A 72,089-nucleotide genomic window follows, 5' to 3' on the forward strand; every position below is an offset into this window, starting at 1 on the left:
AACAATTTTTTTTTTCTTTTCATAGTGAAAAAAAATGAAGGAAAATGTTTAAAAAGTTATCATCCCCCTTATCTCCGTAATTTACCAACCAAAAATTATGAAATGTTTACACAATAATAACATTCTCATAAATATTACAGGAAAATATATCACATCTCTATCTTGAATACTTTTTTTTATTTATCAAAAAGCATTTTGTAATTTAATTTGCAATTTAACCCCCTTTGCGGGTACAAAAATTGTTGAAATCGTTTGACATGATAAAAAATTATCCCAGAAAAACCAACATACATACAGGTCGCGCAAATTAGTTAGCCAATTTGCCGATAGATGGGGATTTACACAATTACGCTTAATTACTTATGATTTTGGTCAAAAGTCTTTCGTGATTGTTACATGAGAAAATTTAAAGTTTGTACGGAACCCTCGGCGCGCGAGTTAAACCAACTCGCACTTGGCCGGGTTTTTTGTTTTTTAATATATGATATCTAGGTATTTTAGTTTATAATTTGACAAAGTTTTCAGGTCAAGTAATAAAAAGTTTTCTATAAAACTGTTGTTTTAACAAGTTAATCAAACATGATAATTTATTTATTTCCATTAATATTTACAGTCAGTTTACAAAACAACATTAGAATTAAGTAATTTACAAGGTTGACGAATTCAAATACGCAACGTAGGTTTCGTCAGGTGGGTACAACTATAAATCAGCAACAGGCGTCGTCATTACACACAAATGACACAAACAATAAAGCTATCCGCAACAGGCTTCATAATTTTCCCTTATGTTTATTATTATTATAAAGTGACCACGCTGTATAGCCAACGAAATCCCCTACACCAGATACGACCCTGAGCGTGGATCGCAGCACCTATCCATGTTAAACTTTAAACGGGTCTCTATTGTTTGACATAATAATTGAAAGTCATAATGTAATAATTGTCATATTATCATTTGTCATAATTTGGTTTTTCTCAGAAAAGCATAACTTTTCAGGATTGCCATAAAACAAACCTAACCTAATCTATCTATAGGACAACTCGAGGAAAATCCTGAAAAGTTAAGTTAAGTTTCAGAATTATGACTAATGATAATATGACAATCATTACATTATGACTTTCAATAATTATGTCAAACAAAGAGACCACACCACTTTAAACAGATACAAGTAATAAGTGTCTTCGTTAACAATCGTTTTTAACTTTGAAATTAAGTCAAAATTAAACTAAGCTCCATAGTAAAATTATCAGCATCCATTTCAGTTAGTAAGTAACCTAGCCACCCCATAACTTCTGAATGTATCAGGCAACAAACTGAAAATTGCGATGCAAATAATAACATAAATCCTTCTACCCCTCTCTTATAACATTAAAGAAAACTTAATTTTACCAATGTTAAAATCAGAAAAAGTAGCACACTGTAAAAAGACATAATGCTTAGAACGAACGAACGGATAGCACTTAGGTAACTCGTCGGGGGAATCGCACTGCCTATTTGTCAGTCGTTGTTTATAGATATTTTCAGTTCGGCTCTGGGTGGATTCAAAAGATTTAGAACTTGCAGTTTATGCAGGCTATTCCGAAGCGATTTAGTTTACATTCACAGTGTGTTAAACTAAGATGGGGTTCTCGGGAATTTGTTGCCAATGGATGTGAATGTTAGTGAGCGGTGTTGTGAACAATTTATACAATATACATGTTTTTACACGTTTTAGTAGAATAATTTTGAAAATAAGAGTTTTCACGCTATTTATATTAGGCAATCTACGGGCTACTCAAATTTGGGCTAGGAAAAAAACTAAAAAAAAAAGAAAAACCGACTTCAATAAGGATAAATTAAAATAATATTAATCCTTTTCTATGCGCTAGCAACTGATACGTTAGAAATCGGTGCCAAGCCTATTGGTAATATGTATATATATTCATAATAATTGACACAGGTACCAAAGGGGAGCACCCTTTGGTACCTGTGTCAATTATTATGAATATGGAATTATAAAACAAAGACTTTTCCCGTATCAAAGTAATATTATTATGCTTTTGTATCTCTATTTATTCTAATGGTCATATCCAAGGAGCGGAATTCTCATTGCAGAAATTTTGGTTTTTGTTTATTTTTTATGTGATAGTCAGCAAACGAGCCGCCCGATGGGAAGCGGTCATCGTCGCCCATGGACATAAGCAACATCACAGTAGCCACTTAAACATTGCCGACCCTTGAGAACCCTAAATACCCGCTTTTTTATACCCCTAAAATTTCTGCTATGAGATGTTGCTGCTTCAATAGGGATTGACCATTGTGTTTATGGACGCTCCAGTTATCGACGTTATTGAATATTTTCACATATTACCGATCACCACCTTTTTACATTATTCTGTAACATTTGAGCCCTTTGCATCTCCATATGAAAATAAATTACGTCAACATTACATACGACATTTATGTTACTTGCAAGAGCCTGACACTCTTTGATAGAGAAAGATAGTCTTATTGCGATTCCTATAAGAGAAAAGAGAAAATATTGCCATGCTTTGTCTTTAATCTTTATCACCGACCGGGCATTTTTTCATGGTCGGGTTATGGCATCATAGCAAGGAGGCGATGGCGAAATACCGAAATTTATAAGAGTGAAAGAGAAAAAGGATTATGCTGCCATACATGAATATGTCTTTCTCTTACCCCTGGTCGCTCGGTTTCATGTCTATAACTACTTGTACATATATATTATGTCTATGGTCGCTTGAGTTTTCATAAGTCATTCCGGTGCCATGATCCTCATTTTAAATTGTTAAAATGGTTTTCCTAAAAGAAAAACGATAAACAAATCCATAAAGAAATATTATTGTCTAAGTTACAATGCAGATTCTTCCACTATATAATATTGCTCTAATTTCATTACTTAAACGATGTCGTGTTAAGTGACAAATATTTATCGATAGTCGATAAAACAGTAGTCAATCTCTCTTGACATTTGATTTCTGCTGTGAGAATTCCGCTCTATGGTAATTTCAACAGCACGATATTTTTTAATTTATAATTTTCTGGGACAAAATATTTACACAAAGGTGAAATGTAAAGTTAATTACTTTAATTAAAACCCGTAAAATGTCACCTTTGTTAGACGGTAATGAAATGTTGTTTTTATTTAATTTCACTGCATGTAAGCTTCGCCCTGAGCTCTCGAACAAATTAAAAATAAAACTCACCCTAGCTGAAATTAAACAGAGATTTTAATCTTAAGTAAAATTTTGCGAAAATGTCATTGCAAATTTTGTCTTAATTTGTTTTCAGGTTGTTTGGTGATTTGTTTAGTGCTTGCTTTTTGTCGTTTGGAAATCCTCTTTTAAGACTGTGTTAAAGGTGACCCACTCATAGGTTATATGAAGCCAAAACCTACTATTTTACTAAAGGGGCCCACTGACTATCAGTCCGCCGGACGATACCGGCCTGTCAGTTGTTTGGAACTGTCAAATTTTTGTTCTAACTGACAGGCCGATATCGTCCGGCGGACTGATAGTCAGTGGGCCCCTTAATAGCTATCGTCATTCATAATATTTAAGGGTCAAAACACAACTGTCAAATATGTGATCTTAAGGGGCTCACTGACTATCAGTCCGCCGGACGATATCGGCCTGTAAGTTGTTCGGAACTGTCAAATTTTTGTTCTAACTGACAGGCCGATATCGTCCGGCGGACTGATAGTCAGTGGACCCCTTTAGGTTTCGCCGATTATTGATATTTACTCGTACTCGCTTTCAAATTCTCAAAAGGCTCAACGCCCATATCAGCATATGAGCTCATATGATATATACTCATGGACTTAGAGGAACGAAAAAAAAGTTTAATAACTGGATTACAGCACCTAATTTCAAAATTAGTAATTAAACTTTTTTTTGCATTACTCTAAATTTGTCCATGTGTTTATCGTTTTATGAATTTCGAATACCAAACAGTTAGGTACTTCTCTCTTACTCTTCAGTTAGCATAATATTGAAAGAGCGAGACGGCGCAAATTCCAAACTGGCAATTAGAGCACGCTCCACCTGTCAAACACACTTGCGTCGCACGAAGTAATTATGAAACAGACACAAAATAAAAAAGTTCGCCCAAATGACGCTGGATTCGATTTAAATTCAGAAGTTCCATTTTCAGAGTTAGAAACTCATTCTAGTTACAGGCTGGAAAGTTTTAACATTTTTTGAGAACATTAATGGGAATATATTGAAACAATTTTAATATTGTGTTCAATAAAAACTTATGCGAATATGTGGGGCTTTTAAAAAATGTTTTTAAATCAATTTTCAAATGAATTTAGCTAAAAAATATTAAATTATATTACTTTAATGGATTAATCCAACCATTTTAATGGATTAACCACTCGTTAAAATCAATTTACTTCGAACATATCCGTAAATTCTCCGAATATCACTTACTTCCAAAATGAATGTTACAACATGCCCCCAATAGCATTTTAAAGGACCTCACCTCTTTCATGCCGCCTTTCAACTCCCTCATTACTTAATTTTAAAAATCGCATCATTACAGCTCAGGTACAAAAACACATTAATTATAATTTAAAATTAAACGTGTTATTACTCATTCGGCTTAAGTAGTATTCGCTGTAGTTAATTTGGTGGGTGAAAGAGAAAAATCGGGCGCTCCCGGGTTTTAAACAAGGTTTAATTTGTTCCATTAATAAAGATGATGAAGACACACGGCCATTTTCTGTTGCTAAATTTGGACTGGCATACTAATGTGGGTTTTTGCCACTCCTTTCCAACAGGTTTTGGGGAGCCGTTTGGATTTCAATCGCGGTGACAAATGAGCATCGTGGGCTAACAAATCTGTACTTTTCTAGTAGCCAATAATTTTTCTATGGTAATCGGGTGGCTATTTCGTTTTTGTTGTGTAGGTTATGATATAGGTGTATATTTGTATTACCATGTCAACATGGTTTGATGATTGCTGCTGAGATTTATTTAATAGGTCGCTCAAACTACTAGCTATAATTATGTAAGTATCTCATTATCTTAAAGGATGACTCACGTTAGACCGGGCCGTGACCGGGCCGGAGCTTCCGGCGCTTCGTTTTCTATGGAAAGCATCACGTGATCACCTGTCATGTCATAGAAAAGTAAGCGCCGGAAGCTCCGGCCCGGTCACGGCCCGGTCTAACGTGAGTCATCCTTAAATCGTTGAAAATATATTTTATTAGACATAAACCTATTTTATTTCAATTCATTAAAGATAATCTCAACTTTGCCTAGCTTACTTTTTGCTTAGCTTTTTAATTTTTCTGACGAAGCCGCGCCGATTTGAAGGTATGCTATTTTTTGATTTATTCAATAAACTAGTCTGTGATATTAAATATATTAAACAACGTTTATAAAGTAAATGATTGCACGACACCACCACCAACGCCACCAACGCGAGCGCTTATTGAAAATGCTCCTCGTTATGGAGCGAAACATGTCGAGCAATCATCGACTTTATAAACGTGAGTGACCCGGTTTAATATATTTAATATGTCAGTGCCTAACGGAAGTTTTGTTATTAAAACTAGTCTCTGACTGCCTAGATGGATGGTCGAATTTAGATCGTCATCAACATTATTTATACAACACCTCTATTATATTAACAGTTTTATGAATTAGATTAATGTCGAACATGTCGAGCTATTCGACTTAATAATACGTGAGTGACCCGGTTTAAAATAATCTAATATGTTTGAGTCTCACGGGAGTTTTATAGTTTTATGAATTATTTACATTGATTAACCTTGATCTAAAAGAAGTCCCGAACATTATAGACCTTTAATGAACCACGAAAAGGTCCATAGTAAGAAACCTAATCTGGTCTGTAAAGGGGTTATTAAGGAAACATATAACAAGTTATTGTATTAATTAATAGCGGCTATTAATGCTCGAGTAGCATTAAGCACGTCAAGGCCGTCTATTCATAATCAAGAAAAGCTTTTCCCTCTATGTTTACGGAGTTTACTCAATATAACCAAGCCCCGTTCAGATTTCTCAACTTGTTACGGCTTTGATATGATACCAAGAAATTAGAGCGATTAGAAGATTAGATTAGAGAGAAGCTTTTTAGGTGATATTTAGCAATGGAAACTAATACCAGGCATAGATATATACACGGAGGCTAAATATAAGTGCATTCCTGTTGCCAGGGAGGTTTTGGGATTATACTGAGCAACTTTTACTGCGGGACCTATGTATTAATACAACGAGATCATAAAGTTAAAGTTAATTTTTTTTTCTCGTACCTAAGTGCCTCTTGCTAAATCGTGTGAAGATTAAATAAAGGCAACGATTTAGGATTTTCAGTTTTAAATATCTCGTACGAATGAATAATGAATCATCTTTACGACGACCGGTCTGGCCTAGTGGGTAGTGCTGAAACCTTCCTGTTTCAAAGCTCCAAATAAATTTTGAATACATAAGCCCAGGCCTCAGGCCCAGGTCTCAGGTGACCAATGTAACAATTAAAAAAAAACTAAATGGTTAGATAAAAACCTCGTTTAAAAACTATAGCACCTGATGGTTCCGAACACCATATCTAGTTTACTTTTATTTGTTATTTTTTTGAGAAATGTCATGCTATATATCGTAAAATGGAACACATTGATTAGCGACAGTAGGTAGGGTAGTTTTTATAATATTTTTGACGTTTATAAAAAGCCAGTTGAAGGTAGATCGATTAGATGCCCGCTCATTCTCGTATGCGCAAGCTCGTTCGTCGTGATAAATCCAAAATGTGTTAAAACTGTCGATTTATGTGCTCAAAACCCTCGCTGCAGCCACTCCAGCATCAGCTCGCCGTTGGAGAGTGTCGGTACCGACCAGCTGTTCGACATGCAGACACGGGGTGAGTTGGCTTTCGATTGATTCGCTTTCACTGGCAGTAGATCGTTAAATTTCTCTTCAAATACAATTTCCCTATCTCGAGGGCGATTGTACAGCACCTGTCCCATGGTTGAGTTAGCGCTGTGTGTGGCAACCCGCAGAATCATACAGATCTTTATCAACTGATCGGCATCTAAGCAGGTGGCACACAATGAGTCAGTTTGTCAACTTAAACTAAGTTATCGCCCACGTTTTTACATGTTGCTGAAGGAGGGTTATGTTTTCGACCGTATGGAGTTAGCTGTAGCTATGTATGTACGAGTACATAATTATATCTAAATCTATGGCGCGGCTTACATTAGGTATTTGACGGTTTACAATGTATGAGATGTCATTACATTCGTCTGTTGTTGTAAGAGCGACTTTGGCTAAGTACCTATATACAGGATCTCCTTAGCCATTGGACAAATACTGAAATCCCACTTAGGGTTACTTCTCAGGAATGCTCTAACGTTAATTTTTTTCCAAGTTATTTCCAAGAATGGACGACAAAAAGAAACAGACTGTATTAATCATTGGCAGTGCTTTTGACAATTTGTTCGAAAATGTGCTGCAATGATGACATTTGTCAAAAGTCAAATATTAGTGTCATAAATAAAAAAGATAATTAAAAAAGGTCGAAGAAGGTTTCATACTATTTATTACTTCTTCAGGAGCTAACACACATACAGGCAGCTCCAAAGTAAAAAAAATCTTAATTTATTCATTCCTTCGTAACCGCTGTATAAGTACCAAAAAACCTTAGCAACAGTGGGTTTTTAATTTTTGTATTTGTCTTGTTGCCGTTACTTTTTGTCAAAATACCCGTGCTGGACAAAAGTGAATAATTGAATAGGCAATAAGGAAAGAAATTATTCCGTTTCTACGCAACTAAAAGTTTACCGTCTAACTGTAGATGGTGCCGCTTCTAACTTTTGTAGCTTACACTTAGTTTTCTAAGGTTTTCAAATGAATACGACATTATTTTGTCTATTTTTTAACGTGAATCATTTACAAGCCTTAACAGTTCCTTGTAATAATGTGGTTTGTAGGTATAATTTAATTCTCCTCCATTTCTTTAAGTGCTAAGGCATCAATATAAAAACGCCTAAACCTACAAACAATACAACTGAAATACGAACGAATGTATTTTTAAATTAAGATTTAATAATGATATCTCACACAGACATAAAAAAACAATCACTAAAAATCCCAAGAACTAAGAAATTTAGGTACTACTAATAAAACTAAAACTAAATTAATCTTTAAAAACTAATCGAATAACCCACCCCGCATCGTTCCCGGCGAAAAGGTGCCCATCACGCTAGCCGCGTTTCCTGAACCGCGATGGACAACCTCTGCGCCAGGAACGACCCGGAGCGGGGGTCGTGGCCCATCTCCTGCAGGCGGCGCCCCAGCTCCCCGAGATTTTTTTTACATACGAACGATAATTGTTATTGTTAAGTCAATAATAATTATTATAATGACTTGCTCGGGCACAAATCCGTATTTTTGCCTGAGTGAAACCTTTAGTAAATTATATCATTATTAATTATGATCTTATGTTTGAAGACAAATGCTTTTTAATGTAACTGTTGAAGACTGAAATATGTCATATATTTTTAAGTAGGTACGTAGGTTGCTACCAGTCAAGTGATAAGCTTATTTTTTTTACAATACCATATGACCGCATTTTTATGTAGTGACCGAAACTGCAACTTGTAATTAGTTTAGCTGAATTCTGCGTAAATATAAAGTGGAGTTGGTCACTTTCTGCATAACTACGTTCATATGACAAAATTCCTTAATATATTTTAACCTACTTAAATGTATAGGTACATACAATGAATTGTTTTTCTTTGAGCTGTATCTTTTACTGAGGTGTGCCAATAAAGAGTATTCTATCTATCGCTGGTTTCGCTCATCCAGCCAGAATAGAAACGTTACTTTGGTCCTTCATTCTGTGTTAATAAAAAAGTAGAGTTGGTCACTTTCTACAAAACTACCGTCATAATATAAAATTCGTAAATCTGTTTTAGCCTACTTTTATAGTTAATTTGGTCCCTCTTCGCCAGTCGAGACTTTCAAATATGGAAAGCCCACTTCCTTAACGACCTTACACTTAGTGGCGTAAATAAATGCCTAGTTTACAAAACCAACAAGGCCAGCTATTATTTTATGCCGTTAATTCTATTGGGTCGGCTTATCTGTTAGCCATAATAAAGTTTAAGCACACCGCGGTGTTCCATTCTTCTGGAAATTGATAGACATGAAGTTATCATTTGACAGGGTGCGTGCCGTTTTGTTTTGTCACGCAAAGCTGCCGTGCCCAAATTGGCAGAGAATAAAATGTGGGCAGAGGAAACAAACCATAACTTTAGTAGTAGTTTATGCAACTGCTACATAATGAAAGGAATTAAACGACGAGAGTGGGTTTATGAAACGGGCTAAAATGCGAGTTTCATAAAAATATCATACGTGTTTTAATGCCTTACTATGTACAGTTACATACACACACACACACACATAATTATAAGGTATCTGTGATGTGTTCAGGATCCGCATATTACCACCGCCCTTGCGGCATTTGATCATATATATTTAATAAAACGTCATTTCGACTAATAATATAAATAAGGTCAAATCAAATTTCTGTGTTTTTTCAGATATGTTCGAAATATATATCAGATATATATCAGAGATATGTCAGATATGTTGATATGTTGTGGATTCCCAGTCCACTATAACTTGGATCTTTTTAAATCAAGAGTGAATAGACATCTTTTAGGTAAGCATGATCCATCCTAGACTGCATCGGCACTTACCATCAGGTGAGATTGCGGTCAAGTGCTTGCCTTTTTGTAATAAAAAAAAAAAAAAAATTTGATTTTCATTAAAAAAAAAAAGTTTATTCAAAGATCTTACTTACAACTAAATACATATTTTCTTCTGCCATTGTTGGCAGACGAGGCTCCTTTGCGTTTGTGTTAGTGTTATGGTATTATTTAATCAATATCAACGAATATGCATCAAAACAACTTATCATTTATGTTGGTCGAAGTTTTCGGTTTTTGAACGCATCGTAGATTATGTAAATAAACAAATATTGTCTTTCGTTTGTGATCATGGGTACATAATGCGAAGTACTATATGTAAGTTCGCAAAAAAATAAAAAATAACTAGTTCTTGTCAAACTGTAATTTACAAATCCTTAATTAGGTATTCAACTTACAAAAATGGATTAAATAGCTAAGTAATTTTATACATTATAACCTTTAGTGCGGTCATTCCCTTTTTTGTATAATCTGACATATTGCAAAGTCTGGCGCTGGAAATACTTATTATATTTAATATTATCTCAATGTCTCACGTGGTCTCACGGAAGTTTTGTTGTTAAAATTGTTATTTAAAATATATTTTTTTATAACAAACAAAACCATACCTTATTTTTACCAGATATAGTGGCAAACAAACGTCCGGACCTGAGGTTAAGCAGATACCGTAGCCTATGGGCGCTAAATATTTATGGATATTTGTGTGAGAATTGACTAGAAAAAATTACATGGAAGGAGAAGTGCATATTTTTTGTCAAAATTCCATCTCTATCAGGCGAGGCTACATCTCAACAAGCCGATCCTTTCTGAAGTATGGTGATATCATACATTAGTGTGCGTCTACAATTTTACCTATTTAAAATACTTACTCTTTGCCACAAAACTGTGGCGTTTTACGCCCTATTCGTCAACGTGTCGTAGGGAATAGGTAAACCTTGCAACTACACGTCAACAGGGCAAAGACCCTTCATAGGGTTCCGTGGTTTATGAACCCTTTTCTAAACTTATTCCAAAACGGTGACTATTATCTACTAATTATGAGGCACGTTTCGATAAAGGGCATATATAATTATCATTAGGTACTTATTGTTTTTTAGGGTTCCGTACCCAAAGGGTAAAAACGGGACCCTATTACTAAGACTCCGCTGTCCGTCTATCCGTCTGTCCGTCTGTCACCAGGCGTGATAGCTAGACAGTTGAAATTTTCACAGGTGATGTATTTCTGTTGCCGCTATAACACAAATACTAAAAACAGAATAATATATGAGTTGTGTGTGTAATGACTGAAATTTTAATTTAATTTAATTTGATTTAATTTTAATTTAATTTAATTTTAAGATTTGTTTTTTTAATGTAATATGGATCTTGTTATCTGCAATAAAGAAATACAATACAATACAATAAATATTTAAATTGGGCTCCCATACAACAAACGTGATTTTTTGCTGTTTTTTCCGTAATGGTACGGAACCCTTCATGCGCGAGTCCGACTCGCACTTGGCCGGTTTTTCAACCAGTTCTGTGAACAATATTTATAATAGTTATTTATGATACAATTGCGGAAAGTAGGAAATTCGCAACGAGTGGTGATAAATTCAGTAAGAAGTGCGGGAAAGTATAATATATGTACTGTGAAAATAGTTATTTGTTTTGTAAGGGGAAAATGTCATTGTTTAACTTCTTGTGCCAACTATATTGATTGATACCCAAGCAAGCGAAAGATTCCAAAATTGGCATTAGACTACGAGAGTAGTGGTTCAAAATGTGGAATCTTGAGCATTGCCAAGGAAAAATAGGAAGGTCTTTTTCCAGCATTGGAATACCACTACTCAGCTCCTAATAAAATGTAACGTCAATACGCATAAGTTTGGCTGCGGGATAAGTGTGGCTGGCTTTCAGATTGGGGCCTGTTTACACATTGTTTTTGCGTTGCGACTTGCGTTTGTTGAAAAATGTATGAACTTGCAATAAACACTAATCAACGTGTAAACAGGCCCCAATGTGAAGGCCAGCCACATTTAGCCCGCAGCCACACTTAGCCGTGTTGACCTTAATGATATTTTATACGGGGTCCCCTTGTTTGACATAATTATTGAAAGTCATAATTGTCATATTATCATTAGTCATGATTCTGAAACCGTTAACTTTTTAGGATTTTCCTCAGGTTATCCTATAGATAGGATAGGTTAGGTTAGGTTTGTTTTATGGCAATCCTGAAAAGTTACGCGTTTCTGAGAAATACCAAATTATGACTAACGAAAATGTGAACAAACAATACATTATGACTTAAAACTATATGGGAAAGAATAGAGACCCATTTTATACATTTGTATTGTATTCTTAAATGTTATACAACACGAACAAAAACTATTAACTATTTATAATATATCACCAACCATTATTTTGATGCTTACCCCTTTTGGACATAAAAACACTTTTACGTATTCCATCTAGAGTATTTTAAACTACGTTTTTACGACATTATTATCTGTGTCAGATGCTGGCAAGGATATATTTCGCTCGTAATGGCTCTGACTACGGTATCTTGAGCAGTTAAACATTTTGTAGTCATAATGTTTTTGTTATGGCCGTATTTGGTTTGTGTATCAGTCAGAGGAAAGTGCAGCTGTAAAAGTGGTAATAATGTCGGAAATGGGAATTATCTATACATAAAATCAGCGAAGAGAACAGAATAACTAACATGCCAATTCGAGTTTTTGTTATTAGATCTGTTTCCAATATGGTACTGATCTAATAACAGAGACTTCCGGATCGAGCGCCATCTTGATAATTAGCAGCGTGATTAATTCCTTTGTTTTTTGCACATTCATATTGTTTAAAGTGTAATATTCATAGCTTATTGTATAGTAAACTAATGTGGTAGTGTACAGTGAATGGAAAATTAATCTTGAAGCGTGTTGTTTAACCACCATTTTTATTTGGCGTCTACACATTGGTGATAGCCCACGTGTTTCTTGTAAAGTCGAGCAATCGCCTTACAAGAGATAATAAAATCATACACAGCTCCCGTGACCTTGATACTGGCGAAATGGTCCCACTGGACTGGAGCCATAATTAAAAGAATAAACGAATGAAAGATCTAATAACAAAAACTCGATTTGGCAGTTAAATAAATGACGCAAATCTTAACAGCAGTGTGTAGACGGCTGAGCACATAGATAGATTTATATTGTACTTTAAAAACTTACTACTACTTGTACTTGGATTTAGAAGTATTTAACAAAGTATTTAGAGATTGTGAAGAGGCTGTTTTAGCTGCAATAGTGAAGATAATGTAATAATCAGACTACTATATGCATTACAGAATACCTACTTAGCTAGGTACTGTATATTTTTCTCAAAAATAATAAAACTACAGCAACTTATTCTACATTCAAATATAACTTATGCACCTAACCCTCATCTTACCATAGTATAAGAAAAATCAATTGAATCATATACATGACAAAAAAGCAAACATATAAAACAGTATCAAACCTCAGTTAAGATAAAGCTATTCTATCCTATAAGAAAATCTTTTCTTTTTTTGTTGAGATAAATCACGATTACAAAATATTTAATCTGAAAGAATCGTTAAACCAGATTGGTTTTTCTCGATACTCCAAATTATTTAGTACCTACTTGATTTAATCATATATACCGACAAGCACGACAAATCTACAAAATTAAACCATTCTAAAACTGAAAAGTAAACACGAAATATTAATTGTGACGTTTTCAACCAAACGGTACGACATTATCGCTTGTTGATAAGGTTGATTTCTAATTGAAGCTATAAATAGCGCCTTACTGACAAGCGACCATAAGTACTCTTTTGGTTGAAAATGGCACAATTAATCACCCTAGATTCTGTAGTCATAGTTTCGGTGTGATAGCCCTACCAGGTGGCCGTGGTAATGGCTTGAGATCGAGATAATCATCCAGATCCGGAAACATCTACCCACCCGGGAGATTGGGGTTGTATTGCAGTAAGCGGTCACTTAGCAGGGGGCAACAAGATTGATGCGATTTTAAAAAGTGCTTGGTTTCTGTCCATTAGTGTTTAGGTAAGTTTAATATGAAGGTTACCCGCTTATTGCATAAAATATCCGCCTAAAAGCGAAAGCCTAATGGAGAAAGTTAAGAATTAGATTTAAAAAAATGTTATACTAAATCTTAAACTTTTGTTTGTTGTTTTCGCCTATATTAGGACTGGTCGACTGTGTCAAAGTTGTGGGCATTTCACAAAAGTTCTAGAAGTAGTTTTAGGAACCACAAATACATGGGTATTTGTTATAAAGTATATACCCATATCTAAATAATACTGCATATGTTTTGCATTACCTTAATAAATAAATAATAAATATTATAGAACATTCTTACACAGATTGACTAAGTCCGACGGTAATCTCTGTGATTCAGGAACAAATCTGTGTTCGTCACACTAATAAATGCCCTTACCGAGATTCGATCCCAGGACCATCGTCTTAATAGGCACTCACTATCCACTATGCCAGACCGGTCGTCAAATTGTCACCCTTGAAGTAGTAATCAGTAAATTTGCAGAACTATTGCCGCCTTCAGCCACGCAATGACCTCGTAATTCTGCAATTATACGAGTAGTTGGTCAAACCAAATTGTCAGTAAATAAGAACAAAAAACTATACTCATCCTTTTCTTTTGGGTTCTAGTTCTAGTGTAAGGCAAAGATAGTATGATTCTCTCTGTCTATGTTTGAAATGAGATAGTCCTTTGACAAACTATAGGCCAGCGCCTAGATTGCTCTTAATCCTGCTAAAAGGTCATAACCCTCATCATTACACAAGACTATTTTGCTTTTCTGCTTCTAATGAGCAGTCATGAAAAGTTTTTATCACCAACTCCTTTAGCTATAATATTATTGCCAAGCTTGTATATTCATCAGACATCCAGTTTATCCATGATCTCTTGATTAAAGGTATTTTATGGTTTAAAAGTCAAACTTAACATTGGTTATACAGAGCGATGCGCTCAGGCATAGCAATTACTGCACTGTAATTATACTGAGACTTTTCATTGCGATTCTATGCGTTAATTTAACCTCGTTTTATAGGATTTTAATATTTCTGCGGTTATTAAGTTAATGGTGTAAGGACGGCGTTAACGTTAAGGTGACTGTCCGTTTGTAACTGCCGCTGCACTGCAGTTGCGACGTTACGCGGTGCCGCACTACTGTAGCAGCACGACTGCGGCTGTTGCGGCGTGCAGTCGCGACAGCGTTCGTTAATGGCTTGTCAATGTCAAGTCATATAATGTCAGACGTACAAATAAAATACTAATTTACTTTTGAATTTTTTACGTGAAGAAGCGATTGACGATAATGCTACATGCTACATGAAAAAGAAGACCAGTTTGCCTTTCTACAATAGTCAGAGTCCGACGAAGGCAGCTACGCAATATTAATAAAAAATCTGATATTTAATGGTGATCCTTTATTCAGATAATATTGCCGATTAAATGAAAAGCAATTCAACATTGAATGAGACTTAATAATTGACGAAATACAATCAAATTACTCAAATAAAATTAATGCAGAGGAAAAATTATTCTTAACATTAAGGTAAGTTCACAATGTGAAATTTTCTTCCCCATCCTCTTGCCTAAATGCGTGACCACCAGGTGACCACCGCACACAACAATCCGATGCGATAAATAAAATTATTTGTAAGAGCTATAAGTAATTGCGCAATTTACACTTCATATTGTCAAGTTTCCTATTTGAAACTGAAACACAAATTAAAATGCCTCTTGTGTTGCAGGTGTCCATGGGCGGCACGGAACTCTTTATGATATGACCGTGCATCCATATAAAACTTGACGGGCGAGACAAGAAATCCTTTATGAAGAAAGCTATTGCCCTCACCTTGGCCGATAGAAAGAACTTCAAATAAATTAATTTGAATAATAAATGGTTTCCTCGTGTTGGTGTGATGAAAAATTGCGTGTTGCACTGTAACAAAGTTTGTTTAACCCTCATGCCTTAAGACCCCCGCAACTGTCAATATTCTAAATTTTAAACCATTCGCTTCTCTCGTGGTTCAATTTTGTATCCTTTCGTATGTTTGGATATCAATATATTACCAGGAGGTATTAAACAACATCTTTGCTCCTTGTAATAAAAATTAATGATTGCTTCGTTTATTTAGCTCAGGAATGGCTTTGCAAATTTTGCAATGACAAAATTAGAAAGTGTCGCCATAAACGACATTATATAATATGATATTACGACTAGAGTTGCCAGGAATATTCGGCAACTATTCGGCCTATTCGGCCACTTTGCCGATTATTCGGTATTCTATTTGCCTCTCTATCGCTCGTGCCCTGTCGAGCTTATAGCTATCCTCGCAAAACTACGAAAAATTAAAAATACAGTTTATTTAATGAATTTATCATGAAATAAAAAAAATCACGTAGGAGAATATAGCTTGGCCAGGATTACGGAATATTAAGTAATATAACTTAGTTTTATTGGATGTATATACTATAGTAACTACATCCAACTCCAACCGTAACTTGGCTGAAATCAGGGTAGCAAAAATACAAATGCAAGTTACATCATATATTTTGTAAGTGATTCGATTCGTAAGGAGATTTGATTCTTAAAATTGTAACAAGCGTCCACTGTTAAGGACGCTTAGCACCTTGTGGATTATTTCTACCTATTTGTTACCATTGGTTAGATATTGTATTGCATGCCAATTTTGCTTAATTTATTTGATAAACATAAATTTTAATATAATATAGAAAGAGCATAATACAATACAATAGGTATTAATAATAAATAACATAATAATTAAAACTAATAATAAACTAAACATCTAATATGCGCCTCCACCCTGCATCGTACCCGGCTCAAAAGTTCCCATGATGCCTGCAGCATTCCCTCGCTGCACTGCATTTGAGATCTGTTGAATCAGGTACATTTTGCTAATTATAGGTATTCTGCTATTTCAGGTCATCACGTGTGGTCAGGTCATTTCCTTTTTAGATACGGCTGTGGGATATGTACAAATTTCTAGAGAAGGCGGAGAATGTAAAGTTATAGCAAGAATAGTGCCTGGGCATAGATTTAATAACAAACTATGCAATTATTTTCTGGTTCAACAAGAGTAGAACCTACATCAACTTCAACTGAATGCTAATAAACAAAGCCCTCATTGTCAACCTCACGTGCAGAACATGTTGAACATATAATGTATACACTTTTTTGGGAAACAGGTTTTTCCTAAATTAATAAAAAAGTAAAAAATAAGACTGTTTTATTTTTCACAACTCTTTATTATGTTTAGTTTTGTCCGCCATGATCATGATATCAGCAGCTTGAACCTTGAACTGCAACTTGTACCTGGAAATTAGAAATTATCTTTTCAGTTTCATCAAATAAGTTACATACTCGTATATGTATGTCTGTTTATTGAATTTAACTTCAAAGCAGTAAAACGGAGCTAGTAGGGCACAAGCTGTTTTAAACGGTTTGTCTTTAGATATTATGGCCACATCATCACAGAAAATAAATAGGTAATAGTGATCCGACCACAAAAATGGACTTTTAAATATTCGTAGTAAAATAATATTAATTTTATACTTACATCGACGTGATCCTCACAGCAATAATGTAGTAACAACTTGAAGTATTCCATTCCACATTTACTTCACGACAACACCGTCTTTCACGTAGGTCTTCGCAGACTATTATTTTTGTAAATCATTCCCACGAATGGGAACAACGTTTTTGATATATTAAGCAATCAGAATCTACTGTATAGGGTGGTTTAGGTATCAAAATTATAAATCAAATCGTAAAAAACTAGCGGTTTAACTGAAAATTTTCATTATGACAATTGATGACAATGACAACTTTGACGTGAGTGACGGATTTATTTACTATGGTTCGAAAACTTTTATTATACGATGACTTTATTATATTCAGCCTCGCGAGAAGGTCATCAGTATATTTGTTGAAATATCTTCAATCTTCGATTATTAAGTATATCGCAGCAAATGTCGGAAACTGTTTAAAAACCTCATATCTCGAAATGGTTTTCGAAATAGAACATTAAAAAAAAAAGAACAATCCTAATTGTGCATGCATACAACTAGCGCGGTGCGTGTTGTACACAATTATTGTGTACAACACACACGTTTCCTAACTGGCTCTGTGATATGGCTCAATATAGATTAGCAAAAAAGTTTACAGTAGGGACAGTCGCCATCAGATATATCGGAGCGACCGAGGTGCTAAAAATATCTGAACACTAGCGCCTTGACAATAAAGGCGTGTTCAGATATTTGTGAGCTCCTGGGCCGACCCGATATATCTGCGATATATGGCGACTGTATCATCGGGGTTGTATATCCTTGGGTGTAATAAGCTCCTTATTAGAACGTAGTGGTTATATCCTCTTTGCTTAGAACTACTCATATCTGTGACCCAAAGACATTTCAGTGCAGGTGACAGATTTGACGTGCGGTCTGCACGTAGTGATTATATGCTCTTTGGTCTGCAGCCGCAGTTGCAATAATACACTAAATACGCAAAAATGGCCATGCTACGTGCAGTCGGCCTTGTCATTAATTTTACTATGGAAATTGACAATAACACCGACGTGTCGGTACCAGTAGTGCAGCTGCGGTTGGGAAAACGTTAAAATCACCATATTACGTGCAGTCGATATCGTCATTCATTTTACTATGGAAATTGACAATAACACCGACGCGTTCAGGCCGCTGCAGTAGTGTCGGAGCAGTAACGCAGCTGCGGTTGAAAATGGACAGTCACCTTTAGATGTTATTTCAGTCTGTAAAGATTTTAAAGAGCTAGCTTAAATTGTGTTATACCAATATGAATATATATGTAAATTAGGACCAGGTTTTTTAAGGAGTTTCAAATTTGGTGATCAGTTACAATTTTTGGGTTAACAATGATTAGTTTGGTATCATTTGCTTTAATATGATAGCAAAATGTAAATAATTTGGTAATCATTTCACATTAAAACGGAGTTGTAATTTTGGTGATCATTTATTTAAAAAAAAACTGTTTATTTCATTAAAAAACATGCATATTGACAAAACAACTACTTATCTTAAATTAAAAAGATTTTTTTGAGTTAATTATACAATACTATTACATTTTTTTTCATATCTTGAGATACATACATAAACGTGAATATGAAGTGAGTTGAATTCTGTTACACTTCCCCGATGTCTTCGATTTTGTATGCTTAGCTCGAGGCTCGAGGTAACATTTGGCGAATGTGATAAACTAAGTAAGTAATTGCTGATGAATATGTAGTAGTATCTAAATACGTTTCCAATATGTCTTCGCCATGTGTGAATAACGAATCCCACCGACACGCTTAATAAAACCTGCTTCGTAGAAATCCACATTAATGTAACAAAATACAACATCTGTTTACTAAATATTCCAAACCCATATAAATTCGCATTAAACATTACGACTCCCTAAAACCCCTTTAGATACTAATACACTCGAAAATGCTAAGTTACCACTCTGTCATATAGAAGCAAAAAGGCGTAAGTGTACATAGTTCTAAAACATCGTTGCAACATTTTTCTTTGACGCCTTTCCTGACCTTTTTTGCCCGACAGTAGCACTCGTTTTTAACGCTTCCTAAAAGGACCTGATAGGCGAAAATAAAAACAAGATAACCCTTTGAGCGTTGTTTCTATTATTATTGTCAGAGGGCAATGGTTTGTCTGAAACGGCGAGATCGAAAGCGTTGAGTTGAGTTCGAATTATCGATCAGTAATGATTTTTATTTTGTACGTTTGTGTAATGTTATTTTATGCTTTATTTGATTTTTTTTTTTTACATTTGCTTACGTTTGTTTATATTAAAGATTCTTTCTTTAATAATCAAGTTTCTTTTTTATTCTTGAAATATGTTTTTTTTTGGACAAGTAAATTAAATTATAAAAGTCAGCTTTGACAGGAACATGCCTGACGTATACGTGTTGGGCAAAACGATTTTTTTTTTAATATTTTAAATCGGTTTACAAAGCTTCCTCTTAATGTAATCAAGTATATGACTGATTAATTATAATAATATTAATATCATTTGATATTTAGATCATCATATCATTTAATATCAACTTAGTTATAAGATATTGACGTGTAAACTGTATTTAATGTATGTTTATAAATAAATAATCTGAATCTGAATCTGAGACACAAAAATTTGCCCACTCCATTCTTGATCAGCAACACAGGATGGCTGATAGCTACACAGGAACCATTTTGTTCAATATACATACTTACTAGTCTCTAGCCTACATAGACTTACCCTCTCACAAAAAAACAGTGGAAGTCTAGTCCAAACAAAATTCTCGTCGCAAAAAACCTTCATTTCCTCACAGAACCCTAAAATGAGCAAACCGGATACAAGAGCGTTCCCATCTGTTTTATTAAAAGTTTGATATTGATCTCGATCAAGGGTGTCATTCCAACAGCAAATCCAGCACAGACAGTGATTGGCTCATACGAGCCAGAGGGCATATCGCCGACATAATGAAAAATCGAAAAATGTAATCTGCCTCTCTTTCGCTCGAATATGCAAGAGCGATAGAGAAGCCGACAATGATTTTCGATTCTTAGATATGGGCAGTTATGCCCTTGCCCTCAGTTTAAAGTGGTGCGCAGACAATTAAGCACGCTTGACTGCACTAGTACATATACATAACAGCGAGCGAGAATTCATTCATAAAGTGGCCATGAAATTTTGCGGATGGGTACATGAAAAATATTTGTCAAGCTTATTATTATTGTTATATTTTTCACCCATCGTTAAACAATGGTGTTCCGGACATGGAGGCGTACGCGGAGCCGAAGCCAATACGTAGAAGCCCTTTTTACACTGATGAAACGTAAGGGGTACACCGAGCGGATGCTGCCCTTGACCGTGGGACGCACGCATAGGCAGCACCCCTGATTATTATTATTATTGAATGAAGTGCCGCTTGTACCTACCTGACCTTATGTGGTAGCCCTTAAATAGAATCTAAAAATGTCCAGTCTTTGGGTTCAATGTATTGCACCCTATGGCTTTAGTATATCCCGCCCTAAGTAGGTACTCCTCTTGGCCATCGCTGTTAGCTAGGTGGTAAACGAGCAACCACAATAGTCAATCCTACGTGCTTGCTTCACACCGTGCACCGGCCACCGAGAATCGCTCTGAAATCCAATGGCTCGCCAACGCTCGCGTGTCCATTGAGAATATAGCCAGGTTTGAACCAGGATTTAATTGAATGATTCGCTCTGATCACTTGACTGCTGGTTAAAGTTGACTTTGTACAATTTATTGTTCATAACTCTGACACGCCTTCTGTAAAAATACCGTAAATGATGGTGTATTGCTTGAAATCACGCAAATAAAATATGCATTTTTTTACTTTTTTTTGGACTAGATTATCTTCTTTATCAGCCGAAACATGTTGTACCTACGGCAGAATTTGAGAAAAAAATGTAGTAGTGGCCTTGGTAGCGAGTCCCACATGCCCCCCCCCCCAATGGGCTTCCCCAGCCTGGGGGGTGAGATGCGTAAATGCATTTACCCCTGCGCCAAAAAGTGGTCACTACTTCAGACATTTTTGCCCCATTGGCTATCGGTTCTAGGAGCTACGTACTCCGCCTACTGCCACTTATGTCTTACAGCTTGAACGCACCCTTGAGACTGCAATATGAATATGTATAGGTATTTAAATCTTTGATATAAATCGTTTTTACAATACAATCTTTGCTTTTTTAAACCAACACGAATCGAGATCTCACAGTTAACGCCGTTGATTGCATTCGATTATCGATTCATCGATCTTATCCTGACGCTGCACGCTGTGCTGCAATATCAATTGGATACCTAGCGCATCTCAACAAAACCAGTATAAATTATAACCTCAAGACCTTCTTCAACTCCGTGTAAGCTGAGATCACACTTGTATTTGGTGTGTTTAAGGCGATATGCTCGAAAAGTGATGAGAATACCCCCGGTTCCTCTGTATAATAACTTGATACTTCTCGATAACAACCTCCTTCTTATTGGAATGTCGACAACGCGTTTTGAAATCGAAAAAAATACGTCCGATACATGAAATGGAGAAATGAAACGACTATTCATCGAGATAGGTGATTTGTGCTGGCAGGAAAGGGTGGCGTTTTGCATCGTGTTGAATTTGTTCGCAAATGTTCTGAATGTATTTATGAGATTTGTTTTGAGTGCATAAAACGATTGAAAACGAATTTGAATAACGGTTATGTTCTCCACAGCAATCTTAAAGAGATATGATCTTAATAATCACACATTCGAATGGATTTTAAGACATACACACATTTTAAATCAAATCTGAGAAAAAGTATAGCTATTTATTTTTACTGATCGTAATTATTAGACTGGCAACATAAGTGGATGGTTTATTTTCATGTAATATTTAAGAGGTATAATCGTACATAAAATATATATTTTTATTTAACTCAGCCTTCAGTTTTCGTCGGCACCAACATCCTTTGTTAAAAAAAGGACATTAAAGCAGTAAAAAATGTCTACAAAAATGAGGTTATAGCAGACGAATTCCATCAATTAGAGGCCGCTAGTGCCTTCCGAATTGTACAGATACTGACGCGGTGACATAAGTTCGGAGTATTGCAAAAAATGTTCCTCGCAGTAAAAAGTACTCAGACATGTCGAAGCTTCGATGGCGCAAAAACTTCGCCCAATAGGGGAATGCTGCGAAAAAATTCCCGTCCTTTGAATGGATGCGGCACGAACACAATGATATTGCAAAATCAATGAAGTCGTGAAGTTTAATATTTATCAACCAGTATTTGGTCTGAGGACACGCGATTAATGCAGAAGTTCTGTAATGGTCTGTCGGTATTGACTTTCAATGGTGCTTGGATTAAGGAATGTAATTTTATTCTTAATTTGTGACGATGGAATCTACAGGTGTAGTGTAAAAAATGCTTGACAAACCATTTCTGACAGGACAATGTAACGCCAAGACGCAAGAATTTAATAATTTATTTTTCTTTGAATTCATTGTTTTTAACAAACGTTACTTACGTAGGGGAAAGAAAAACAATTTTAGTTTATAAAAAAACAAGTAAGTATTAAATTTTTCTACAAGGTACCTTTCCAATTCTTTTAACAATAAATATGACTTAATTTCAAAATCAGATTAAGCACAACACAAAGTGGAAAACTAATAAAAACAATACATTCACATTGAACCTAATGTAACGAATCCTAATAGCTTTTAATCCACATTCTATCCACATAAACTTCAACACTGTTTCCAATAGCGTTCTGAAACTTCCTACATCCGACATTCACTAATGAAATCGCATCCTTAGAACAAGCGGAGATCGCATCAAAAAGCGTTTACCGCCAACGTTTTTTACCGCTAATTGTAAGTTATTTGGCCCAGGGGGTTATTCCACCAGCGCACAATAAACAGCCTTACTTTGCACACCCGTCTTCATAAATGTTTTCTCATTTCCCGTCTTATTACAATTGAATAAAGTGAAAAATTGTACGCATATCTTTGACTTTGACTTGTACACTTCTCGTCGCTTATGCCTGTTTATACAGAACTGGCATAGCTTTTACATTTACAAAATGGCGTAACTCTCTACACAGTTCTTGTAGTTAAGGCTGTTTATATATGGAACCTGTACAGTTCATGGCATTACTTCTATGTCGGCTACTTTGAATCGGGCTGCGAAAGGATTCCGTACGTTTGATTGGTCGAGTGTTTCTTTGCCAGTTTGATGGTCATTAGAATGGGTTGTTGGCAACAAAGTAGATTTTAACCCGGTGTGAGATTCAGCAGGACGATTTGTGAAAGGGCTTTATATCACGATGGTGGGATACAAGCGTCTAGCTTGTCACTGCAACCATCGGTCGCTTAAGTACTAGGGCTTTCACATAATTCGCATAGGTACAGTTAGCATAAGAATTTGCTAAGCGGGCGAGGTGTTCAAAATTACCTTGACACGCTCTTATTCTCTTAACAATAAAGTTGCGTCAAGATCATTTTGAACACCTGGCCCGCTTAGCAACTTCTGCTGCTGGCTATACGTATAAGTTGACGGTCTTCTAAACTTAACTGTGTTACCAAACATGACTTCAGGAATACTATTATTGTGTAGTTAATTTAGTTACAAAGTAGAAAATGAGAGAAAGTGATTAGAAAAACATTGGACAGTCGAACCAAGTCGCTCCAAAAATAACTGCTTATAAAAGACCAGTAAGTTCAGTAAGTAGATCAAAGATAATGTCAATTTTATTGGCAAAGAATATTTATTTTTTATTCGAAACATGTGTAGAAATTCAGCTGCTGTTGATACGTAGTATATTGTTGTTTAATATCGCTTTAGATATACCGATCGATCACGATACCTCAATATGTTTATTTCATATTGAAACATAAAAGGGCTATATTAGTGTCCAGTTAGGTACATGCAATTTATTTTACATGATTTTGTTTTGCATTTTACGCACCGTTTAAGCCCCATTTAGATGGTTCAAGAACATGCATGCAATTAAGCTTAGAATAAATTTAAAAGTGGAAAAATTACTGCCTTGGGTGAGACTTGAACTCACGGCCTCTGGATAGATAGTCCAGCGCTCTGCCAACTGAGCCACCAAGACCTCATCCATGGTCAGCAAATTTTCCCACTATATGGGTCTAGGGGACCCTAGCGACATCTACCGTAAGAGTGTTACACTCCTTAAACGGCCACCGCAGTTCCAAGTCATGTTGGAAATTCACCAGTTACGATGTGCTAACCATTCTAAATTAATTTTTAACAAGCAGAAACGTCTGCGATCGATGCTATTAAGCTTAGAATAAATTTAAAAGTGGAAAAATTACTGCCTTGGGTGAGACTTGAACTCACGGCCTCTGGATAGATGCATGCAATATTCGATACATTGCTAACTACAGAGTAGAATGAATTAGGTATCATCAGGTGGGATCTAGGTCAAACGCCTGCCTATTCATCATAAATAATAATAAATAAATTCAGTCGATCAACGAAATTAAATACCGCAATGTATCGAAAATCGCATGCAAGTTCTTGAACAGTCTAAATGGGGCTTTACTCATATTAGAATTCAAGCTTTTTTTATGTAGTAAGACAGCAAAGGTAGATTTTTTTATTTTATTTTTAAGTTTTTTAGCCTTAGAAGTACAACATTAAAATAATAGTCACACTTGAACATATATTCTAATTTTTTTTTCCTTAGTTGGGTCGTTTAGACTAGGTATAGTTGAGGGGTTTTACGGTACCCTAAAGGAATCCACACTGGTCATTAGATCAGATCTCTAATTTGTGTCATTACAAGCTAACATGAAAGTATAATGTGACTTCTCATGAGCTTCAGTCTCCAAGCTTTATGTGACGTTACTTAGTTTTTATTACTTCATAAAAAATCAGATGATGACTGCTGCTTGAGAAGCTGAGAGATAGACATTTGATATCATACAAAGATGTATGGTAACGAAACCACGTTATGAATTAGGCAACGCAGATAACTAATAATAATGATGATCTTTGAAAAGTGTTGCATCGGGACAATAAATTTTAATTGGTTTTGAGTATTTAATTTCAATTTTTCTGTTTTTTAAATTTCTCCGTATGATTTGTGCGTATTGAAATTTATCTGTCGAGTGGAAACATTAGAACATTAAAATTCAGTTAGTATGATTAGTCAGTTAGTTAGTTAATACATGTTCTTATGTTAAGAGATAACCGAGACGAGTACGAGACTAGGTACTAAGTAGGTAGTTAATTATTTTACTCATGAGACAAAGTAAAACTACTCATTGAGCTTTAACTTATTGTACAACCTTTACCACTTCTTCAAGCGATTTACAAAAAAAATGTAAAGTAAATAAACTATGATTAGAGACGATAGTGATATTGGCAAAATGTCTTCTTTAAAAACTTCGCAGCGACCTTCATGACATTTACATAAAATCCAACCTCACCTGTTACTTACTCATTCGGAAAACAAACAGCGCCCTAACAAACGCAAATGGAAAACCGATACCTAAACACGCTTCTAAAAACAAAAGCTAGTGCGATACATCAACTCGCCCGGTGGGCGGCAAATAGCCCGTAGTGCTAAATCGCGCGGGCAACGCGTATCAATGGGTGCATTATGGGACGCTCCGTTGCGCCAGCCCTGCGTGTTAAGGCAAAGATAATGTGGAATAGAGGTTTTTAAATTGGTCTGGATTAGGGTTGGCGAAAGATGGATGTGCTAGAAAGATAAACATGAAGGTTGATAGGTAGGTTGTATATAAAGTCAAAAGATATAGGGTTTTTTTTGTCAAGTAAATTAGGTTTAGAAGGAAAGCCATCAAAATGGAAGAAAGCATTATGATATGGACAGCTTGTGAATTTATGGAGTGGGGACAGAATATCAGTACAGTTTAATATTTTATATTTAAAATTTAATATTTAATGTGTGTTCCTAATCCCATAACATTAATCCATTTAATCTAATAATCGCAGATTACCAAATATAAATTTCATTTTTAAAAACTAATATTCATTAGCAATTTTTTTGTATTTTTTAAGTCATATGTATCTAGTATTCTCAAAGATTTATAAAACTGCAATTAATAATGTATTTGGAAATAAAAAAAAATACAATCTAAACTTATTTTACCTTTACGGGCTGGATACATTCTTTCAGTACTTGAGACTCAAATATTTGTACCAGAGTCGTTAACCTTTATTATATTGTCCACTGAAGTGACAATTTTCTTAAAGGTGTTCGGAATCGTGCGCGTCTTTTCTGTAGACATCGCAAATTTAAGGGAATCTAAAGCGAATTGTTACGCGACACCTTTACAGGCGAGATACATTTTTTTCAGTACTCGAGACAATAAGGAAAACGGGATATCTAATATGAATCGGAGCCGTTAACTTTTACTGTATTGTCCACAGAAGTGACCTTTTTCTAAAATGTGTTTGACCCAGTTACAAAATAAACAGTTTCACAGTAAGACAAAATACTGTCTACCTCTGACAGCTTAATTAAATGTCATCATTATTCCAAATTAGGGACAGCACCAAATTAAGCCAATAAACCACGCTACCCTCAAAGACAGTCCCCTTCTCCATTAACTATCGTCATTACTCTTTGGCCCATAAGCATAAGTACCCGGGCCCATACATTTTGTTCCCCATATATTTCCTTATTCCGGCGTCAGTGGGTAAATAATTTCCGTGCGATTGAGAATAAGTTTTTTTAGCTTCCCTTAAATTTATTGTCAAAGAACACAATACCTATAGTAACTATATGTATTTATTGCATGGGTTCTCTACTGGACAGTATACATGTTTTATATGTACCTATGTACCTAATAAATGCCATAAAGGAACAAGATAACATAATATACCTACATTGGTAACTAATTTAATTACTTAACTAAACGAAATTAAGTATCTTAATTTAGAGTATACAAATTCAAATAGGCTTAAAAATAATAATACAAACTAGGTATAAATAATCGCATTTAAACTATCGTGAGACATATTTCAAAATCTAAATATAAATATATATAATAAAATATTCCCAAAGAATCCGAAACATGTCGCCAAAAGCGACTAAAAATAATAGTGAGTAAAAACCGTACTGATAAATACTAGGTATAAATAAACTTAAAATAAAGGCCCTATAATAATTTAGAGTATAGGTATGTATAAAACATTAATTTTAGACATAAATTAATGCAAAATTAACACGTCACCGACTTCAATTTTCTTTGTTTCCCTCAATAAATAACAGCGAACACGCTCAAAATTCCGTAACTTGATAACAGCAGCTTCAAACATTCAATTACGCTTTCTTTTATATCCCGGTTCTTTGTTTAGATTTCCGTCAAAGAACGACGTAGAAAAATACTGACAAAAAGTTTCGCCATAGCCAAAGGGCCAGCCAAGCGTGAACCTTCAAAAACAGTGCAAGAACGGACCTAACGGCACGGCCGGTATCCGGTGGGTTTTCTTAGACTAAGAGCTAGCCCCGGAATATGGTAACAATAGCTATTAATTTAGTTTTATTCATTAGTTTTATTTGATATGATTCTATTTTATTTGTATTAATTTAATTTGGATGTATTTATTTTTAATTTGAATGTACCTAATATTATAAACTGAAATCCGGATACGGCCTTCACCACTGGAGGACTTCGTCACTTTTTCTTTAATATATGACATCTATTTAAGTTTATAATTTAATAATACTTATAAATTATAAACTGAAATACTTTGGAAACAACCATATCGGGGTAGCTCTTCGTCAACTCAGAGCTATATCTTATCTAAAATAAAAAGAAAACAACTATACATGAGTTAGAACATACTTAGCTCTCCCTAGGGTGGTAAATTTTCCTTTTCTGTTTTACTACTTTGTCTGTAAAACTTGTCTTAAGTCCTAATAGCATTGGACTATTTTCATCGGAGCGGAGAACAGATATTGCTTATAACCAATGCTATTGATTGATTTCTGCAGGTCTCCTCTTATCTCTGCTCATCTCCGCCTTATTGGAAGGCACCTATATCTTGTTGTTTCACAGTATACCGACGGCTGCTTTCTACCATTGTACCGCTCGCTGTACCGTCAGCAAGGCATTCACCCTCACACCCTAGAACCTTAGTAGTTTGTCCAATTTTTCAAGGCACTTTAAGCTTTGATGGTATTGAATTTTCATGTCTCAACACGGGTATAGGAAGCGTCAGTGGACAGCAACAATATGCATAGTTCCGCCCAGCTAAAGACTTACGCTAACCCCAAGTAATTCAAGTAACGTTACGGACCTATTTAAACTGAGAAGCCCCATCTTCCAACCATTCTTTACAGTCCTAATAGTCATTACAAATTCATTCAATTGTGAACGGTAATACCCAAGCATTAAATTCTAAATTAAAACTTTTTCAAATGGGCGTTAAGTCTGTTATGCATGATGTAGCCATCCCGTCATAGTGCAATTCCCTAACTAGCCTCGGCTTTGTTCGTCTAATGACCACAAGCTTCACTATGACCTCAGATTTACCCTCTAGATGGAGCTTAGAGAGATCCCTCATAGTGGTTATTTTTCCATGCAAACGTTTTCGACATTTTCCTCTCTAGATTTTGGCCCTAGATTTATTTATAGATATTTTTTTATATGAGTTTAATATTACCAGTGTGTCTGTACGTTTTGCTTTTTTTTATATTCTTGTTTTACAAGAACTAGGTTACTTCAAATACTAAGAACGGCTAAATAAATGCGCCGTAAGCAGACGCCTACAAAATCAGCAACAATAAACGCAAAAATCAAAACGCTCAGACACAAATAATTTCTTTTTCATTTCGTTCCCAAAGTGTCGTTACGATTAGTAAAGTTTTAGAGGAGGAAAATGTCGAGAACAAAACCTCAATTTCTGTGTGATTTCTGAGATTTTTACGCAGGATTAGGCGAAAACTAAGCTGCAGTTGTCTATATCGCACTAATTTTAGGAGCCGTCCCCGTCAGCGCGACGGAGATAATATTATTTACCTAAAATTTTCAAATCTGAGACAGGGCTCAGCTAATATATCCTCTTTGGCGTTGAAAATCGTAAGGGCCCGTAAATCGCCTAAGCGCACTTGTCTTATGTATATGTTGACCGGGTTTTTGTAATAGTGTGTAAGATCTATACGAAGTAGTCTCTACTCCGCTCTGACCCAGTTAGCTTCGCCCTTTGTGAAGTAAAGACGTTTCACATTTTTGCGGAGCACTTATGCAAAAATAAATATGCTCCAGTTCCGTCTCCAGGCTGTTTTCTATGAGCAAGTTTAAAATTACCGTTTCATTATTTATGGTAACTTTTATAGTTTCAGAAGCAATTCGAATGCTTCGTTGTGAAATGAGAAATGTCGACGGTGGAAATTTCAAATGTCGTAAGGGACAAACACCTACTTTTGAGGGGAGCCAAAAAATAAAATTCCATTTTTTTGAAATTTATAAGTTGGGAACTATACGCTTCCTATTAAGATGAATCTTAGATGTATACTTTTCAAATAACTTTATCTACACAAATCTATTAATTGAATATCAATAAATGCAGTAGTTTAGGAAATAGTGTCCCTTACGCCAAAAAATAACAAGAAAATGTGCGTTACGCCTCCAAAACACATTATTTATCTATACAGATGTCAGTCACGCGTGCATCTCGCTAGTACAGTCGACATTAAATGTATGTGGTTTTCCATTACAAAAGGCTCCTTATGCTTTATCAGAATGTCTGTTGGAATTTCTGATAAAATGGTCCTTATTGTACTTGAAGCATAAGGACCCTTCTGTAATGGAAAGCCTATGTTTACATTTTTCGCCTTATTACAAACGAGTAGATCGGTCGTGTTTTTTATTGCCACTCGTTGCGAATTTCCTATTTTTCGCACTTGTATCGTAAAGTACTAATACTTGACACCTATACGTTAAAAATAAAAATATATTTCAATTAATATGTATTAAGTACCACGTTTATTAAAATTAAAAGAACTAATATTGTCTTCGGTTACCGCGATAGTTACTCATGAAATAAAACTATGAAAACGGATTATATCGCGTATATTGAAGTCGGGATGTATTATAAATTCAATATACGCGATATAATCCGTTTTCATAGTTTTATTTAAAAGAACTAAATTAATCTGATATATCATATCAAAATTCTTAAGTTTTATTTGAATGTATGAATTAATAAACTAAAATGAATAAAATTACTAAATATGAATATTATGAATAGATTAAGATGATAAAATTGTCAGCAAGATAATTTATGTGTGACAACAATAAAATCCAGAAACAATAAAAACTTGGGCGAAATCCGAATCGCATACCATGAACATAACCACTTAATGAAGAGGCGTTGTTGAATTCTTAATTTATTACCCAAAAATATCGCGCGGTTGTTGAGACAAAGTCCTATCACACTTCAAGCTTCATAATCAGATGAGCCTTTATCAAAGTAAAAGAAGGTGTAGATGTTTATTGTTTAAAATTTTGTCTTTACACGCCTACCGGCAGGGGGCGCTCGGGCCATCTGTATGAATTAATATTCTGTCGTCATGATTTTTGGCTGTTGTTTATGATATCAGTGCGATTTCATCAGTTACATTCATACTTGGATCTGAGATAATACATTTGGGGTCACAATATCGAAATGTGACATAAAGTTATAGCTTTTGTTTAACAAATAAAAACATTTAACAGTTAATAAACTGATGCAAAAATATTTATTTACACCGGCTGCTAGCTATTTACATATTAAGAAAATTAACAGTAGGTACAATTTCAACACACACGCAAAAGTAGGTCCCTACCTTAATTAGTTAAAATACGTCTACCTAATGTTCTACTTTGAAGTAGAGAAAAGAAAACTTTTGTTTAAACATACATATTAATAGATTTTATTACCTATCAAAACTTTATTCAGACTTATTGAAACACACAGGCCGATTCAGATATAACAATTCGTTACGGTTTTGATTTAAACTTGAAGCGTGTTTGAATAAAGCATCTTTTATTTTATTCTATTCTATTCTATTCTAAGATCACTCACGCAGCTTTGTGTATGCGAAAGGCAATGAAAGTCGTGCGTAAGATGCGCGCCAATCGCCAAGGCCCAATACGATCGTCAGGGTCGTGGCATAACAAGATCAAAACCATATTTTTTTTAATTAATAAACAACTTACCGAAGTTTAATTTCAATGTTGATGCCTATTATGACTTAATGAACTACTTCAGTTATTCAGTTATGCGTAAAAAAAAACATGAAATACTTTAGTTATGTACGTAAATAAATAAAAAAATTTGACTCCAAAAATTTTCAGGGCGCTCGCGGCAGTATTTCTTCTGAAAATTTTGAAAAGTTTCCTTACAAAGTTTTAGTTGTTGTCCTCTAATGCATCTTTCTGCAGTACCGACGTTTTCGAAATCACCAAATATAGATATTTTGATCCATCCTATTATACATTTTCATTGCTTTAATATGTTAATTCAAAAATCGTCTTATTCTCAATCTTACAAAACACAGCAAATTTTACAAGAAAATCTTGTACAAATTAATATTCCAGTCACACCCCACTACTGTAGCATCGTGAATCAACATTAACAAAACAAACATCTCAGATGATAGCGATAACGCGCAGTCTTAAACAACGCGATTTGCTGCTTTATGAATTCGCGGTATCCGACTGAGATTAAAATTCATTTGGGAACATACCGCCCGCTGTAAAGCCTTAAAACTAATGTGTCAAGATATCATCGAGTTTTAAAACTAGGGACTCTTCTTAGAACGAAACAGGCGTGAGAGAATTTACAGAAAACGGGGAATTGAATTACAAATCTGGATTCGTACTAATGTGTCGCTGATTTGATCAGAGTCGTTAAATTTTTTAATTTAGAAGCTGTGCAGTGACTACTAATTGGTACAAAGTTTTATCGATGAAGTGTTGGCAAGTTGTCGGAAATCTTGATTGTTATAAGTTCATTTCTGAGTCTGGTGTTATCTGAAATTAGGTGTTATTTGTAAAATATTCAAACACAAGTCAAACACAAAACTGTGTTCGCGTCTTTCCTGTAGATATACCCAAAAGATAAGGGCTAAATATAAAGGTTGATTTTCTCATTTAACCCTCATCCATGAAAAGGTACTACTTTTATTTATAAGTATGATAAAATCATTACCAGGTCCACTATTGCCCACAAGTTGTTAACTGTTGCCCACAGGAGAGACATCTTGTGTGTTCGTCCGAACTGTACTGTTTTCTCTCTTGTGGGTTAACAGCTAGGGTACATACGTTGCAAAGAGGATAAAAAAACGAAGTAGAATTTGAACTACCTTTCAATAGAGGAGATTGACTGAATATAATAGGTAATTGTCAACTGTAGAGCTTTAGGTACCAATAAATTTTGTCAGTATTCTAAATATGAATTGAAATTCTTAAGCATATTAAGGTTTGATAGTTAGGTTTCTAAGTAAACAAATGGTCAATAAAAGCATAGGTTTTAGTTTAAATAAGGTCAGAGCAAACACAGTGTTTGCTCCATATTTGTATACTCACCCTAATTTTATAATAAAAAACCGTTAACATGGTTTAAGTAATGGATATGCCTAAAAAAGGATCATTCTGAACCAGAGGGGTATCTTAAGCGATTCATCCCTTTTTAAATATTAAAGACCGTTCCAATGACAGAAGTTAAAATTCATTAGATTCCAAAGGCCACCCTCTGTTGGTCGAGTAGGGAATAATGACCCATTTAATAACAAATTAGATCGCGCAACGCGGCCATGGCATTAATCGCTAGAATCAAAATGACTTGCGGACTTATTCTGATTGTAACTTCGAAGTAAACGCGGCTTGATAAAAAATTCGGATTCCCAGTAATCGGAAATAAGATTCGTGATTTGGACACAAGAGAACGGTTTTTAAATAAATAAATAAATATTATAGGACTTTCTTACACAAATTGACTAAAGCCCCACAGTAAGCTCAAGTAAGTCAGTAAGTTTCAGTCAGAATGAATTACGTACCTACTTTTCATTTACCTGTTTTTACTCTAACACTCAAACCTCTAGCCGCCGCGACATGACACGGCACGGCCAAGACAAATGCAACTTTGATTTGGTTATGAAGATTAAAATTAGAATGGACGAGTAGACCTTTTTATATTTTTATTTGTATATTTAACACACGTACATATTATTATAAAAATATCATCGAGATGTAAGTACAAAGTAAAGATTTATGTCTATAAAATCTTATACGTAATACCGCACAGCTTGGTTCACAGCTTGAATTTGTCACAGCTTGGCATCAAAACACGTCTGTCCACCATATTCCAACAACGGTTGCTGTCTTACTTTGGCCATGTCATGCGTAGAGGTGATTAAAGCTTGGAGAAAATGGTCGTGCTCGGAAAAGTGGAAGGTGTAAGACCGCAGAGACCACCAACTAGATGGTCCGACCAAGTTAAGAAGGCCACCGGCAAACTCCATCAAGCGGTGAGGGCTACGGGAGATCGAGACCGATGGAGACAAATCACAGGAGCTGCAAAACCAAGTGGTCACGATCAGTAATGAGGGACCGACAAAGAAGTACGTAATACCTACAGATAGTTCCTGTAGCAACACAAACACCTGTAATGTAGCATGTAGCTGTAATTCGCTGTGACTTGTTAGCACAATCTTTCTGCTGCCTTAAAATTGACTGGAAGAGATTGCTTTTTGGCATTAACTCTGCATTCGTACGATACGTAGGTTTTTATTTTTTGAAATAAAAATAAAATAATTGTCTGGATGTGTCACAAAATTAAGCGTTGAAATAACTTACCTAATTGAATCAGGCTGTCTTAAAAAGGGCGGCTTCTTTTGTATACCCCTATTTATTTAAAATGTTCTGCTCCATACAAACCGTTGGTAGGTATCCATATATTGTAAAGAAAACAATAGAACATTTTCAACCCTTGTAAAAGGTTAGGAAAAGGTCGCAATAAGTAGATTTATATCAGAAAATTGTGTATTTGGATTGTCATCTCTTATAATAAAGAAATAATGTATTTGCAGATACGTAATGTATCTATGCGGTCTCTTGTTTGCTTATTCGCAAATTATTAAAAACCGTTTTCAGACGTACTAAATAAATCTTATTCGCTTGATCATTAAATACATATATTAAAAGACCTCACTCGTTTTTATATCAAAAATTAAAAAATTCTAATTGGCTGTTCTGTTATTAAAGTTACTACCATGTAAAACCCAAAACAGAGATTTTTCATGGTTTCATGCTAGTAAAAGCCATTCTAGAATTATAATAAAAATGTATACTTATTAATATTTTAAAGCTAAACGTAATCGTTCCGTTTATTTCTAACTACATACAATTAAATAATTATTCTATCTACTAGATATAATTATATTTACCTCGTATTTTGACATAATGACTTCAGCGGCACTTTTAATTGCCTTAATAGACTCAATTACAAATGACATTAGTCCCACAATAACCTCTATTAAAGACATCTATTAAGTTAACACGTGGCATAACCGCGATATAATTGTTCTAATATCTATTTTATTATTACTTAAGTGACACGAGTCTACGAGTTACTTACTTGAGTAGCATATATATATAAAACTTTACTAAAGCCCTGCCTGCGTGTGCGTGCGTGTACAGTTTGCAAAAAAAAATGAATGAGCAATAAATTATATAAATATTTAATATAAGGTGTCTTAAGTCTTGACTTGATAGAACTTGTCAACGATAAAGCGTGATTTTTGGTTAGATTTATTTATGGAATCTAAAGAAAGCTCTTGGAAATATTTGTACAAATTACACGAAACTCTTTTTCGTTGGAATATACAATTATACAGTGTTCGTCCTCTACCGAGTTCAGGAAATGGTGCCATATTGTTTTGCTTAGCTGAATTCAAATTCAATGTTTATAATTTACTTTTGTGGTTTATATATCTTCATGAATAACACAATAAATACGAAAACAGTTACTCTAAAGTGACAACTATTTATATCTCATCATGACAACCAGACCAGAATCATACGTAAACAGGAGAAATCTAATTTGAAAGACAAGTAAAAAATTAGTTTGCAAACCATACGTTATATTACAAATTTCAAAAATGGAACGTCTATATTCGAGCACTTCACTCACACATCCAAGAGGGGCGTTCGCTAAGTTTTGCACCTATACTTGGTAAAATTAAACTTTAATTGTCTACATAATACGTAAGTTTATTTAAAAAAATATTAAACAGTACGGTTTTAAAACCGGAAAGACAGTGCCATGGTATTGCCCAGATCATTGAGCTTTAATTTCGCAACAGTGAATTCTCCAAAAAACAAATGGGAGCTCAAAAAAAACAATGCAATGCTCAAAAGCTGACCGCTCGGAAGTGGGCGTTTTTGGCCGGGCTCCGAGTCATTCCAAATGCTATTATGCACGAGCGAGTTGAGGACTTGGGAAAACTAGCATAAACTATAGGTATCTCGCTATAGGTATAGTTGAGGTGAATGATTATTACAACTTACAACTACACACACACACACAACTACATAGAGTACTAATTTCAAAAACAGTGTCGTACTTGCTAACGATACGAAAAAAGAATACTAATTACAATAACATGATTTTGTTGTTGTCTGCGTGACTTCAACTCTAGTGCCCATAACTGTTCTCTCGGAGTATATACTATTTCAGGTTACATTCAGATAATGACTGCAGCAGCATTACAGTTGCAGTGTTAATGTCGCTGTGCAGTTGACATCTGAATGTCACCTTAAATGCGCTTTCCTATTATGTACTATCGACATTGACTGGTTTTCTCGCATAGAACTCCCCTGTGCTCTAGATGCATTAGGAATACACGGTAAGATCTTCAGCGTGATATGTCCCAAGTAATAATTAAATTCTGTGATGTTGCAATAAAACTTGGCCATGGCAGACATGTGAATTGCAAGGACTGTTAATCTCCATGTTTTTTTTAAAGATTTTATTCGTTAGCACAAACAAACAAGACATTACATAATATAAAAGAAAACATAAAGTAAGCCACGAAATGGGCTCATCTCAGCATGTTGCTGAGAGAGATGAGAGAAGAATCACGGAAGGTAACAGACAAGAAGAAAAAAGACATAAAATAACATACAATGAACAAATAGTTAAAGGGGACAAAATTTAGAAGGGCCTTTTATGTAAGTATTTTTAAGTTTATTTTTACTTTAGTATTATTTAGTATTAATATTTAGTTTGTGATTTGTTTATTGTTTAAGTATCTTTTAGTTTTTTCTTAATTCTTTCTGTATGTTAAAACTGTGTTTTATAAAAATAGTTTAACAATCATCGTACTTATAACACTCAGTCACTGTATTGGTCCGTCTCTTCTTGTGCATCATCATTGTTGAAGATAGTGAAGTGCTTCTTAAAGTGATTAGCTAATTAGGTATGAATTAAAGCGCTACGTTTTCTTTTCTAATTACATACAACATAATAAAGGAGAGTGTTCTGGAATAAGCATTTATCGAACACAAAAATCTGATGACGTAATTTTTAAGCTTATGTAAAAATCGATGTTGCTGCCCGGATTTTGCGGCAACAACGCAGTCGGCAATGTCGCACCGAAAAACTGCAGCAGTAATGCTGGTTTAGTCTGAACCCAAACGGTACCTTAACAATCTTTATTATTCGCTGGTCTTTGGGCACGGGTAAGTTGGCCGCGAGGCCTAGTTTCCGTAAGTAATGCGGGTTCTCGTGACTTCCTTTAGGCCGAATTCGTTTTAATTAAGGCCGATGAAATGCTCAATTAGTTTAATTTATTTATTCAATAGTTAATTCGATAATTGCTCAGCGTTGCGTCGTTGACGGTTTATTTCTGCCGATTCCAAGAAAATATTGAAAAACCGGCTAAGTGCGAGTCAGACTCTCGCACGAGGGATTAAAAATGTTCGTACTAATAACTTTGTCTATAGGATATAGTAATATGTATTCCATCGCTGCCTCTACGTCGCCTAGTTGGGAAAAGACGAAGCATATTTTGATACTAAAATTATGTCATTTTGTCATCTTATTATTCGCGCGAGCATTTTGCTTGCACTTGTTCGGACATTTGTATTGGGAGCGAGCGAGACGCACGGGCGGAATTGGCCTCAAAATCTTATTATTTTGATCTACCAATAGAAGGTTTTTAAACTTTATTGCACATAAAAAATGCACAACAGGCGGACTTAATGCCATTATAGGCATTCTCTACCAGTCAACCATAGGGCTAAACAGAAAAGCATCAAGGTGGGTGCACTGAGAGAAAGACAATAAAAAACGCAGCGAATTATTCACCGCTTACGAATCTTACGATCTAGTTCTAATCTCACGCTTGCTAATCCTCTTAATGAGACGCGAACGTATGCAAATTCTTTCACGGTGCGCAATGTGCGATATCGCCTTCTCTGTCCCACCCACGACCCACCTGAAAAATGAGAAAGATAGTAATTACTTATTTAGATTTGTACCCTTATACCCTTGTAGGGACCCTAAACTATCCTTAGGAACGTTATCGGAGCATCGTAACAGATTAAGGCTTCGGACGCCAATGCATCGTCATGCCGTGTGGTCCAAACGATAAGAAATATCGATTTGTCTCACTCGACTGTCGAAAATGGGAGTGTAATGTTTTTTGAGTGTATAGTGTAATGTGGTTGGACAGTTTTGATATGTGAGTTTTTGTGGAAAGTCATACAGGCTGTATTTTTTTAGGAATTACTCAAAAATTAGTTACCTTTAAATAGAAGGCCTGCAACTAATACTGGGCTTCTTGCAGAATTACATTTCATGATAAACTTAAAACTAAACTAACAACTAATAAAATATTAATTTAATAAACCAAAAAAATACTAGCATACTAGTCAAAACTAACCAATTTATACGGAGATAGTAGATTTTGTTTTCTTTTTTTCTACGCAAGAAATGAAAAGTTTTTATTTTTTTTATTTTTTTATATAGAAGTCGCCAAAAAATTACTTGTTACATAATAAATTAAGAAAGTTTTCGTGATCTGAAATTTCACAATATACACCTAAACCTTCCTCAAAAATCACTCTATTCATAAGTGTAAACAGCATAAAAACCCGTTCAGTAGGTTTTTAGTTTATCGCGAACATACAGACAGACAGAAGCGATGGAAGACTTTGTTTTATAAGATTGTTAAGATGTACCTAGGTTTTCCTCAAACTACGTCCACAAGAGAGGTATGGGCACTGTGAATGACATCTCGCTTTGTGTGGTAGGGTACAGGACAGCGGATGTCATTCCAGATGTACATAGAGCAGAGCCCAACTGGGAAAGTACCTCCACCTTACAGAAAAACGCAGCCGAATAACATTAGACCCTACTCATAGTGTTGTGTTCCTGCCGGTGCTAAACCGATCAACGGTGCGGTGAGAGCTCAACTAGGGTGTGGAGTATTAGGGACGGCAACGCGCATGTAACTCCTCTGGAGTTGCAGGCGTACATAGGCTACGGAGACTGCTTAACATCAGGCGGGCCGTATGTTCGTTTGTAAAGTAGTGATTAGGAGAATATAAGCTTTAGGTTTTGCACTTGAACCGTAACATAAGATGCTCTAAGCCTCAGGGAATGGACAAAATAAAACTAAGCGTACTCTTTGGCTTATCGGAATAGATTACTTTTTTCCAAATGTCCTGAAGGGGAATATTTTGACCAAGAAGGATTTATTTTTGACAAATCATCGGTTTTTTTATCAACTTCAGCAATTCATACAGGGAATGGATAACGATGGCCGTTTCCCTTATGTATTACTGAATTTGATAAAAAATCCGATGGTATTTATTAAAACATGTAAGTGTTCCCAGTTTTCAATACTTAATTTAGGAGTCAGTTTTGTGTCAGTCCATATCAAAATGCGCACAAAAATGACAAAATGTAAACAATTGAAGAAATCAAATTACTTTAGCCTTTCAAAAATATTGCGTTATCGATAAGTTTCGACCACTACCGCCGTGATCCGAATGGCCTAGCGGTTATGGCATCTGCCGAGAATGCAGATACTGGTTCGCTACCAGACCTGAGTTGATATAGAAAGCGCCGATCGATACAAAAATAATGTATGGAAATAGTCACGTGACTTTACATAGTATCTGTCATCCCGATACATTTTTTTTGTACTTATCGTTTGACTTTTGTCGATAGATTTTGGTTAGGCCTTGTAGGGATTTTTTCTTTCTTGTACGATGTCTTTTTACACTTAAAATTACCAAACAGAAGTACCTTAGTTAGCAGTGGTTGATTGAAAGGGCTTTGAGCTTTGTAGGTCGCTATGTTACGTGACGATTTAGTGGAAACAAATTGTTTTTGTTCCCTTTCCATTGCTTTTCGTCAAGCGTTGGGCCTTTGCGTGTGGGCCTTAAACACAGAGCACTTGCCTATTAGACGGATCATAAATATGAAATGAAGTGAAAATGAAAATTGTTTTATTTCCTTATTAAGTATTACAAATTGCCATCAGTGGTTGGGATTTCCTTTTAGGTGAATGAACCTGTATCAGGATGCCCCGCTCCTATATAACTAACAGTAACTTGTTATTTTAGGAAATATTGTAGGTATACATGAAAATTACTTATTTTTTATTTATAAACTACTTATAATAGAAAGTTATAGTTTAGGTATTTGTGCTATTAATTGGTGTTCTAACCTTATTAAGTTAATTAATTTAATACTATGCTTGTGTTGTGATGAAGGACATATGAATGTCGCTCTCTCTCTCTCTCTCTCTCTCTCTCTCTCTCTCTCTCTCTCTCTCGCTCTCTCTCTCTCTCTCTCTCTCTCTCTCTCTCTCTCTCTCTCTCTCTCTCTCTCTGTGTGCGTGTGTGTGTGTGTGTGTGTGTGTGTGTGTGTGTGTGTGTGTGTGTGTGTGTGTGTGTGTGTGTGTGTGTGTGTGTGTGTGTGAAATGTAACGGACTAGCTTAGTATCGACTAGAGTGACCCTGCCTATGAAGCTACGACCTTCATCTAGGGTTTGAAGCCCGATAAGGTCATTTATTTTTGTTTACTACGAGTATTTTTCCTGTTATTGACATATTCTACATAATATCGTACTTAAGTAACGAATAGGGAGGCACTTGAGCTGTGAACGAAATCGAGAAACATTGTCATACTTGCGGAACCCAAATATTAACCGAAGGCAAGTATTTTGGATGCGTATAATTTTATTAAGTTGCTCTTCCGTTAGAACAAGATATGAAGAATCAGCATGGTCTAAAATGGGGGGAGAGTTTGGCCGGCTAGCGCAGCCTTCTAAGGGAGCCAGCAAACATCCCCCTGCTTGCTTCACCAACTTGAGAGTACCTAGATTAACACTTTCAGTGCCAAGCGCCTCATTTTCAATGCAAAATGAACACAACTGGGTGGTTCTTGGCAGTGAATGTATTAAGGAATGATAAGTACAAGTACAGTGGTGTAGTATAACCTTTACAAATAAAAGGCGCCAATGTGTGCCCATCGCGGTCGTCGTAAACTCTTGAAGCGGAGTCCATGGCAGTTAGTCTGTGCCTTAAATATGTATTATAACCACATTTTACAAATACCTCTAAGTCCTCTAACGCTGCCTACCGCGCGGCGTGAGCAATCACTTTTTAAGTACCAACTTAAAACGCTGGTTATTTTTAATGCCCGCCTTTGGCCTCTTTTGTTTTCTTTAAGATTTGTTTATTCTTGCGACCGTCTCTTATTTTCTTTAAACTATTGTTTTAAACACGTTTCACTTATGCTTGGGTGGCTGGAACAGAAGTACATGTTTTAATAATTAACTTGTTTACAATGAATCCAATGGCTTCCTTGTTTAACAAGGTTCTTTATGGTTATGTTATAAAGAGGACTTAGAATGTCTGCGACTCTTGTAGCCCAAGCAATTTTTCCAAACCTAAAGTTTTCCTCTTTATATCAAAAGTCCTTATAAATTATAAATTTGTAGCAATATTTTACCTAATTTACATTACAGAAAAGCACCGAAAGTCGAGGCGTGCCTTTTCGCAACCGAAGGTTAAGAGGATATAATATCAGCAGGCTGAGCCCCTTTTTAGATTTGAGAGTATTAGGTAAATATCTCCGTCGCGCTGACGGGAACGGCTCCTAAGATTAGTGCGATAAGGACAACCTGCAACTCAGGCGAAAAATCCTGCGTAAAAATCTCAGAAATCGAGGTTTCGTTCTCGACATTTTCCTCTTCCAAAGCAACCAATCGTAACGAAATTTTGTAAACAGAATGAGAAAAAAATATCTGTGTCTGACCGTTAAAATTTTTGCGTTTATTGTTGCCGATTTTGTATGACAGACGCCTACTGTTTACGCCACATTTATTTGGCCATTTTTAGCGCTGTTTGAAGTAATCTATTTCTTATAAAACAAGAATATAAAAAAACCGGCCAAGAGCGTGTCAGACTCGCGCACCGAGGGTTCCGTACTTTTTAGTATTTGTTGTTATAGCGGCAACAGAAATACATCATCTGTGAAAACTGTCTATGTATAACGGTTCATGAGATACAGCCTGGTGACAGACAGACAGACGGACAGACGGACAGCGGAGTCTTAGTAATAGGGTCCCATTTTTACCTTTTGGGTACGGAACCCTAAAAAATCTAAACGTACACACACAGATACTGATAATATTGAACTCATATAAAAAAAAATTCATCTAGAGCCAATATCCAGAGAGAAAAATGTCGAGAACGTTTCTATGAAAAAATGACCACTAATGTATCCTCTTAAGGTTCGAAACCCAACGGATACAGCCCCTTGATTTCATAGAACTTATGTACGAAAAATGATCACGAGCAAGACTCTTTACACCCGCAAAAATAATCAAAGGTATGTGTGTGAACTTCATTGACCAAGGCTTGTAGACGTTATAGTTATGAAGGTTGACTGGTAGAGAATGTCTTGTAGCATTAAGTCCGCCTTTTGTACATTTGTATTTTCTTTTGTGCAATAAAGATTAAATAAAATAAAATAGTGAGAGTAGACCTCTCAATGCTAGTAATTAGGACGTATTCCAGCTGATGATGATGATAACATTTAAAAAATTAACAAAACGTGTCAAAATTTTATATCAACATAATCTTACATCGCCAATATTTTATCAATCATATTATCTCCTTTGAAATCTCGCGGTCGAGGTGAGCAAAAAATCTGAATGGCTATTGATGTGATACACTTTTTGCTCTCACATATGTTTGTGATATGATAGCTTCATTCGATATATTCTTTACATGGTTTTTAACTCATTATTTTTCGCCACGGGACACCAAGCCGTTGTGGCTATTACCTCCCAACAAAAGAGGTTTTAAATTGTTTTAATGGAGTAGAATTCAAAAGTCATGGCGCTTTGTTGGTGAATACATCCCCCGCACAACACCTGGTTTTGAATGAGATTCATATCACGGCATTGTAATTAAAACTATCAACCCACATGATGATCATATTGTTCTCGTTGATGATACGTGTATTTTTGCTGACCACAATGGTATAGGTAGTTTAGATGAAGTGCGAAATAATGCTGTTTTGATTGCTCATTAACCGTTCTGTAGGTGTACGTTTTAACACTTACTCGCAAAGAAGAATCATTTTTAGGGTTCCGTACCCAAAGGGTAAAAACGGGACCCTATTACTAAGACTCCGCTGTCTGTCTATCAGTCTGTCACCAGGCTGTATCACATGAACCGTGATAGCTAGACAGTTGAAATTTTTACGGGCTATAACAACAAATACTAAAAACAGAATAAAATAAATATTTAAATGGGGCTCCCTTACGGAACCTTTCGTGCGCGAGTCCGACTCGCACTTGGCCGGGTTTTTTTTGATAAATAAAAGAAAAGAAAGAAAGAAAGAAAATACATTTATTTGACGCCACAACATAGTACATAAAAAAAAGAAAAGCATGCAGACAAAAAAACATTTGGACGCCAAAAAGGATCCCCACTCAGCATAGTGCCGCGGCAAACCGTGGCGCTGGTTTTCTGTGGGGACCTGGCTTAATCTAAAAAATAATAATGGCGACACGTACGCCAACGACACACAAATAAAATTTACATTGACATAAAAATACAAACATAAAAATAAAACTATAAATTGTTGAATGTCGTGTAACCCTATAATTGGAATTACAGTGTCGGATATAACATTCTTTGTAACATTTTTCTTACTTACAAGTCTCATAATGTATAATAATAGTATTTGTACCTATTAAAAATTATTACTACAATCATTTTTAAAGAAAACCGGTCAAGTGCGAGTCGGGCTCGCGGACTTACGTTTGTTGTATGGGAGCCAAATTTAAATATTTATATTATTCTGTTTTTAGTATTTGTTGTTATATCGGCAACAGAAATACATCATCTGTGAAAATTTCAACTGTCTAGCTATCACGGTTCATGAGATACAGCCTGGTGACAGACAGACAGACAGACAGACGGACAGACCGACAGCGGAGTCTTAGTAATAGGGTCCCGTTTTTACCCTTTGGGTACGGAACCCTAAAAACGAATCGTGTTATTTTCAAAATTATTCTCCTTCGGTTTTGATAGAAAAACGCAAGCTTTTGTTAAAATTATCAATAATTATGCCGCAACATTTTTTTCTCAAAGTATTTGATGCTCCTGTAGAATTATACACTGAGTAGGATGTTGCTTATTTCGTCGAAGTTAAAATTTTCTTTCTTTTAAACGATACAGTGAGTCAATGAATGAATGAATGAATGAATTTTGTTTGCGGAATATGGGTTACATAGGGTTGGTATAAATATACCTAGTGTTTACAAGTTCTCCATATTCTACTTAGACAAGCATGCAAAAAATGATCCGTATTTTTGGTGGGTGGTCAAGGTATATGGAAGCTATTAAAATGTTATTCAATAGTAGGTATAGTTAATATATATTATTATTAAATTATTTTCATTCCTTTTTTAGCAGTGTGCACTGCTGAACCAACATTTAGAACGCCTAAAACATGCATAATATGCTTTAAAATAATAGGGGTATCATTTTATGTTAAACTGCACAATAATGTAGGTTGACCCGTTCTCTCATAAATAAATAAACCTAGAGAAAAAAAAAACATCTTGTATGAACGGTAAAAAAATTCAAAATTCGGTAACGATCCCTAAAACGTAATTGAAAATTCTGAAAAAAATCCACACAAAGGGAATAAATTAAGCGGGTGAGGCATAGAAAATTTTCACTTCGACGAAATAAGCACACCCACCTGACTTAGGTACGCCCACCGCCGTTAGTAGATATATTTGTGCCATTCCCAATCAAAAGGGTACTTATTGTCGGTTGTCAATAAGGCGCTTTTTCCATATAGCTTCAATTTGAAATCAACCTTATTGATAAGCGACAATGTGGTACCTTTTGGTTGAAAATGTCACATTTATTTAGTGATTCTACGCATAAAGAGGTAGCTGGAATAAATTGATATTAATATTTATTTACAATTGGCATTGTTTAGTTATAACATAAGCCAACTACGTGCACAGTTATTATACTTAAATGCTTGTTCATTTCAAAAGTACAACTTTAATATCCAGACAACTGGCTCTAATATGATCAAATTAAGCGTTATTAGTAGCACTGTCATTTAGCCAACCACTGTCCTTAAGAGTCCCCGGCAAGCTCAGCCGAATTGCACCTCCCCATACAAACGTAGTTCCGCTCTCATTTTAAATCTGCGTGTTGGATTGTACTGAAACTTAGTACGTACAATGACATGAGGTATATCTAGGTGTGAAAGTAGTAGTAGCTCCAGTTTATAAAACAAACGATATAGAGCAAAAACAAGTTTTGTATGAAAAATTTAAATTAGCTGTATTTTTTTAACTATGGTATCTGAAGCTACATAAACTAATTATAGACATAGATATATCTTATCCTATTGTAAGTACAAATTTTCAGAGCAATCTAGCTAGTCGTTTTGAAATGAGAGCGGAACTACGTTTGTATGGAGAACCGAGCTTGTCGGGGACCCTTAAGCGTTATTAGTAGCACTGTCATTTAGCCAACCACTGTCCTTAATCACATTGGCTTGGTTTCAACTTAGCGAGGCTTTATAAACGCGTTTACCGCAGAACGTTATAGACAAGGAGGTCGTTGTGCTATTTAAGTTGACATTAATTGCGGTAGAACTTAAAAGCTAGAATCTCTTAGAATTGTGTGAAAAACAACTATATGAAATAGACTGGTAGTGTCGTGTAGTTGGGTTAAACACTGAACAATATAATGCTTGTGGTTTTGAAAAGTTTGCTGTTGTTTAAGAGGGAATAATGGCTTTGCGATCCTAACGAAATAACGGTACTTCTTCAATGAAATTTCTATTTCGGGAGAAAACGGTTTCCACTAACAGAATCTTAACAAATCGCTTTGATTTTGATGTCGATCGCTTCAGCTTAATATATTCTACGTTTATAGGTATCGCTTTTTTTATTTTTTTCTGTATTGCAAAATTTGAAAAAAAAAGGAAAACCTATAAACGTAGTTTTTCATTTTGTCAATAACGTACTAAAAATGATGGAGAATCATATTTAGAAGTGGAAAAGCTTTATACTCTTTTTTTTTATTTAGTTTTATTTTATTCACGACGGACGACGATAATTGAGTTTTTTTTTTCAGGTGTGGGGAAGTGTTTTGGCTTATTTGATGCGAGCACCTATACCCGTACCAGGATCTCAGAATTGTGTGAAATAAAACAACTATATGAAATAGACTGGTAGTGTCGTGTAGTTGGGTTGAACACTGAACAATGTATGTGGATTTGAAGTTTGCTGTTGTTTAAGAGGGATTAATGGCTTTGCGATCCTAACGAAATAACGGTACTTCTTCTATGAAATTTCCATTTCGGCAGATAACGGTTTCCATTGCACTAATTGAATCTTAACAAATCACTTTGATTTTGATGTCGATCGCTTCAGCATAATATATTCTACATTTATAGGTATCGCTTTTTTTATTTTTTTCTGTATTGCAAAATTTGAAAAAAGGAAAACCTATAAACGTAGTTTTTCATTGTGTCAATAACGTATTAAAAATGATGGAGAATCATATTTAGAAGTGGAAAAGCTTTATACTCTTTTTTTTATTTAGTTTTATTTTATTCACGACGGACGACGATAATTGAGTTTTTTTTTCAGGTGTGGGGAAGTGTTTTGGCTTATTTGATGCGAGCACCTATACCCGTACCAGGATCTCAGAATTGTGTGAAATAAAACAACTATATGAAATAGACTGGTAGTGTCGTGTAGTTGGGTTGAACACTGAACAATGTATGTGGATTTGAAGTTTGCTGTTGTTTAAGAGGGATTAATGGCTTTGCGATCCTAACGAAATAACGGTACTTCTTCTATGAAATTTCCATTTCGGCAGATAACGGTTTCCATTGCACTAATTGAATCTTAACAAATCACTTTGATTTTGATGTCGATCGCTTCAGCATAATATATTCTACATTTATAGGTATCGCTTTTTTTATTTTTTTCTGTATTGCAAAATTTGAAAAAAGGAAAACCTATAAACGTAGTTTTTCATTGTGTCAATAACGTATTAAAAATGATGGAAAATCATATTTAGAAGTGGAAAAACATTTTCAATTTTGGTATGGAGTAGTACTTAGTATAATTTCCTCTTTATTTTATTTTATTCACGACGGACGACGATAATTAAGGTTTTTTTTTCAGGTGTGGGGAAGTGTTTTGGCTTATTTGATGCAAACGCCTTACCACTGTACCTCACACCTTACTACTGTAACTTGTGAGGATGGCAGGTAAAACAAGGCAATATGTAAAATAGTCGAACCAGAGTGCTACGACAAGTCTATACTTTCATTTTAAGCTCCATAGCATAGGGATGTATGCATTCATACTGCCAAGTTTGTGCGAAGTTAACGTGGTCAGAGTTTATATAGGCAATGTTATATCTGACCATACTTTGAGAGGTGAATATGTCAGTTAAAGAAAACTTATTAGCACGAAAACTTAAAACAAAAAAATCATAACTTCGGCGAATCATTACTATGTAGGTTTTATGGATGTTGGGGTTGGACTCAATAGTAAAATCTGTCCATATTTTTTACAAATAAGTAGGTAATATACCGTACGAATAAAAATGTGCATTTTATGTCGACACAGATATCTTTTTTTGAAACCGTCACAGTTGGCTAATCGTCACAAAACAAACACCACTGATTAATTGCATGCAACCGCCAACTATTCGTTGACAAATCAGTTCCTCTGAGATTTGAAAGTGCTCCAACGAAAACACACTTATTTCTGGAACATTCCCAGTATTCCCACAAATCATCGGGGCTAAGATCAACATTCGGGTCCCAAATTTGAATATCAGATTTCAATGAGCACTGGCTGAACATCAAAATCACTTAAAGGAGTAACCAAGCGTCTGAATCTGCGATTTAAATGATGTTTGTTCAAGTCTGAGACTAACTCAGATAGACTCTGCATTACGAAGCACACACTCGCGATCGTATCTTGCATAATTGCGAATCTTAAGTGGCAGTGGGCGGGGCACATTGCTTCCAGAACTGATGGCCGGTGGGGCCGGAAGGTTCTAGACTGGCGTCCGCGTACCGGAAGACGAGCTGTCAGTATGCCTCCAACAAGATGGAGCGACGACCTAGTGAAGGTCGCAGGAACTCGGTTGATTCGAGCGGAACAAGATCAGTCGGAGTGGCGAGCCTTGTGTTGGAGACAATATTAAAATGAAAGGCCCTGGTCCCGACCGTGTCTCCACATAAATAAATTTATTTTATAATAATAAAAAACTGATACATATCTTCCATTTTCTTATTTTATTCAGATGTTTCTACCATAGACAAAAGTATATCAAAAAACCTAAAGAGTTTTGATAACTTGTGTTCGGTTATGAACATGTTGGGGGCCAAGCCAAAAAACAACAATTACAATGTTAAAAAACAACAAAAATTTAATGCTAACTAACTCCTGCATTATCATTAAATTTAACAAATAAACAAAGCAGTTTACCTAACTATAATCAATTGGTAAGGGACACACCTTGGTAACACTCGTTTTAACAATGAAACCCTTTGCGTTTTTTACATGCAAGGCTCGAACCTTACCATCTTTACCAGGTTGAACATCAACAATTCGACCTACTGGCCAACACAATGGAGAGGTATTATCTTCCCTCAACAAAACTAAATTGCCTATTTCTAAGTTAGGAGACTCATTTCTCCACTTTGGTCTACTCTGCAGCATAACCAAGTATTGCTTATGCCATTGCTTCCAAAAATGTTGTTGCAATTGAACACATTGTTTCCAAAAACTTAACCTACCTACATTTACATCTGTAATATCCGTTTCTGGATAAGATGTCAGTGGACTACCGGTGAGAAAATGTCCAGGAGTTAAATAGGTCATATCGCTAGGATCCCTAGACATTGGGGTCAACGGCCTAGAATTCAAAATGGCTTCAAACTGAACCAAAGTCGAGTACATTTGCTCATAGGTAAACACTGTATTAGCAATTACACGTTTCATGTGATATTTAACACTTTTAATACCTGCTTCCCACAGACCACCAAAAACTGGGGAATAAGAAGGAATGAAATGAAAGGCTATTCTTTCAGAACTAGAAAAGTCAACCACAGATGCTTGATGATTAGTAGAATTTTGAAGGTCATACAATTCCTTAAGAACATTTTCTGCGCCTTTATAATAGGCCGCATTATCACAATATATTTTAGTAGGTTTATTTCTACGAGCTATAAATCTTTTAAGACACCCTAAAAAAGTATCAGTTGTCATGTCAGATGCCAATTCAATGTGGATGGCCTTTGTAACAAAGCATACAAAAATCACAACATAAGCCTTTGTTATCACAGGTCTCCTAATTCTAGACTGCTTTACATAGAAAGGACCGGCGTAGTCAGTGCCCACAATTTGAAATGGCCTAGTCATATTTACACGATCGAATGGCAGAGAACCCATTAGTTGAGAAGCATTTTTTGCCTTAAGTCTGAAACATTTTATACATTTATACAAAACGGACTTGAGTTCTCTGTATGCATTCAAAATCCAATATTTCTCATTTAGGGTACTCAATAACAAAGTTGCACCAGCATGTTTTAACCTTAAGTGCTCATTATGAACAATTATTTTTGTGACATGAGAACCTTTGGGCAATATAATCGGGTGTTTCTGGTCATAGGACAATCCTGCGTTTTGCAATCTACCACCAACACGTAGCAATCCTTCAGAATCAAAAAAAGGATGCAAACTGTTTATACTCGACTTTAATGAGAACTTGTTATTTAAGTCTTCAATATCATTACAAAAGAACTTTCTTTGCTCACATTTAATTATTATGCGCAACGCAGATTCCAACTCTTGGGGAGATAAATGTCCCTGACGTTTGTTAATATTTAAATGTTTACAGTTAAATACAAATCTAAGGAGATAACCTACAATCCTTGTCAATTTGTTTATATTTGAACATTTCTGTATCAAGGCATCAATCGAGCTAGAACTTACATCTACACAAGTATAACAGGTTTCAGTTGTAGGCCTTAACTCTGGTACATCAGATTTTAAAATATCAAGTTCTACAGGTTTATGATGGTAAGTAGGGTCTGACAAAAACTTTGGTCCATGCCACCAAATGTCACATTTTTCCAATAATTGGGGCTCTACACCACGAGACAATATGTCTGCGGCATTATCATGAGTATTTACATAATGCCATTCAAAGCCGGAGGATAACTTATTAATCTTATCAACTCTGTTACCTACGTACATGTTAAGCTTTACCGGTAATGTTTTTAACCAAGCTAGCAAAATCATGGAGTCACTGTAAAGATGAGCGCTCACTGAGTATTTTAAGGACAGAGCAGTATACACCTTCCGAGCTAGAATAGCAAGTAGCAGGGCACCATTCAGTTCCAATTTTGGGATAGTCAAGGATTTAGCCTTGGGATTGATGCGCGATTTTGAGCACAAAAGATTCACCGAAACCTTGTTGTCAGCATCAATGACACGTAAGTACAAACAACAACCATGAGCAGCATTAGAAGCATCAGAAAATCCCACTAATTCTAACGATTGTGCTCCTTGAACATTGATATTTCTAGCTATCGATATGCAAGACATTTGAACTAAGCTATTGGCAAAGTCAACCCACTTTTGGTTAAGACCTTGAGGTAAAAACTCATCCCATTTCAACGATTCAAACCAAACCTGTTGCATCAGTATCTTTGCCTGCACTAACACAGGGCCACATAATCCTAAAGGATCAAAAAATTTACTTATGAAGCTAAGCATCTGACGCTTCGTGTACTTTTCTTGAACCTCTTTAACAGGACACTGCATGTTAAGAGTATCGGTCAGTTTAATATACCATCCTATGCCCAGTTGGCTGATGAGAAGTTCAATGAATCAAATGAGAGTTCACTATTATTAGGAGCCGACGTCTTTTTCCAGGTGTTCGAGTATGTGTGCCGGCAGCTGACACCTGTGGGTCCATATTTGGTGAAGACGAGGTTCGGTCATATTGTAGGCGGGGGGCTGCCCTTCCCTGCCGGCAAGAAGTCGATAAGTAACTATTGTGTTACAACTAAAGGTAATCCTTTCCATTTTAATGTAGCTGAGGATGATTTACAACCACCCTTCCCATGTGCTAAACAAAGTGAGGTTTGTTTACTGTCAAATGATTGTCAACCTTCGGAAGATATTGTTGATATAATGTCCAAGTTTTGGGATTGTGAAAAGGTACCTGATATCATTAAGGAAACAGGTACAGAGGCTGAGCAGGCTGAACAGATTTTTCTGGAGTCGGTTAAATTAGAAAATGACAAGTTCACTGTGGCCATGCCTGTGAAGGTTGAGTTGGATAAGTTAGACTTAGGTGATTCTTTTAGTTGCGCCTTGCAACGATTTTTTAATTTAGAAAAACGGTTTTCACGGGATCTAGAATTGAGTAAAAAATATAAAAAATTCATACATGATTACATAGACCAAGGTCATGCTAAATATTTTGACATGTCTACTTATGACTTAAGTGCAGGTAATGTCATGTTTCTGCCCCACCACCCTGTAATTAGCTCCAGTAAAACGACACCTGTTAGGGCTGTTTTTGATGCTGGCGCTGTCACAAAAAAGGGTATATGCTTAAATGACATTTTATTAAATGGTCCGGTGGTTCAAAAGGATCTCTTTGAAATTCTGATTTTGTTCAGAACTTTCAAGTATGTATTATTGTGCGATATAAAGGCTATGTATCGCCAAATTCTAATTGAGGATAAGTATCGTTGCTTGCAAAATATTTTGTGGCGCGATTCTCCGGACGACTCAGTCAAATGTGTACAGTTGCAGACAGTGACGTATGGTTTGAAGAACTCTGCGTTCTTGGCATGTAGGTGTTTGTTGGAATTAGCTCAGAGATACGAGAGTCAATATCCTTTGGCTTCGTTTGTGTTAAAGCACACGTGTTATGTTGATGATATTCAGTGCGGTTCTAATGATTTGAATGAGCTTATCCAGATGAAAAAGACGTCGGCTCCTAATAATAGTGAACTCTCATTTGATTCATTGAACTTCTCATCAGCCAACTGGGCATAGGATGGTATATTAAACTGAGAAATGTCAAATGTTTGCTGTGGAAGGGCACAAGTAATCTTCCTTGTCACACAGCATGACACATCAACCTTAAAATTACCCACAGTAGAGTAAACAACTAAATCAGCCTTTTGTGCAATATTATTGTCTCTTTCACATACACCAGTCACTACCTCATCAGTATCATATGTGCAAATACCTACTTCCTTAATCAGTTTCTCACTTACAAAATGTATCTGTGAGCAAGAGTCTAGAAGTGCTCTAGCATGAGTAAAAGTACCATCTTTTTTCTTCAACTTCACAATTACAGACGGAAGCAATACACTTGCATTCCGAGGTCTAGCCGACAAACTCACATTTCTGGATAAGTCGGTAGGCAAGCAACAATCATCAGATTTGGAATTATCCTTTACATTCAGAGAGGGTTCATCAGCTAAGGAAACATTCGTTACCTTACCTTTATTTGGCGAATGCAACAGAGTGTTGTGTAATTCATGACATGTTGCACATTTTAATCTAATTAAACACCTACCTCGATGACCATTGAGACACAATTTACACAAGTTGTTTTCATCAACAAACTCACATCTATGCTCATAAGGGAGCAACTTAAACTTAGCACATTCATATATTTTATCAGTATCTTGGCAATACTTACATGAAACTCCAGTAGCAGCTGCAGCACTCACAACCGAATTCTCCCTCTTCTTAGGCTCCTCCCTCATTGTGGCTTCCAATGCAATAGCCCTTTTTTCTAGGAAAGTAAGCAATTCACACAATTTAGGAACCTCCTGCAAACCACGCTCAAGATAAAATCCACGGTAAGTGTAGGAATCAATCTTCCTAGACAAAATATTGACCAATATAGTATCCCAGAACTCAACCTTTTCATTCAAGTTTTTCAATGCTGCAAGATGCATATTTACAGTTGACACTATTGAACGCAGCCCAGAAGCTGTACATTTTGTCAAAACTGGCATGTCAAGAATGCTATTTACATGAAAACTTACAATTTTAGGTATATTATTGTACCTATCATTAAGGAGTTTTAAAGCTACCTCATAGTTTTCACCAGTAAGCATTAAATGCTTTATCAAATCTAAAGCTCCTCCTGCCAAAAACGACCGCAAATAGTACAGTTTTTCGCAGAAACTCAGGTTTGCATCCATATCAATGACTGCCTTAAACATATTAATGAATGGATGATAGTCCATCACACTCTGGCCATCAAAAGTTTTAATATTAATGAAAGGAAGTTTTTTAAACTTACCTGATCCTAGCTCGGAAGATGTAGATGTAGCAGGCTGTGCCGCAGGTAGTGTTGCAGGCTGCACTCGCGTATTTATCATCGCGAGGCATAAATCGCACTTAGTTTCATATAATTCGTAAGATTCAGTATCCTCCGACTCAACGGCAAGGATAGCTCGATTATATGATTCGTAGTCGTTAAAGGCCTTAAGCAACCTGTCCTTTTTTTGACTGAGCACTTCAAGTGTTGCTGTTGAAAACTCTTCTGAGGTGCAGAATGTCTCGATTCGACTAATCGCCCCTTTAACATAGCCCCGACTGGCTTTTAATTCTTTCAGCTGAGCCATTTCACACCCAAAAAAGTTGACAACCTTGTATAAAATACTCGTGTTACAATCTTCCAGCTTATAAAACTTATACAAATATTAACTAGACGAGATTTAGGTACATAATTCACATGTTAAACATATAAAACGCCCGCCTAATTTTCGCCGCGAATGAAATTTGAACACAACACAATATCAACAAATGCCGCTGGCAGCTCTGACAGTTGAAGACGGCACCGGCAGCGGTTGTTGCCCGCTCACGTTCGGATACACGTACTCGTAGCACGTCGAGGCCCATTCACGCAGCAAGCAAATTCTGCACCGTCGTAGGTCGCCCTACCGCGACGGGGAACTAAACAAGCATACAGGAATCGCGTAAAATTCCGTGTGACACCGTATTCGAATGCACTCTTATTGTAGCACTGGCGCCAATTTCAAATTATATTTCTTTTCTGGACGATTGTAATTTTGGCGAAATGACGAAAATCTTGAAAAATTTTCAAGCTTCTGACTTCAGATATTTGCAAATTGCAATCTTCTCACAACTTTAGCTTCTTGCTTTCTTTACAACTCACTTCTTCAACTTCCGCAACTCACTTCTTCAACTTCCGCAACTCACTTCTTCAACTTCCGCAACTTACTTCTTCAACTTCCGCAACTCACTGTATCTCCATAATCTTCTTTATATCTTATCTCGAAGGACCATTTTATGTTGGAGACAATATTAAAATGAAAGGCCCTGGTCCCGACCGTGTCTCCACATAAATAAATTTATTTTATAATAATAAAAAACTGATACATATCTTCCATTTTCTTATTTTATTCAGATGTTTCTACCATAGACAAAAGTATATCAAAAAACCTAAAGAGTTTTGATAACTTGTGTTCGGTTATGAACACCTTGGGGGAAGCCTAAGCCAGCAGCAGTGGACGTCTATCGGCTCAATCGGCTGACATGATGATGATGACTAATTTTTCAGATGATTTTCATTTTAACTTGTACCTCAACGCGTGAGCAAGTTTTGTAAGTTGTGAATTAGTATTCACGCCGGTGTTGTAAACGTTTATTTCTCGATTAAAAACGCAAATAAACCGAGTGAATCGCTAGTCGCCGATTCGTCGGAAAACGCGTAGAATCTCATGTTTTCTGGTATCCGGAATTCAATAATGTTTATCCATAGATCATAATATATCTAAATATCAGTAAATCTGGACAAAACTGAAATTAGGGCCAAATTTTTATTTTTATTTTTTCGATTTTATTTTTTTGTCAGATTTTGATAAAAATTGGTAAGTTTGAAAAACTCCTATTTTGGTCGGAATAAACATGAAATCCAAAATTGGGACAAAAAAAAATATGAAAATTTCCATTGAGTTTTCCGCAACTCAGTGGAAGATTTTGTAGGACATACAGTGAAATTGCACTTATGTTGTACAGAATAAGGAACTCTATCTGTCCATCAAATTTTATCAAAATCTGAAAAAAATTTAAAAAATTACAACAAATAAAAAAATTGCCATTTGCGGTCTCGCTCTCATACGAAATTAATATGAGAGCGCCAATTCGTAATAAATACGAGTTCTTTCAAGTTTCATCTATTTGATAAGTGATCTTTTCCCAAGTGCACCGCACCGCGTCAATATTCATCTCAATTTGTACTGAGGTACGTTCCTGTTGAATTAAATCTGTTTGTCTTGTCTTCCCTTTCGCTTTTTAAAGCATGTTTAAGTTTCTTTTGTGAAGTATAATTAGCTTACTTTATAAATAAAATAGTGAAGCTGCAGTAAGATAAAGCCTTGACAAAGTCAGGGCCTTGGGACATACCCTAAGTAAAGGAATCTATCATATATTATCTTGTTAGAAAGACGAACTTTATAATACGAGCACACTCAGCGAATTTCTATTAAGAATAAAACTTTGCCAATAGGTACCTATACACGGTGTTTCATGACCCACTGAAAAACTAAAAACAGTTTGTTCAGAATCGATAGGAGAATCGATTGCGCTATATTTAAATGGGGGTATTTTTTTATTTATTTTTTATTATTTTTACATGCTCAGTCTACAAGTTTATAATGCAATATCAATAACTAGCATTTGACACATTATTTGTCAATGAGCAACACCCTTAACTTGCCATTGGTAAACCTTATCTCGTTGCAGTAAGGTATGGAAATGGTCAGTTAACAGTGTTTACGATGGTAACTAGCAATTGTTTGATGTCACTAAAACGACGAAGTATCTTGTGTAGAATTACCAGTCGAATAGAATTGTTAAGAAAACTAAACAATGAATATTTTTTTTAATATTTATGGGATTAAATAATTTTTCTTTTTTAAACTCAAGATGAGTTTAAAATAAAATAAAACTGTTGGGGTGTCTCAGGTTTTCAGTGACTCAAGTAACACCGTGTATATGTACATATATATTTTTGCCAATATATGTAATTTAATTCTGACCGCCCAAAAAACAGTCAGAAAATTTTACAAATGGCAACATGTCATGATGTTACTATTCCGACAGTCGAACAAACTCTTTGATTGACGTAGAAGAATATTAAATTTATATGTTCGTGTATTCAAATATGAATTAAGTACAGTGTTTTTCAACCCTTAGGCATACTCAGCAGGGCTAAGATGGTCGGTTTTTTATCATCTGTCATCATGCCTGTCACGTTCTAACAACTATGTAAGTGCGAAAGTGACGCATGACATGACCATGATAATGCCACTAAATAAAAAAATGCAAAATGAAGTAAATAATTGTTTCCCCATCGATACTTCATTGGATGAAAATACTGTTCAGCCAAAAAAAATTTCGCGATTTCAGGTTAGGTCCCATATTAAAAGTTTTTCCGAATGAGTATAATATTCACCTTACGTATAGCTAAAGGTTGAAAAACAACCTATATTTATTACTTATCATACAAATAAATCCATGTTAGGAAAAAAATCAATAAAAATCCGAACACCATGATAACATAAGCGCAGTATCCAATCTTTCTGTCACTACAAAGTCCCGCCTATCAAAGAAAGCGGCTTACCTGACTGGAGGCAATTTCGCCGTCCACTGGTTCTAGGCGACGGTACAGTAAGCCCGACCTGAGGCTTTGTGAGCTAATACTGTTGCCGAGTATGTAAGACTTTTACGAGACAGATAGGTTCTTATTACATTATTTTAATTTGAAATAAGTATTTTTTCAAGAATTAAATTTTTGATGCAAGCTTTTATCGCTGACTATACTTTTCTTTCTGTTCGTTGTTTTATCATAGTTCCTTTAGCTACCTCAGATCAACTCGATGGTACCATAATATTGCATTGTCACCCAACTTACATATGGTTGTATGTGTAGTTTCAGCTCAATCAAATTATGGGAAGTGGGTCTAATTTGGCTTGCAAGATTTGACCGGAACTAAAAGCTTGTAAAATACAATAGTATACTCGGCCAGACTAATCCAGGCTTAAATTCCTCCATGAGCCGAACGGTCAGATGGCAATCGTTTGCGTAAACACTAGTACCTACGCCAATTCTTGGGATAAACAGACCTTAGGCTTCTCAAGGATGCAACCGTGCAAGCGCTGAGATTATATACTGTAGTAACGCTTGATTACAGTATTAAAAAATATGGCACAGTTACGCTTATTAGTATACTAATTGGTACAAGTCCAATTTAATTCAAAGGTGTAAACAAAAAAGCTAAAACATATCCAAACACGCTTATCAAACAAATCCAAATTGGCGATCAACGGGACTAAGAGAAAGTTAAACGCATACATCAAATGTATAATCTAAAATCAGTAGCAGATTAAATAGAGCATCTTACAAACCTGTTTGCGGTTGTATGAGGGCGCTACTATCTACGCATGATATCAAACAACATGTAACACTTCTTATGACATCGGTAGTTCCTATTTTCGACACCGATCTCGGGTAACAGTAATATCGCCCACGCTATCGAATCAGATTGAAGCCGGCCGAATCAGAAAAGGAATGAGAATCTGACGTGGGAAAAACAAACATGGCAAATAGAAGTCGAATAGGCAAAGCGGGAGTAGTATCTAGAAAATTCATGCGAAATTTCTAGCCACGATTCACTTTGATAGGAGACAATTTGTGAAAAGGCTACTGAAATTATTAATTCAATATTTTATCTCTATCTATGTATTAATTTAATCACTGTTGTTTCGGTAACTGGAATCAATTTCTAGGATTGGAGGTGTGTAATTTCTGCAAAATTGGAGTCTACAAGGTGATGCAATTAACAGTCAATATTTTTTGTCGTTATTATTTGTAGGTGTAATTTTAACGTTAAATAATATATTAATAAAAAAAAACAGAATTACTTACCTCATTGAGTTAATTATCTACTAATTTCTTTTGTATGAAAAATACAAAAGAAATTAAAGAAGAAAATTGAACCCTTGAGCGGCGTAGTTAACACTCTTTTTGTGTAAATACGTCCGCAAATTGGTCATCCAATTCAGCTTCCTAATGAATCTCCATTCCAATCCCGAACCTGGATTGTGGCTGACGAACGCTGTCAAAAGACGTGTGATTAGGACAGACGAAACCTCATAGAGGCGGGCGTGATTCGGTTTCCGGGTGCCTTTGGTCGTTTTTAGGATTCCGTAAACGTGGAATACAGTTTTGTGATGTCCGACCAGTATTTAGTACTAGATTTTTATAATTTGGCATGAGTGTATATTAATCACGCTTGTAATCTCAGTATAGATAATTATACAGTCGACGTCAATAGTTTTACAAAAACAGATACGATACGAGTATGTCTACAAAAGTAAAACAATAAGAGCGTGGTAGAATTGGCAGATACTTTCGATCGCAAACTGTACAAATATACCTACATATCTCTATTTGTACAACTATTATCGGTGGCAGATACTTTTGTCATGTTATTCTACCTATCGACTTCTTTTGTGCTTGCTGCGTCTTTTACAATTATTGGGAATTAATTAACGGTGTGAGTATCCCTGTGGTAACAAAACAAAATTTTATAATCCTCGATTTGTTCTACATACGAGTATAGTGGTAAAATTGTTTATATATATAGTTAGGTACTGAAAGTAAAACTACGGAACCTTACACGAGCATATCCCGAGATATTCTTAGTCGTTTTTCCGATGGACGGATGTGGAACGAGGACAAAAGTTTCCCGTCGCTGATGGGGTTTTCTGTGCTACCTATCAAATGGATGTCGTATTGTGGAATGGAATGGAAATTGCACCTTGTTGATACCTGTTGATTCCTTTGAGTTTATTCCGAATTTGAGTTTATTTGCTTGCTTTTAAAACAATCTGGCCTCAGCTGCAGTATATATATTTCAGTTTGCTAGCTATTAGTTTAGTAGCGCATTATAAAGGATCTCTGAGGAATTTTTTCTAAAATATATTAAAGGGTCCACGGCTGTGCTGTTCCCGTCAGTGGAACGTATAGGTTATACAAAGACACTAAGACAGTAATAAACAAACATTGGATTTTAGAAGGAAAAAATATAACAGGTTAAGGGAGTCCTTTATAGGAAATATACTTACATATTTTTGATAGTTTGTACGTAGGTATTTCAAAATGCCACAAGTAAAATTAAAAATCTCCAAATCACAAACCAATAACAAGGAAATTGGATACTGATTAGGAATTTATTATTGCAGATTTTTGTACCAAATCCTTCAATTTCACGGCGAATATTTACCGATTTTTGCATACGTGGAACAATCTCATGACTCAACTGCAAAATCCTATTAGGTTTTAAAACTAGCCATATTATGTGAGGCTGAGGTACTAATGAAGAAGTTTTCATCTGCATAACAAATGAAAGCAAAAAAACTCACATACATATATATATATACATATATACATACAAACATGAACGCTGAAAACATTACACTCTTTTGGGCAGTAGTGTAATAAATGATGTAGCGCGAATTGGCAACAGGTATCTCCTTCTCTGTAAATTAGATTAATAAAATTCTCGCGAACGGTGCATTAAATTTCATGCCAGTGACTGCCGATGCCGGCAAGTTTAATTAAGGTAATATTCTAATCGCGACATCATTGCAGTGCAGCGTTGCTTACATTGCTGCTAGAGATGTCGATCAATATGCAGGACTTTATTGAAATTTATTTTCCAGTCGGGAGTATTGCAGTAATGCCGTGCTTCGGAATTTTGATGCATTGCTGCAAAAACGTATTTTTTTTATTAAAATTAAAAAATTAAAAAACTTTTATTTTGGACTATATGTCCATAGTAAATACTACATTACAAAATAAAAGCTATATACATCATACAATACAATACAATACAAATATTCTTTATTGCTCACCAATATGAAAAAAACCATGACATACAAATTAAGCACTATCATAATAAGGTAAAACAATATAAATTAAATAAATTTTCAATTGCATAATATTGATAAAATTACCCTTGTAGTAATGCAGAACTGATCTGTAATACTGGTCAAATAGGAGTCTTAAGGAGCCCACTGACTATCAGTCCGCCGGACGATATCGGCCTGTCAGTTAGAACAAAAATTTGACAGTTCCGAACAACTGACAGGCCGATATCGTCCGGCGGACTGATAGTCAGTGGGCCCCTTTACCTTAGTAACCAATGTGTGAAGTCCGATACAACAATAGTTTTATTTAAACACGGCACCGTGATTGATGTTCATTGTTCACCACGAGTTTTACAATGAATCAAACGCATTTCACTGACAGTACAGGGGCGTAAACATTCTGGGCTATATTTGGATTGGACACCCCAGATGTCAACGCAACTTAGGATTACTAATGGAACTACGCTCAATTTAAGTAACTTCGAACAAAACTGCGAGGTAGTCATGCAGACACATCATCTTCCTCGCATTATCCCGGCATTTTGCCACGGCTCATGGGAGCCTGGGGTCCGCTTGACAACTAATCCTAAGAATTGACGTAGGCACTAGTTTTTACGAAAGCGATTGCCATTTGACCTTCCAACCCAGAGGAGGAAACTAGGCCTTGTTAGGATTAGTCCGGTTTCCTCACGATGTTTTCCTTCACCGAAAAGCGACTGGTATAAATATCAAATGATATTTCGTACATAAGTTCCGAAAAACTCATTGGTACGAGCCGGGGGTTTGAACCCGCGACCTCCGGATTGAAAGTCGCACGCTCTTACCGCTAGGCCACCAGCGCTTCAGACAGACACAGACACACAGGACTAAAAAACTTTAAAGAAAACTTAAAATAGACATAGAAAGGCAAAGATAATAATAACTAGGTATTGTTTCTTTCTTACATAATAATAATATTATTATATACATCAAAAAGGGGTAACTTTTTATTCGAATCACGTAAGTTTCGTGAGATACAGACATAAAATATATTAAAACGAGTCACTCGCGTAAGTCAAAAAACGCTCGTCATGTTTCACTCCGTACCTTTTTATTCTGCTACTAACAAATTAATAGTCGCAGGCTGCGAGTATATTTTGTTGTTTTGTATACATATGATTACTTTTCTACTATTATCACGACTTGAAAACTAAATCTAGCCGATATAAAACAGTAGAAGTCAGCGGAACGAAAATACCTACCACAGTTTATTTAGGTAAAATTAAATCATCACCTACCGGTTATAATATTATACAATGGCTCATATCAACATCAAATTATAACCATACATACGTCAAAAAACATATTTATAAATCATAACACGGAACAATTTTGTAGTTTATAACAATATAACAATTATCCACTTACCACCTCCAAATCAATCTCATTCGATGTCGATCGACATAATAATAACGTCTGTACGCTTGTCACCCTACAAATCTTCTGGACCCACCCACGGCTGTGTCGAACACTTACATATTACGCAGTCAATGTTGTACAATTATATTTTGTTTTGGAGGTTTAAGGCATAAGCGGAATGAAAAAAAAAAACAATAATAGTAAAAATATGTCTGTTCCTGTTTGCTAGTTAAAATATCAGTTTGATAAAAAATATACAATATTGTTAAAAAGAAGGTTTTTTTTATAGCTTAAAGAGGGTTTATTTATTTATTTTAAAATTTGATGAAGGCAACAAGGTCCATATTACAAATAAGTTATAGACTAACATATTACATAAACTACACACGACATTCACGGTAACTACTGCCTAACACCTTTTATGGAATACCTCACAAATCTTTCAATTATTCACAATACGATGAACTCTTAATGTCAAATCACCAACCGTCATCCCCTGATGCTTTTTATAGCACGATAACCTTATCGTGCTATATAAAAGTATAAATTTACATCATCACCTGCCCGCGCAGCATGGTTTCCCCTATCACTAAGTCCGTCACTTTCGCACTCACATACTTGTTAGAACGTGACAGGCATGGTGATAAGCGTACCGTGCTACGACTCCTGGAGAGTCTTATAACATTATTTTATCCAAAATAACCAACAGGGTGATATAATCCGTCCGTGAATATATGACGGGCAATAGAACTTACACTTCTGCAACGGCAATACGAGTATTCGCTACGCCCTGTCGTTTGTACCACATATTACCAGTATTATTGCAGAGACATTGTATATACTATAAATAGGCCCAATCGATGGCACAATACCATCCAATCCAGAGCACAATGATGGGCTGCATATCAACACAACTAACTGCAAATAGATTGCGTCCGGTTCACAATAACGGACGTGCATTCGGGAAGTATAATAGACAATCTATACATGCTAATTTTGGGCCGAAATAATGTTGTGACTTGCTATGCTATGTTAATACAAAATTATAATAAATAATTTAAATTAAATGTTTATAGTTTCACTACTAAATTTTACTACTGAATATGAATGAAAAAATGTTTAGAAACCACAGCAAAGGATTTGCCACTGGATGCGTTGGATGGTCAGCGGTCAGGTCAAACCCGCATTATGTATGAACAACATTGACAGCAACCTTTGAAGTTGAAGTTTGACCTGACTGCTGCCCGCAGAACGCATCCAGTGTGGCAAATCCTTAATACTGACTCATCTTCTGATGAGCAACACCCAGTAAAAGCGTTCTAAAATTATTTCTGAAACAATAAATTAATTTAAATTAAATAAATCTAAAATCGAGGAGGATCGGTCGGAGTGGCGAGCCTTGGGGGAGGCCTATGTCCAGCAGTGGACGTCTATCGGCTGACATGATTATGATGATGATGAAATCGAAAATAAAATACAAAAAATTAAAAAGTAACAACATGATTCGGAAAATAGGCGATTTGTTTTGCATTTACATAGTATTTATATACATAATTAATTAAGTAATTTCTTTATTAATAATACATGTAAATTTTTACTATTTTAATTTACTTTAAATGGTTTAATCAATTACAAATCCTGTTAGGATCTAGGATCTCGATATCGCCCACCTGTATTCCCCACTAATCTTAACATAAAAATATTTCACCATCGCAAACAGCTGATTTCCGTTCATCGACATTCCATCGGAAAGAATGTGAAAAGATTTTCCTAAAGCATCGGGAGAAAAACGAGGCATTGTGCTCACGCGCAGCGAGCGAGATAAGCTATAAACAAATTATGTTCGTCACGTGTAAATTTGGTTAAATTCGTTAGGCTATTCAATAGCCGACATTAACCTATGGATTACTATATAGCCGCTATTGTATATATAGTAATCCATAGGTTAATGTCGAAACTAATTATATGTTTTTTTCACTTTCTGTTATTAACCTTATGTTTTCTATCGTGAATAGTGCCAGTTACTGAGATATAATATAAAAATATATCCAGTATTTAAATTGGACACTAGATGGCACTGATCTTAGTATTCAAATGTATGTACTTCAAAGTGGCAGGCGCAAGCAAAAAATGTATGTAATAAACTGAGATCCATATTGTCCAATTTATCCCTTTTAAAATATAAAATACCTTTTAGTACCCGTAGAATGCTATACATGTCACTAGCCGAATCGATAATTAGTTACAGCTTAAGTAGTTACGGCAGAACTTATAAAACTTACCTGGATAATGTATACAAACTACAACTAAGCCTGATAAAAACAATTGTACCTAACTCGATAAGGAAAATGTATAGAAATGACGAATCGAAGCTATTTGAGTACTGTAAAATAATTAATGTCTATGATAAGTTTAAAATGATGCTAGTATGTGATGAAATCGCTAACTTACCTAACCTTAAAAATAGATCTAGGTCACAAAAATTAAGAAATATCAATATACCAAAGTATGTATTACCGCCTTACAAGAATACCTATGGGAAAAGAACCTGGCAATTTCTGTTACCCGATACTCTAAATTCATGGCCTAATGATGTTAACCAAAATATACTTAATAACACACATAAGACTAAAATAATTTTAAAAAACATGTTGTTATCAAGTACAGGTGCGCGCCCGAGTTGTTTATCAACATCTCGGGCAAACTACTCGTAAATGCTGATTGCTTAACTTACCAGTATTTCCTTAATATTAAATTTAGATTTTAGATAGATACCTAACCGGAATGTAAACGAGCGACAATGGCGGCAGATAAACCGTACGCGGTTTTCGTTCGCTGTTTCCAATATTTGTACATAGTATTTTAAGATTGTTTTTGGATAAATAAAAAAAAAAAAAAATCGTCAAGCGGAAACTTTTGGAGCGTGTTTTCGCGGTCGAAGCGTAACATTTAAAAGGATTATCGGCGTAGATAATATAAGGACAGATATTTTACCTAGAAAATAGTTTAAAATAAATAAATAAACGAATAGCTTGAGTTCATCATTCTCTTCATCGATTCACCCTAAAATTGTATTTTAACCTCAACCTAACCAGATGCAGCATTAATATCTCCGAACATTATAAAAACAGTCCGGAGCACGTTTCGACTTTACCAACCATGCCATGCATTTTCATGTGACAGTAGTCAGAAATAGTAATGTCATACCCATGTCATGTCATGTTCAACACGGTTTTTCTGATCTGCGCGCCAGCTTCAAAGAGTTTACATATGACTATTTAAATGAAATGCTGGCTTGTAAAAAACTGCTACTGCTAGAAGAGTAGAGAGGATTATTTTGTATGGGACCATAATAATAATGTACGATTCACATAAATTGATCGAGACGGGTTGAAGCGCTTTGCAAGAGATACGAAAAGCTTTCCATATTAAAACGGAATTTACAGCTTTGCTTAATTTTGATGCGCCGTTGGTTGTCATTTAAACATGATTCCTAACCATTTATTTACAGTAAAGAAGTTTCCTTACTCACTGACTAGTAATATATTGGCCTCGATTATATCTGGTTGAATTGAAAGCGTACAAAGAAAAATTTAGACAAACTTGCTTTGGCCTGTTTAAAACTAATAACAAATAATTGAATTTAGATGGAGTGACATGATTCAAACCATAAGAAACCAATTGTATTATCTGACTCACTGAGGTGTCCAATAAAAATTTGTACCTATATTTCTATCAAATTCAACTTCCCATAAAGAATTATGGGAAGAAAAACAAAGGGCAGTCGATACAGCCACATGCATACATCATAATACACTGACACAGTTTTTATTTTCTTTCCTGTAAAACTTATGGAAAAACCAAACGGTTATGGCATAGTTAGTAATAATTGCGATGGACTTGTAACTAAGTAGAAGCAATTCCGCTGATCGACAATCAAGTATAATGACTCAAAATGAGTGACCCGAGAGACATGCAAAGGTTGCCATTTGAATAATCGATTAGGAAGACTACGTTGTTATGCTAAATGCTACTTTGTGGCTTTAAAGAGTTCAGATTTTGTAAGATTGTTGAAAGGTTATGTTGAACTATTGGTTATAAAGATCAAGGATTGGTTTCAACTAGTTAAATCTTCCATACTCAGTTTGGATTATAAGGCTCTGCTTCTATGATCAATTTAGTATGCGGTAGCGTAATGTTATTGATGATTTCTCAATTTGGTTCGAGATGTGGTCACTTAAATATTTGTGGTACGCCTACGGTCGGTCATTTTGGTCGCTCAGTTAGAATATCTCGGATCATCTTGATGACTGGCCAAGCAACATATGGGCTAAGCGCGATGTAACTACTTACTAAAATTTGATTAAGTTAGTACTAAATACAAACAATACAATCATAGCTAGCTTGCAAATTCGCATTACTTACCTATTACGTATCTCTGTTTACCAACATGTATGAGGAGAGAAATTAAAATTATCTCTATAATTTTCTCTGCATTTCATCACTTGATCTTTGACCTCCAAGAAATCCAAAAACACGTTAAAACCTTTATCTCAAACTGGAACAATCAATCACCCACTTACGCATAAAATCCACACCATCCCAAAGTAGGTAATAAATTTCCACGATAATAACCTGTAGCAAACGCGAATCAGCATAGAGTATTAGTGTCTCATAAATCACGAAATCAATAAAGAAAATGCTTATGAGCGAGTAATGGCGGAACGAATATGTGATTTGATTGATTCAGGTGCACTTACCTAAGTATGTGGGAGGAATAATTTGTAACCTGCGCTTCTGCGGTCCCTCGAGATAGTGCGGAGAATAGAGTGGACCTGATTATATTATTGTTCTGTATTTTATAATTTGTTACTTTGTTTTAGCGTTATTTAGAAAGAATTCCAAGGATTAAACATGATGTTTTGAATCAGGCATTTTATGTTGTAAAAATATTAAGAAAATATGACGAGTAAGTTAAGATTATTCAATTATCAACCGACTTCATTTTACCTTATAAAGAGCCCGAAAACAGCTGCAAAGCGGATGGCTAATCCGTTTGCAGAATGTCATACTGCAAATGCAAAATGATATACCTCATAACGTCAAACATTGTTAGTAGGTTTAAGTAAGTTTTCATTACGATTGCCTTTTATATGATTCATAGCCATTTTTACGCCTCATTAGATCAAATTCGGAAGTCAAATATGAATGACACACAATGCGCAAACGAAATTGTACTCTACTCGATTCTACTCGCTAATGCTGATCAGATGTCGACGTTTTCTATGGAAAAGCCAAAAAAAAATTCTTGATTTTAGGGTTGGTCCCATAATAAAAGTAGCTCAATTTATCGAGTAGAATCGAGCCTTGAATTTAAAGCCCCATGTTCAGAGACATACTGTATATAAACTAAAACATCAGGCGAGCCATATTGTTCCAACTCTAGAACATCAATCTCACCAGCATGTAGGTATCCATACAGTATTATGTCAAGTCATCTCCCGGACCGTCAAAGCAGGTTTACATTATTCAAATATACATTCGGACGGTTAAAACTCACAATTTACATTTCGTATGGCGTTGAGATACGGGTCAGTTTTGAATGACGGTCGGTGAAAGGTGGAAACTTGTGTGGCTTAGTGTACACGGTCATGACCGTGTGTCAGAGATTACCACTGATAGAATCCTGAGCGTGGTAACTTTGGTTCGAATACTGACTCGTACCGATGAGTTTCTGGAGATGTAGAGATATTAATATTATGTATTACTTGCGAAATAGTATTTGGATTTACTAAATTGTTATTGTTGAAGGAAACTATCGAAAATAAAATTGTTCTGCAAAAATCTGCTAAGAAATTCAAAGGTGTGGGTGCGACTTTTGAATCCACATTGGGCATACCTCTCTCTCTCATTCATTTAACTGAGCGATCGTTTATATTTATTATTTGTACTTGTACACATTGATTATAAGGTACAATATAACATTTCGCTTGATGCCAACGCTTGACACATTGTCTTAGGAAATGTAAAGGAGATACCGTTTTAACTTATGTCAAATATTGGTATAGCGGCTACTATACAGCGTGTATTTTTGATACGACATTTAACACATTTTCATAGGTTTTATAAAAAAAATACGACTTTTATTTTTCCTTGAGAGGGCAGGTTACTTTATTTATGTATGCCCCATTTGTTTGGCTAGTGATCTGTGCCGTATGCCTAACAAAGCTAAGGCATGTTGAAACACGGCATTAGGCAGACAGTAATGTTTCGCTTATGGTAATATCCAGAAATTCCGCTTTTGCTGTAAACGGTTGTGTGTCAGGGAAGGTACTTCTACGCTATCGCGGTAGCCGCTAAGGCGCTAACGTTCTGTACAATGACTAGTTTATGCTCATAAGTAAGTACCTAATATACACTTTGTTGTATAAAACAAGTAGATAGGTAACATAGAGGATATTATCTACTTGTAGGATTAATAAAATTCGTGAGGAAATGTAAATTCCGAAATGATATTAAACTATTAATAGGAATTGTTATAGGAAAAATGAATAAAATACCCTCAAGCGGTCGAAATTTCAATACCACTCAAATTGCAAAGTTGCTAGCTACCTTCGTTTTTATTGCTTATATATTATACTTATTCATTGTAGCCCAAAAAAATCTTATAGAAACTTACTTGCACTACTTAATTACATTGACGACCATAATAATTTGTGACGTTTTCAACTAAAAGGTACCACATTGTCGGTTGTCGATAAGGTTGATTTCAAATTGAAGCTTTATGGAAATAGCGCCTTATTGACAACCGACAATAAGTACCCTTTAGGTTGAAAACGGCACTATTGACTTCAGATACACAGAAGATGTCGTTTGTCAGAATATTCTAAAATAATGTTATTGACTTCCTGGGGGCCTAGCCAAGATGACTGAATTATAAAGAATGATTGGTAATTTTTAGGTAAAAAACGGGACCCTATTACAGACTCCGCTGTCCGTCTGTCTGTCCGTTTATCTGTCACCAGGCTATATCTCATGAACCGTGATAGCTAGACAGTTGAAACTTTCACAGATGATGTATTTCTGTTGCCTTTATAACAACAAATACTAAAAAGTACGGAACCCTCGTTGGGCGAGTCCAACTCGCAATTGTCCTTTTTTCTTTATAATAACCAAATTCAATGTGCTCGCTGAGTGTTTCCTTGCGTTTTAACTTTAATTTATAGCGACATTTATTTTCTCAAAAACCACATCAAACCTTTGACATTGACGACTTCACACATAATGATTTACGAACACAAAACCTTGACTAAATTCCAATCAAATCCGTTGCATCTTAAAACGCCATATACTTAATTAACGTTTTACCAGTATCTGTTTAAATTGGCCGAAGAATCCAGTTGATATAAACCAGATAGCCGGTTTAAAGAAGCTTTAGTTCGGATTAACTGCTCAATAATGAGATAGTTAAGCAAGAAAATCGGAACTGGTTTCTATAATTTCAAACTGTAGCTTAAAAGCTCCTGGTTTAATTACGCGATCGGTTTGAACTACATTCTGAACGCGCGTGGTTCCATTGGCCATATTCTCAGTTACTGATCAGAATCCCCTACTGTACAGTTGCTAACATACGGTATACCTACTAGTACTCGTTTGTGTGTACATTCCATAATTAATGAAGAATAATTGTTTTAAGTATTTAAAATTAATGTTTAAGTATGTACTAGTAATTATTAAACTTATACTAATATTAATATAATATATTTTATACCTAGTTGTAATAGTGAAAATGGCTTTAAATTTAAAAGACTGTGATAAAAATAGATAATGAAATTGAAATAGAATGTTAAAATAAATCTTTATATTTTATAAATAATACCTACTACTAGTCATTTACCTATGTTATACAATTCTATATTCTAAATACAATACAATAATGTGCAACTAGAATCTTTATGCATGCAGAGGAAATACAAAAAAATGTACTTAATTATGGTGGAATAAAGGCTATTTTTATTTTATTTATTTTTATTTATTTTTTACTCAATATTGTCTTCGGTTACCGCGATAGTTACTCATGAAATAAAACTATGAAAACGGATTATATCGCGTATATTGAATTTATAATACATCCCGACGTTTCGAACTCTTTACAGCGTTCGTGGTCAACGGGTGTCACCCGTTTTACTCGTTTGTGTGTGGTGAGAATGCAGAGAATCCGAGTTTTTCTTTAGGCTTAGATACAAGTATGGACTATTATCGTTAGACTAAAAATCGGCTTTAATTTTTTTAGTGTTCCGTGCAAAACTTTGTTTTTTAATCAGAAAAGTAGCGTTTGAATTGAAAGCAATGTGGAGCCGAAAGAAACCTAACCATGCATACCATCCACATCAGAAATAATGATTCTAAGATATGTGAATCTCGTACACCACATAATATTATCTTATCTAGGCACAAGAATATCCGCAAGATTGCAAAAGAAGAGAATTTATTGTAACTTTACGAATAAGTCAATAAGATGAACATTTGAACTTTCCTTTTTAGACTACTTGGTTTTATTTTGTCCACTTAGAATTTGGAATACATCACTTATAAGAATGGTTTAAAATCTAAAACCGGGTTAGCGCATCAACAACATTTATTTTTTAATAATTTTAAATATATAACATTATTAAAATCAAGTTCTAAAAATAATTTAATATTTGATATACCTATTTAATACAAATTAGTAAATTATCTTTTTATCATTTATCATTTATTTATTGTATTGTCATGTACATAATAGGTGTTACATTATATGTATAAAGTCAGATCATGACCTGTAAGGGCACACAATAGTAATATTGATAGTCTGTTAGTGACCTGGGTTCTAGCAGAGTTACCAGTGCTTCGCTCGAAAGAGCGGAGTGTATAACTGACCTTTTGTTTTGCTGCAACGCACACAGCAATTCTACGGTTTATTTTTTTAAGTTTTGTTTTATATCTTAATGTTGCTATTTTGTATCTCCTGTGTTTCTTCTGTTTTAATATGTGTGTATTGTGGCAAACGAATAAATGGTTTATCTATCTATCTATCTAATATTATTCTATTCTATTCTAGGCTTCTTTTCGTGATTACTCAGTTTATGCTTTATAAAAAGTTGTTGAGCTTGACCAAAGAGAATTAAGTAGACATGACCAACGAGTATATAGTTGCCTCGCAAAATATAGTTTAAAAACCGGCCAAGTGCGAGTCGGACTCGCTCACGAAGGGTTCTGTACCATTACGGAAAAACACAGCAAAAAAATCACGTTTGTTGTATGGGAGCCCCATTTAAATATTTATATCATTCTGTTTTTAATATTTGTTGTTATAGCGGCAACAGAAATACATCATCTGTGAAAATTTCAACTGTCTAGCTATCACGGTTCATGAGATACAGCCTGGTGACAGACAGATGGACAGACAGACAGCGGAGTCTTAGTAATAGGGTCCCGTTTTTACCCTTTGGGTACGGAACCCTAAAATTGATTTATTGATAATTTATTTGTCAATATGGGTTACAGAGGTCTTAAAACTATTAACAATATGTAATTACATAGGATCTCCACATTGTGCCTACAAACTGGCATACAAATTTAATTAAACTAGCCTAAGTCCATGCATATTATATTAACTTAACTATTAAGGAACTCGCCCACACTGTAGAAACATTTCCCACACAGCCAAGCTTTCATCATTTTCTTAAATGTTGTATTCTTTTCCCCTTTAAATTCATCCGGTAACTTATTATAAATTGTAATGCACATGATATATGAATTTTTAGATGCTAATTCTAGTTTTGTAGCTGGTTTGTGTAATTTATGTTTATATTGTTGTCTAACATTACGAGAGCTCATCTGTTGTGCTTCTATGAATTCATCTTTATATTTATGAACAAACATACAGACCTCAGCTATATACACGCAAGCAACAGTTAGAATATTGTCCTGTATGAAGAAAGGCCGACACGATGCACTTCGGTCTAAATTAAAAACAGCCCTGACACACCGCTTTTGAGCCAAATATATTTGATTTATTAGTGTACAATTACCCCAAATTTCTAAAAACTAATTATATATTTGCGGCACTTGCGATTGAAACTTTCGGTCCTTGGTCGTCAGACACCAGAAAACTAGTAAAAGAAATTTCTACCAAACTAGTCTGGGTGTCTGGCGACCTACGAGCTGGCGCATTTTTTGCGCAGAAGCTCAGCCTCACTGTGCAGAGGGGGAACGCGGCCAGTGTCCTGGGAACAATGCCTCAGGCTAATTTAGGTTTAGATTTAGTTTAATCACTGTTTAAATTAAATAATTTTTATTGTATCCTATTATTAGACTAGACATTTCTATTTTTGACATTACCCCAAATGACTAAACCATACCTTATTGTTGAGCTAACGTAACCATGGTATGCCATTAAAGCCGCTTCTGTGGAAACTGTTTGTCTGGTTCGTCTCAAGGCAAACACAAAACTGTTGAGTTTTGAATAGACCTTATCTACATGTTCTCGCCATTTGCACTGACAGTCCACCATTATTCCCAAAAATTTCGTACATTTAACTTCTCGACAAGCTACAATCTCGTAAACAAATGGAAACATGCTGTTCCCGGGAAAGCGGAATCACTTTATCTAGGCAGACTTAGCGTCACCAGGTGAAATAATTGTGGAAAACCCCAGCGTTGGCTTTCCCAATTTAGTTGCAGCGGAGGCGTTTTCATTAAGTTCCGTTATTCGGATCAGGAATTTATTCGATCACATA

The 72,089-nt window shown here is 35.4% G+C and overlaps 1 non-coding gene across 1 annotated transcript; it reads right to left on the minus strand.

The window, feature by feature from the left end:
• Positions 1 to 24,362: 24,362 nt before the first annotated feature.
• On the minus strand, positions 24,363 to 24,435 carry Trnad-auc (transfer RNA aspartic acid (anticodon AUC)). The gene has a single exon. It is a non-coding gene; the product is annotated as a tRNA-Asp (tRNA).
• Between the last annotated feature and the right edge of the window lie 47,654 nt (positions 24,436 to 72,089).

The sequence above is a fragment of the Cydia strobilella genome, chromosome 10 (genome assembly GCF_947568885.1).
Source record: "Cydia strobilella chromosome 10, ilCydStro3.1, whole genome shotgun sequence".
In the NCBI taxonomy this organism is placed as follows: Eukaryota; Metazoa; Arthropoda; class Insecta; order Lepidoptera; family Tortricidae; genus Cydia; species Cydia strobilella.